Raw genomic sequence first — 72,089 nt, forward strand, 5'->3', positions numbered from 1 at the left:
ACGAGCCAGTAATCAAGTACAAATCATCACCTAAGTTGTAGCATCTAAACCCAACTGTGTCAAGTCTCAGTACATTCAATCCGAATCCGTAAATCACAAATACATCACAAGAATATCACAATAGAAGCCATAGTACAATGCAATGCAATAATGTATGAAGTGTGAATGCAATGCATATGCACCGTACACATGTACTCCGATGATGGAACATCACATCTCGGCAGCACAACCCATGGGGGACTCACGAAGTCCATGTACTCTCACGATTCCGGCAACAACCTCGACAATCGCTACCAGCACTTATACCTCAATTCTGGGATAAACACCGAACATCGGTCTTCACGTCACTCTCATCCAACTGAGCCCAACTCATAATAGTATTTCTTTGTATATCATCAATGTATCAACAATATATCATGAAGGGTGAGAATGTGTGCAATGTATGAGTTCAATGTCAATAATCAAGTCAATATCAACAGTACCACACATGGGTACACCAATAATACCAATAGAAAGGCTACACAATAAGCCGTAATAGAATCACAATCCTCGTCTCAAAACAGTATCAAGTAAGGTGCTACAATATCATCATCAAGATATATCACTAGTCACCAATATCTACTATTTCCACGTAGCATCGAGCCAACAACAAATAAAACAAGATAAGTCACAACATAACAAAGTGGCTAGCCAAAATCACACAACAAGGCCTAACCTAAGGCAATATCCAACCCAACTTCATACCCGAAGGTTTACATACATTCTCCGACAATATCGTCTAAATATATGCTTCGCTAATCGAAGTCTCACCATAGGGTAAACCGTAACCTACCTAGAAGGCCGAACAACAAGGTCTCCATAATCACACCTTAGTCTTTCCTTTCCTTTGAGCCTCGAGATAAAGAAAGTCTAAGCACATTCAAATCATGAAATTAGAATAAAGAAGAACATCAATCAAACCTTACTTCTATTCAAGACCCAAATCCCCAACCTATGGAAAGGGGTTTATGAACTAGAAGGGTGAAATTAGGAATCTAAAGGTTCCGATATGAAATTAAAGCTCTAGGTGATTAATTCCCATCAATTACAAGCTAGAAGAACCAACAATTTACTTAAATTCGTATTCTAGGAAAACCCCCAAATTTGGGTATAAACCCTAACTTCCAATTCCATAAATTAGTCACTAATTAGGAAGAATTCATTCAATAAAAGGTTCTAATCATCAATTCTATGCTTACTAGAGCTAACCCAACCAATAAATCAAGATTACAAAGCCTAGAATGAAGAACCCAATGAACTTTCCTTCAACTCTTAAACTCTTAGTGAACTAGCATGATAATGGAATCGTAAGGTGATAATGAAATCATGGAATAGCAAAGAAGATAGAAGGACTTACCACCAAGATTTTCCCCCAAGAATCACCTTGAACAGCTCCCAAAAACTCTAAAGTCGAGATAATAAAGAATGGGGGACTTAGGGTTTTTAAGACTCGTTTAATGAAATTAATTGCCCGTCACCTGCTTCCGCATCCAACATACTGCTTCAGCGGCACCGCTTTGGCTGTACAACGAACATGCCCAAATCGCTTAGGCTACTTCAGCGACAGGGTGACCGCTAAAGCTGTACCGCTGCCGCAGTGCTGGTGCCGCCATAGCGAGCACCAGACACCAGAAATTCCCAAGTTTTTCACAACTCAACCCGAAATCTCGACTATCACCCGAGGCCATCTGCTCACATACAATATATGCAGACATACATGAAAATAAGCTATGAATGCAATCGTGGCCTCAGAATTCCCAACGGAGGTCTCGTTGACCGAGTCAACCCCCAATACCTCAACATCAACTTCCCAACCCAAGTCCCGAAATGCACTAGAGTGCATTAGGACCCGAACCAAATATACGCACAAGTTCTAAAAGACCATCCGGACCTCTCGAAATTAAAAGATTCCCGAAAAAGGTCTGTTTACCCAAAAGTCAACTTTTAGTCAACTATTTTTCGCTTTAAGCCTAATTTTCCCAAAAAGTCACCCAAATCAAATCCAAACACCTCAGGAAACGTGTCAACGGTTCCCTCGGGTCAAATGTGAGCTAAACAAGCTCGGGGAAGGGTCAAAAGTATCGAAAAGACTATAACGGCCGAGCGGGTCGTTATATATCATAACCTTACTTTCCTTTCCAACAACCTCAACCATGATAAATATGCTCTTAGAATCATAAGGAATTAGGAAGCATCAACTCTAGAATCAATCATGTGGTGACAAGCCAACAATTCACAATAAAGCAACAACTCAATAGAGCACAACAAGACGACAAGCCATAGTCAACAACAGTACCAACCTAAGTATTCCAGCCCAAACTCCATACCCGAAGGTTTACATGCTTTCTCCAACAATCACTAACTTTACATATGATTCGCTAATTGAAGTCTAACAAAAAAAGTAAGCCGTAACCTAACTGGAATGCCGAACAAGAGCCTCAAACAATTAAACCTTGGCCTTGCCTTTTCATTGAACCTCTAAGTACTCAAAGTCTATTCATAATTGAGTTCTATATTAAAAATCATGAATAACAACACCCATAACACCCATATTGCTATACTTCTAGTTAGGTCAAATTCTAACCCAAGGAATTGGAAAAACTGGCCCACAAGGCTAAAACAGGAAATTAAATGATGGAACATGCAATTCAAGATCTTGGTGATCAAACCCACCAAATAATTGCTAAAACAACTCAAGATTAAGCTTAATTCGAATTTAAAGTAAAACCCACAAATTTGGATATGAACCTTAATTCCTTAATCCTCAAATTAATCACTAATAATGGAAGAAATAAGCTTAAAAACACTGAATTCATCAAATTCTATGGTTATACTAGTCAATTTCACCATCAATTTCCATTTTAGGAAGTCTAAACCCATTTCAAGAAATTTATCATAAGATTCATCTTCTCCACTTTGATTCTAGTGATTCTAAGTATGGATTAAGGATCTAGGAGGTAAATGATGAAGTCTAGGGTCAAAGATCTTACCTCCAAGAAGATTCAGTCCAAAAGCTATTCCATTCTTCCAAAGTGTGCTTAGAAAGTGATGAAGGGAATGATAGGGTTCAAAGGTTTTAACTTAAGAAAAATATGGAAACACTGCCTGTCACTAGCTGGAGCGGTAAGGTTACCTGCGGCAGCGAACTCGCCACGGCGGCCAAGGGCCCACTTTGGCGCCTCACGCCAAATCTCACCTCACTGCTATGGCGGAAACATTCTCACTACAGCGAGTCCACCTCAGCAGACACTAGTCCGCTGGGGCGACTCACCATGAAGTCTCCTCACACGCTACAGCGGTCTCTCCCTCGCTACAGCGAGACCGCTGCGGCGAGTTTGGTGCCGCTGCAGTAGACACCAGACACTAGATTTTTTTTGGTTTTTGACAATCCTCAACCCGAAATCTGACTATCACCCGAGGCCCCACAGATATAAAACAAACATGCATACACATATAAAAACGTGCTACGAATTTATCCACGGCCTCAAAATTTCCAACGGGGGTCTATTTTACCAAGTCAACCCCCAATGGCTCTAAGCCAAGTTTCCAACCCAAGTCCCAAAATGCTCCTAAGTGCATTGGGAATCGAACCGAACATACTACCAAGTCATAAACGGTCATCCGGACCTTTTGGAATCGATGTAATTCTGAAAAAAGTCTGTTTTGTCAAAAGTCAACTATGGGTCAAACCTACCTTTCTTAAAGGCTCAAAATATCAAGAGTCAAACCAAACCCACCCGATGACCTTGGGAAAGGGTCAACAGGGGTAAAATGGTCAACAGTACTATAACAACCAATCGGGTCATTACAATCAAGTATACTGATAGTGGGTAGTATTTTTTTCCATTCCAAATGTGTCTCGCGTGAAGGATATTTTGACCATGTAGAATGAAAAATATATCATGGAATTTTTAGCAAAATTTGGTGACTTTCTAACAAGTTTCTGCCTTACTTTTATCCGGTTAATACAAGAATTTTCTTGAATCTATTTGATAAAATAGAAAGGTTGAATTATACTGGGTACGTTGTTATTGTTGTTGTAGAAAGGTTGAATCCTAATTGCCAGAACCATAAAAAAAATTGTCTGATGCCTTTAATAACTGATTTCATTGTTCCAATTTAACAAGATGTTGTTTTGACATTTGATCTTTGGAGAACTTTGTCACGTTATTCTTGCATATCATCTAGCAAATGAAATCAATCACGAGATAAAGACACTTTAAAGGAATTGCTAAAACCCTAAGCCACGTTTTGTATTAAGAAAATTATTTTGTGTCGTATCATTGCAGGGTAACTGAAGTGGCTTGATGGAAATAAAAGTTGGGTGTTTTGTGATGCTTTGTGCAAAAATATTTGGCACTAGTAAAGAATGATTGCTTAGCATGAAGTTTGACTAATAAGATTCTAACATCAAAACGTTTGAGGGCATTTTTTTACGTACATGCTGACTTAGGATCATTAATGTGCATTTTGATTTGATGTCATGGAGAGAAATTCTTCATATGCCCTTTAATTTTGAGTTGTCCAAGAACAGTGTACTTAGATATTTGAAATGTGAGGGCTTCCTGGAGTATGATAAATTAAAGTCAATATTAGACTTAGTTTGATTTGAAATAACAAGAGATATGAAAACTGATGGCATTCTTGTATATTAGGCCAAACCAACAAAGTCTTTCATGGATTTTTGATATGATGGTCGTTGAGATTAACTAGTACCAAATTGATAATTGGTTATATACTTGTTCGGAAGTGTTATGTTCTTTCATGAAAGGGGGTCACTAGAAATGTCTTGACTTTCATGAAAAGACGTGTCTATTAAAATACAACTATTTGTATTGATATGGATGTTGGTGAAAGGCTACCCGTTGTTTATTGTTTGATAAATAAGACGTTCAATTAGTCATTGATCATAATGAATGCCTTGTTAATAAGTTCTTGTTTCCCATAGAACTTGTGGGTGTGGGTGGGGGGGGGGGGGGGAGCTATCCTTATGACTACCAGAATACTCAATCAAGTGCCTACAAAAAACACAATTTATTCCATATGAAAAATCGAATTACTTCAAAGTGTGGGGGTGTGTTTGGCTAAAGTGCAAGTTCCTAAACCTAATAGGGTAAAAATAGGACCGAAAATTGTTCATTATGTTTTCGTAGGATATGCCACCAATAGCAAAGGATATCGATTTTTGGTTCACAAATCAGAAAATCTCGACAGAATCAGAAAATGTTGACTTATTGACACTATTCTATTATGTCAACCCCACGATATATGTCCTTGGTGGTATTGACATGGCATGCCCTTGGTGGTATTGACATGGTATGCCCTTGGTGATATTGATATGGTAGTTAGTGAAATATTCACATAACTCGTTCCGTCTTGGTAAGGACTACTTGATCGAACTACTAATTTGATGAGGTTGAATATATGTCTTTCATTTAGGTCATGTTCATTAATTTTGTGAACGGATGACACTTGAAAAGTTGTGACTTTTCATGATAAAATGTGTCTGTTGAAAGACAATTCTTTGAAAAGACAAGATGGTTCATCGAATGTATAAATTCATTGGTTTATAAATCGAAGAATCAATTGATGATAATGATAAAACTCGACATTAGCTTGGATTTTCACATCGGTCAATGTGCTATTAGTTGGATATTTGAAGAAGTATACCTAAAAGAAGTGGAATGGTTGAGAAATATATATACTGTTAAAAGTTTGTGGCCACAACTGATGTCAACCATCCATGGATGTCATGATGTCACTTTAAGTGAAGTCAGCAGTCTGCGATATATCCTATTTTAGAATTTTTGTTTTGCATTATAATAAATATCCCGCGATTATTGAGAGGTATAATGATGCAAATTGAATCACTGGATCAACCGAAAAAATAATCACAAGTGGATATGTTGTTACCATTAGTGGAGGAGCAGTGTCTTGAAAATCGTCCAAACAAAATTTTTTTGCCCGCTCCACAATGGAGTCTAAGTTCATAACTTTAGACATGATCGGTGAAAAAGCTGAATGGCTCCGGAATCTCTTGGAAGATATTCTATTCTAGCCCAAACTGTTGGGACCAATATGCATACATTGTGATAGTCAAGCGACAATAGGAAGGGCAGGGAGCGTTTTGTATAAGGGAAATCTCGTCACATACGATAGAGACACAATACAGTTCGACAACTACTCTCTAGTGGAGTTATCTACAGTCAAGAGATAACGTGTCGGATCCACTTACAAAAGGCCTAACTAGAGAGGCGGTTGAAAAATCATCAAGGAAAATGGGTTTAAGGCCTAGGACATATCATCATGGCAGTAACTCCACCTAGTAGACTGTAGGTGCCAAGAGCTAGGTTCAAAGAGATCAAACAAAGTTATGAATGCCGGTTAAACATTGTCAAATAACTCAATCTCTATTCTCATGATGAAGACAATGTTCAGAAACAAGGATAAAGCATTAAGGCTTTTTAACGAGTTAATAAATCTTAAGCTTTTTAATGGTTTCTAAGTTTGGTAGGTAAGACCAAATAGTGTATCTACGGGAGGACACATTCAGAAATCACCTATGTGAGTGTGAAGTGTAAGCCGCTTCAAGGAGTATATTAAGCAAAAGCCCATGCTCTACGTACTCATGAAACCAGACAGTATTCATGGGTGAAACGAACACAACAATGAGAATCAAAGACGGTTAAGGGTTAATTGTGTGACATATAGTTGTCGAGGTATACACCAAAGCTTGATGGTTCAAAGATATCAAATCAACCGATTGACCGAGTATATCTGACATACGTTCACTACGGAAAGTTCAAAAGAAAACCTACTTATCCAGATGCAATTAATCTTTACTTGCAAAGCACACACTTGTCCGTACATTTTTTTCCATAGAGTCATTCCCTATTCATGTGGGGGATTGTTAGGTATTTTTGGTGTGAATGGAAAATGAAAGTTTTATTTCCTTTACTATTTTCGAAAAGGCAATTTTTTGCCAAAAAGGCACATGCCTTTTCAGAAAAGACACACCTACTTCTTAAGGCACCTGTTGTTAGCTATAAATATCTAGCCATCCCTTCAGATTTTACTTACGAAAATTCTGATCTTCTTCTTCCTTGTTTTCTGCACTTCAAATATTTTCTGTGTGTGATTTCTGTTGCCTGTTGCGTTCGTCGTTCACAGGGGTTTGAGGTACCACTATACTGGTGAGTTAATTCGTTCTATCCTGGGAGGATATATTCCATAACCTCAGGTACTTGAGGGGAATAATTTCCTTGGGGAATAATTTCCTTGAGGAAACATTGTGAATTCAGTGGACTCGATTTTAGATTATTTTTCTAATACAGATTGACAACATATTTCACTATAGCACCCATGACTATTAGCATTTTAAAAAATCTTGAAAAATAATTTGAGAAATTACGTAGTAGTTTATGTTAAGGGTAAAACATAAAAAAATATTAACTTTCTTTTGACATGCTAAAATGGACAAGTAAAAGTGAACGGAAGGAGTTACTTTTTGGGACAATTAATATATAAAGACTCTCTAAGACTATTCCTTTTGCTCCATTCAATTCCAAAACCTTAAATGTGTAACTATAAGTTAGAGTTGAGATAAAACTTATAAATGAACTCTAACTTAAGTTCGAGTGAAAATAAATTCTACAGCTCGAAGTCAACCCTATTTTAGAGCTTTCGTTATCTTTTATTAACAACAAATATAAATTATATCTTATATATCCATATTTTAAAAGGAAAATAAGGTAATTGAGAAAATAAATTCTACAGCTCGAAGTCAACCCTATTTTAGAGCTTTCGTTATCTTTTATTAACAACAAATATAAATTATATCTTATATATCCATATTTTAAAAGAAAAAAAGTGTGATATAATAAATATGGAGTGACTAGTTAAAAACTTCATCTTATCTCTGATATGTCTTTTAGACACAGGTATTTAACATGGTACTTTGCATGTGTCAAAGTAATTTTTGAGCGTGTGAGAGTATTTTTTTAAAGCTTTACTTTCTGTTTTATATCCGCCATGAATTTCTTTCTCCAATAAAAAATCAAGACTACTTCACATTCAGGTCAATGAATATAGATTTTCAAATTAATATCACAATTCAATTTTTTTAAAATCGTGATGGCACCTAAGTGTTTCCATGTCAGGCAAACTATTAGTACTAAATAGATGAACAACATAATGATCCAACAAGAGTTAATAAAATCTAACAGAAACAATAGCATAAATAAAAACATCAAGAACATGATGGAAGTCTAAAATCTCAAATCAAGATTTTATGACACAAGTCACAAGTGATTAAGATAAGGATACATTTGTCAAGAAAATGCAGCAAGGTATGATATATAATAGGAACATTATCTGAAAGAAAATGAAGTAAAAAACTAGATAAGAAGTCTTCACGTTTGTAACACACCACAAAAAGCTTGGTCTACCCTCTAGCCACCTTCTCTAACTTTGTTAGTACTGGGGTCTGAACTAGCGCACACACAATGCAGAAAAGGATAGGGGATGAGTATGGCGAGTACTCAACAATAATCAATTGTCCCAACATAGCAGTTGAGCGTTGACCTAAACAATAACAACATTTCGTTTAGCCTGTGAAGTTAAATAAGAGAACGGTAGGAAAGTATACATAATACAGTGTCACGGTTCAACAATTTCACTTATAAAAATAAAGCATAAGATATATGCATAGGCAGCCCAATCAATAATCACAAAGCAGTTATAAATCACGATGCAATAAAGATTCAAACTTTATCAACCACGACACTTCATCAATTGTCAGAAATACCAGACCAAACCAACATGTACACTGTAAAAGTGCACTAAATTGGTAATTTATGAGGGACATATTCACTTCACACGAGCGCATCGATCATATGAATGATTCAGATTCAACAGTCCCAAAAAATCTATCGTCACACCAATCATTACAACTGAACTCTCAATTGTCCTCATATCTGTGTATTAACTGGATTCTCAATAATGCCAATCGAACTCTCAATAATTCCCAACATCTATAGCTTAGCCCAAAAAATCTATTGTCACACCAATCATTACAACTGAACTCTCAATAGTCCCCATATCTGTGTATTAACTGGATTTTCAATATCTTTGATCTCTGTATACCAATCGAACTCTCAATAATTCCCAACATCTATAACTTAGACCCAAAATAAAACAAATCACAAATCAAGGAGCATATAATGAGATAACATGGTGTATATCAAGAATAACTCAATGTATGAGAAACAATGCGTACAGACATAAATAAAACATTCTCAACATGTATATGAACCTAAGTCATCAACATGGCATATATGTTATGCATAGATAATCATAGGACAGATAATCGTAACATAGAGATGGTAAGCAATGCACAACAATTAACATTCAATTAAACCCATAAGCCAATCTATAACCACATGTATGCTCTTCAATTCATAAATACGCTACCTCAAACACACACACACACACACATATATATTAAGCAATGCATAATATATATAAAATATTATTTATTTAAAAAAATTCTTCAATTTATGATTAAAGCCTTAACTTACCTCGGTTCAAGTATATTTTAATTCTCTATGACCGTTATTCACACACAGATGTGTCCAAAATATATTAAGCAATGCATAATATATCATGTTTACGTGCATTTGCTTATGATTTCTGAAGACGTTTTGTTCCATCGTTTGGAGATTAAATAAGCTTTCTTATTAAATAAGCTTTCTTATCTCTATTTATCACGTTATTTTCATCATTATAACTAGTTCGCTTCGTATTATTTAATCGTCGTTGTTTCGAACCTCACATCAAAGATATTCAAAATTTATTTAGATTAATTTTGTTGCTAAAGATCTCAATCAATGAAATCTATATGATTTTCCGAATAAATGAATTTTTGGCTAATCGAAATGAAAATGGAAATATTTTTTCTTGAAAAAAGGATATTTATAAATTAATTAAACAAAAGAAGATATCATAAAGAACAAACTAGTCAAACCATATTTTCTATTATTAATAATAATTAGGTTAAAAAGTTTATTATAAAAAAATAAAATAAGAGAAGTAAGCATAACCATAAATGAGGTACAATTAAACGACATCAAATTTGAGGGAGGTAAATAATTTTAAAGATAAACTACTTTAAGTTAAGTGATTTCATTGATATAAAACAAAGATAAGTATATATGATATTAGAAAAACTAATTCATAAATAAGGTCCTAACCGCTACCAAACCACCCCTAAGTGCCTGTAACTTATAGCCACAGATATCTAAAAAATTTCCCTCAAAATTGCAAAAAAAACACAAAAAAATCACTTTTAATCCAAGAATGTGAAAAGCCATTAGGCAGGCACAAGAAGAGGAGATAGAAAGGGGATAGCAGAGAGAGAGCATCCATGGCTTGTTGCTCCTCTCTAAACTTCACAGCTACTATCTCCTCAAACCCCCAAAAGCAATCCTCTTCATCTCCCCTTATTCACCTTCCCTTCACTTCCCACTTATCATTTTCTAAATCTTCTTCTTCTCTTTATTCACATCATACCCTTTCAAGAACTTATTGCAAGAAACTCTCCCACCCAAATGGTGCCTCTTTCTTGGTATTTTGAACTTCAATACAAACACCCTTTTAATTGTTTGAGCTAATTTTGGGTTTTGAGTTATGATTGATGGCTTTTTTTTTTGTCGTTGTTGTTGTTGCTTTTTGTTGTGAATTTAGGTTTTGGGATGTGCTAGAAAGATAGAGCCTCTGAGAATAATGATATCTGGTGCTCCTGCTTCTGGGAAAGGAACACAATGCGAGCTCATTACTAAAAAGGTACTACTCCCTCAGTTTCCATTTGTTTGTCTATTTGTTTGTATGGTTTTGCTTGACATAAAGTTTAAGAAAGTAAAGGATACTTTTGAATCTTGTGATCTTCAACTAAAGATATGTATAATGTACTAAATTGCCCTTAATCTCATGGACTTAAATCTGCCATGTGAAAAGTTAGATTTAAAAAGTTGTCAAAAAAGGAAAGAGGCATTCTTTTCGAAACGGACTAAAAAATAAAGTAAGACAAACAACATGAAACGGAGGAATTAGTAGTTATATTCTCTGTGTAAAAGTTCTGATTTTCTCTTTTGTCAATGAGTTGGTCTAGGATTTTTAGTATGTATTTGGACATAATTTGAGCTGAAGCTGAAAAATGAATTATCTAAAGTTGAACTTGAAAGAAACTTGCTGAAGTTGAGACTGTTCTTGAATAGTTCTAATAGCTTTTTGGCGAAAAAGAAAATTCGTGAAAGTTGAAGATTTGTGAGTGGAAGTTGGGAAAATAAAATTCAAGTTGAAATACACCTGCAGACCACTATTTCATCTTGAAATAATGTCCAAATTATTTCCAAATAGTTGTGAAACGAACTTCAACTTGCAATTAAAGGAAGGGCCCCTACTTTTTAGAGTGGGTTAAAGTCCTACATTGGTTGGGGAATGGACTGGTGGTCTCCTTATATGGACTTGGGCAATCCTCCCCTCATGAGTTAGCTTTTGGGGTTGAATTAGGCCCATGATCCATATCTTACATGGAATCATGGTTGGGACCTCATGATATGTTGTCCACACTCCAGTGGCGGTCTAGGCATGTGGGGGGTGTTAGAGTGCGTTATAGTCCTACATTGATTGGAAAATGAACTGGTGGTCTCCTTTTATACTTGGGTAATGCTTCCCTCGTGAGCTAGCTTTTGGGGTTGAGTTAGGCCCAAGGTCCATATCTTACCCTATCCAAAACTGGAGGGCATATGACTAGAACCTTACAAGCCTAGCGCTCGCCGAGCAAACCCTTAACACTGTTAAATCTATTAACCGTGCACAAAGTTGGGGATACATGCAAAATGGAACACCATGTGTTTCCATATAATCATGCGACATATGTATAAAACTGCAATAACACCAAAAATAAGCGTGAAAGCATCACATAGCCAAAATAAGCCTCAACAAGAGACGTTCAAATTCTATTCCATAAGTTGGATATCTAACCACAGGGGATTTCATGGGGTACATTATAAAAAAAGTTGAAATAGAACGTAGCCCAACAAATGATTGAAGAAAGAAAATGACAAAATAAGCTGCCATTGATCAGCACCAAAAGTATGATAGTAGTGTTCAACTCGTGGTCTTTGGTGCGATGTTTGATCCTTTTGAAAATCAAAGGTAAATGGAGTGAGCATAAAAATCATCGAGTCTCATAGACCGCCTCTAGACATTGGAACAAACGGCCTTTTGAGGAGGCATGCACTTGTATCAAATGTCATAATTTAGGAAACTAAAACATCTCATATACAATGTACATTTTCAAATCATAAACATGTAGAGATCATATGAAAACTTATTTAAAACATACCTATGCTTGTAGACCTTTAGTATTATCATATTTTGCTCACGAAAGCCATGAAACATTGTAATCTTAACATTCTTTTATAGGAATTTCTCTTCTAGAAACTGGAATTTAATCGTGTGTACATCACATCATCCGATCAATACCCACTTAGACTCGATCTGTTAGGGAAGGACATCCCACCGTTGTGCATTACCCGGGTTGGTTAGATGAGTTGGGGATGAGAACGATGATGCTCATTTTAGAGATGATGATCACATTAAAATGAGAATACTTGTTGCCTGTGGCCTGGTCTCCTTATTTTCAGACTAATATTCTGTTTCTCTTTTATTCATTTGGTCAATGTATCTTCTCTGATGTTCGCAAAATCGGCAGCTAGATGAAGCTGAGTGCCCGTAACAAGTGCACAATTATCATTATCAAGCTGATGCACAAGCATGAACCACCTGTTAATTATTATCACCAGCGTGATCATTTGCACGCATCATGTTACTGGACGACCATGTTCTTGGACTTGACCAATCCTGCTTCAGCTATGCGTTGGCAGTTCCTTGCAAAAACTTCTTTTACTAGAGTCTTGCTCAAAATTTCCAGCTCTTGATTTCTCCAGGAATTTTTGGAGTTCTCTATATCTTTTAAACTACATAGGAACACAGAAATGGCTTACTCAGATCCAGAGTAGGCTTAGAAGACTTTGCTGTCTGCCTCATACTACATTTTTAAGGAGATTCTTGGTGTTGTAAACTAAGACTCTAATGGAACTTTTCCTATGCTTATTCAGTTATCTTAAGAACTTTATTTACGTCTTAACCCTCAGGACTTTGTTAGTGGTAAGAGCACGGTGTGTAATGTATGGATTAGGCGCTGGTCACGAGTTTGAATCCTGCCACAAACAAATGTTTGGTATTCAAGTAGAGAAGGGTAAAATGGTAGGCACATTATTCACCGAGTTTCGAACTGTGTGCCAACAAATCCTCGGGGATTTCTTGGTTATAAAAAAGGCATCTTTATTTTTTTCTATAGCGATTCTTATCAACATTTCTGTAAAATTTGAGATGTTGTCTTAGCTGCATTGAGGGCTTAACCAATAGGTTGAAAACGCCTCCTCAACCAAAAGTGGGAATGGAATAAGCTTCTCCTGTCCTATTTGCTATGGAATCGAAGCAGATTGAAATTAAATGCTTTAAGGGTCTTGACTATTTTAGCTTTTGTTTGATCTATGTGCTGGTTGTTGTTTTCCTCAATTGGGATATAATTGTACGGTGGTACCGTTTTTGCTTTTAGTTGCATCCTATACCCTCTGTGTCCCTCAGTATGTATTCTGCGAAGAGAAATTGTGCCAATCCAGTTTTGGTCGTGTGTGCAGTATGGTTTGGTGCATATAGCCGCTGGAGATTTACTGAGGGCAGAAATTGCTGCAGGATCTGAAAATGGAAAGCAGGCAAAGGAATACATGGATAAAGGGCAACTGGTACCAGATGAAATTGTTGTGACGGTAGGTTTACTTCATGCATTGCCTGCTTCAGTTAGTATGCTATATAGGTTTGAAACTGCATTAGTTCACACTATCTTATTGATTGGTAAATAAGTTGCTCCTTCTGGTGCAGATGGTCAAAGAGCGGTTAAACGGTCCAGATTCTCAAGAGAAAGGTTGGCTTTTAGATGGATACCCTCGGAGCTCTTCTCAATCTATAGCACTCAAAGAATTTGGCTTCCAACCACACCTGTTTATTCTTCTGGAAGTGAGGTTCTGCTGTTGCTATATGCCTCATGTTCTTTCACTCTCTTTTTAGTGAAGTTCCTTTTTTTTAGACCCTACGGAAAATTATGCCATTACATAACTTAGAGAGATACTTTAAAATATTTGAGATTCCTTGACTTTTCCGTTGTATCTCCTGCAGTAGAGTTTAACCCAAGTAAGTTTCACTATAAAATAACCTTCATTCTGTCACAAGTTTTATTGTGCATACAGGTACCTGAAGAGATTCTTGTTGAGAGAGTGGTTGGCCGTAGGCTAGATCCAGTAACAGGGAAAATTTACCATTTGAAGTATTCTCCCCCAGAGACGGAAGAAATTGCTGCTAGACTTACTCAGCGCTTTGATGACACAGAAGAAAAGGCATGTATATAGTCCATGAATTAATCAACATTGCGGTGCTTGGTTACTTATCGGAAAACATTTCCATTCTTTGTTTAACTTTCCTGGTACTTATTTGCAGTAGGTTTGATGTGAAGCTTTTGCATCAAATTCCTTAATGTGAACTCATCTGACTCTAATTTGACAGCTGCCTCCCTTTTGACTCATTAGTTTACCTTTTAAATAAAGTTATCCCCTTCCAGCTCCTTCTCTTTTCCTCAAACCCAACCCCCCCCACACCCCCACAAAAAACAAAAAAAAAAAAACAACAACATACACAGTGTTATCCCACAAGTGGGGTCTGGTAGGATGTACGCAGACTTACCCCTACCTTTGTGGGGAGTTACTTCCCCCCTCCAACCCAAAACAACAACATACATTGTGTAATCCCACAAGTGGGGTATGGTAGGATGTACGCAGACCTTACCCCTACCTTTTGAGGGGAGCTACCCCCCCCCCCAAAAAAAAAAAACAAAAGAAAAAGAGTAAAAATAATTAGAAATCCAATAGGCAAGTCTTTCACCTAAAAGGACCGTTTAGACCTGAAAATTTTGCTGCTGCTCCGCAATTTTTCTTTTAACTAAACCATTTTGTTACGTTCTCTTCTTATTCTAGATTCAGTTTATGTTTCTGTAGAGCCAAAAGTGTATATTGTAATAAGCTTGGTTTTCTCTAATCGTTCTTATATTAACTTTTCAGGTAAAATTGCGTTTGCAAACTCACCATCAGAATGTGGAAGCAGTTCTCTCATTGTATAAAGATATCACAGTCAAGGTACTCCTTTTGCTGCACCTCTTCTGGAAAAGTGGCTTCATCTTGAACTGCAGAATAAAATGGCTGGATATTAGATACTGCTAACAAATTATTGCTTGAGTTTTGTTGAGAATTATGGTTAGATGTTACTTCACCAAAAAGAAACAGGGTATTATGGTCCATGAATAAGATATGGATTCTCAATTATACATGTATAATATTTGCTCTAAGAAATGGTAAAAAGTAATCAATGTCGATTCAAGTATAGTGTAAATCTTGTCTAGCTGTACTTTCTGTTCATTAATTGACTTAGATTAGAATATAGAACCAATCTTTTCTTTTGAGCTGAGGGTCTATTGGAAACAGCCTCTCTACCCCACAAAGGTAGGGGTAAGGTCCGCGTACATCCTACCCTCCCCAAACCCCACTTGTGGGATTACAGTGGGTTTGTTGTTGTTATTAGAAAATAGAACCAAAGGCTGCAATTTTATACTGGACAAATAATTGGTAGTTAGGTACAGAAATTCATCTAAGCTTGTAACTAATATTGTTGTGATCATAATCTGCTGTCTTCTGCAGTGGATTTTGTTCTGCTGTCTATTTGATTGATAAATGAGAAGCTCTTTCAGTTTCTTTGATAAAGCATTGCCTCTTCCGCATGATAGTGTCTTAACTACCACTTCTTCACCGCCCTTCCTTTATCCTAGATGTTCTTCTTTGTTCCTCTACTTTCTCAATGCAATTCTTTATCTGTTCAAGTATCTCCTTGCTTAGTGAAGAATCTATTCAAGTTTCTTATTAATATGTGAAGTCTGGAATGTAGCCTTGAATAGTTCGTTAACTGACACCTTGCAACATCATAATCAGCTCTATGGTAAGAGGAGTTAGTTAACATGTCAACAATGGAGCACTTCGAGTTTTTTGTTGTCCTAATTCCAAAGCTGCTAGTACATATTAAAGAACTAAATGTATTTAGAGTTTATGGTCTTAAGTTCCACTCGAGTTCCAGTAATGCACTTCTTGTCACATCACTGGCAAGGGAACGGAACTGCATGATACTGTATAACAAATATATGCACCCTGATTGGCATCAGTACACTCAATAAGAGGATAAGAGGAGCGAGTGCAATACCTTGCAAGATTTAAACAGCCAACCTCCTCCAACTGTCCCCCACCGAAAGAAAAAGAAAGAAAGATGAATCCTATTTCTGGCTGGAACAACTTGTTCTAGGTACTTTGTATTTGTAGGATGTAATGCCCTCAGGGCTTGGTTCAACTCATGTTGCGCGCACTCTTCAAAATCCTTGCCACACCCGTGTCGACACGACATGGATGTGAGATCGATACCGGATTTGGTCAACTTACCTGGGTAATTTGACCACTCTGTGACCGAAAAGTATAGATTGATTAGATATTTGGTTTGACATATAGTTATTGTTATAGTTATAGTTATTTAAAGTATGAGAATGCTTATCTCTTACTTGAGATAAGAATAAAATATTACTCCCTCTCTCCCAAAAAGATTGTCCTCCTTTCCTTTTTAATTTATCCCAAAAAGATTGTCACCTTTCTATATTTAGAAACAATTTAACTTTATGAGATGATTTACAGCCACACAAATATCTAAGGCTTGTTTTGGACCACACATTTCAAAAGTCTTCTTTTATTTCTTAAATTTTGTGTCAAGTCAAAAGAGGACAATCTTTTTGAGACGGAAGGAGTAGTCTTTTATAAAGAATGAAGTTTTATTAGTTCTAGTTCAATAACTTTAACTAATCGAATATATACTTTATGTGCCGTAATATACATTAATTGGTCGTATATCAGCACCCGTATCCGCACTCGGATACCCCGAATCCTAAATTTTGTGTGATGAAAAATCCGACCGGTAGACCCACACCCGGATCGGATACCTGCACCTGAGTCTGAGCAACATAGGCTTCAACAATAAAAGTGGATAACACGAGATGTGTGGTAGACACACCTCACGAGTTCGAATTTTGCAATGTATAGAGGTGCTAAGTTGGAGTAAGCTTCAATCCAGAACCATTTACTCTGACATTCTTCCCCACCTTGTGGCCTCACAGATTAAAAATAACAAGAGGAAGGCGACAGTGAAGTTTTAGGGTACCCCTCGATAGTAACTTCTCGAATCCTTCTCATATTGGATGAAAGAAGCTAATCTCTCTCAATTTGTACCAAACAATTTGAATATCAAGGGAAGAAGCAAATCAGTGAATACTGAATAGTCCTTCCCCTTACTCTTCTCATTGCTTACTTGATCGAGACATCACCAGGTGCGTGCATGAGTTGCCATCTGATAACCTTAAAAGGCCAATCTGCTTTCATTAACTTCTGAGTTATTTTGATTTCCTCATTTGGGAGAAATGATTTTTTAGCCCTCTACAAACTTTTTTTAGTTTTATTCACCTTTTACAAGAGATCATCATTTTCTACACATAAGACCATTTTGTCCTATTCAAATTGTAAGAGCGTAAGAGATCTCATTTCCTCATTTTTTTTTTTAGGTGAAAGGAAGTGGTTCCAAGCAGGAGGTATTCGCTCAGATCGATGGTGCATTGACACAGCTTCTAGATCAAAAGCAAGGAAAGTTGGAAACAGTGACAGCATAGGGGAACACAAGATATCTGCATGTAAAGACTGAGGATTATCTAAGGTGAAGAAAAGAGTCTAAATCATAGGGATGCATTTTGAATTTATCATGAATGTATTGTTTATTGCCATCTCACTTATATTAATATATGCTGAAATATTCTTGTATAGACGAGAATAAGTAATTCTTTTGGTGGCAGCATCTAATTGTATATTCATGGTTTAACTTTTTTGGTTTTTGACTTTTGTATAATTGGAGGTTGGTACAAAACTTCATTGTTTTAACTATAGATTCTGTGTCTAAGTTTATTGTGTTCTTCTGTCATCCAATCAATGTGAAAACTAAAATCACATTGATTTTGTACACATAGGCACAGAGTCCATTTTTCAAATGAATTATGGGTTAGGGCTGTTAATTTCTTTAAAAACTATATCTCTCTGTGTCTTAAAAGATTGTGTACTTTTTCCTTTTCTTTTCTCCATTTGTTGACTTTTGGTCCTTATAGTGTATGCGTGTATCTCATTTTTGATTATATGGCGTATATCTCATTTTTGATTATATGGCGTGTATCTCATTTTGATTAAATGGTACTTTCTTTAACATTATTTTTTGTCAAATACTTGGACCTCTCAGGGTTAGTCTAATTTAGTAATATCAGCCTTATATCTTTAAACATTTAGCAAAATAAAAGAAAAATTGTATTGCGTGCCTAGTTGTGTGACTCTTTTTGTCTCACAAAAAAGTTGTCCAAAAAAGAGTCGAAAGTATAGGGTTTTACAGCAAAAGGATGTGGGGTATTATAACAAAACAGTCATCCTTATACAATAGTAAAATATTTGCCCGTAAACAATGACATATTAACAATTGTCTAGCTGATTTGAACATTATAAATTTGAGTTTTAATTTTATCACAGTCCTGTGATTTTATGAGTTTGAAAATTATTATTTGTATTTGTTTAATAGATTCTTTCAGCACATATGCAGAGTTGGAGCAAAAAATTGTATGCAGAGTTGGAGCAAAAAATTACTGGAATCGGATAAATCTATGAGTTCTTAATTAGCTCCGTTCCCGCTGTTTAATGTATCGTATTGAATTGTAAGGCATTATTATATATTGTTTTGATGAAACAATGTTTGAATAGATTGTATCGTTTCCCGTCGTTACACAATGCCACACATCAACGATCTGAAAAATAAACTTATAATATTATATAGAAAAGTAGTACATAGGGTAGAGATTATATATAAAAAAAGGTAAGAGTAAATGATAGAACAAGATTATTAATAAGCAAAGTCAAAATGAGAAGAAAATTTAATACAACGACGCGATCACATCAAATCGTTGAGACTTTCATCGTTATACAACGATGAGGTATGATAATACTTAAATAACAATCAAAACAAACATTGTATTTAAGATAATAAAATGATATAATACAATATGTAACAACCATCGAAACAACAAGATGAAAAAACTCTTTGCGTTGAGAGTTATCAAATAATTGAATTTGCCATTATAGCGGCTTGACTTGGCAAAGGCCATTCTTTTCACAAAAAAAAAAAAAAAAAAAAAAAAAAGAGCAAGAGAAGAAGGTGACCTTACTATCTGCCTTTGTCATAGCAAGTTGACCTTTTCTTCACTAATACTTTTCAATTATTTGGAACCAAATTACATGCTCTTTTAAGCTCTAGAAAATTGTATTAGAAAATTTCTCAAGTACACACTAGTGCTTAGACCTTCAATGACAAGTAAAATAGAAAATAATTGAATAGGCTATTTCAAGATTCTATAAGGCTGGTTCAAGCAGACAAAAGTAGAAAAGATAGGTCAATTGGAAGATTGTTGAATTCTATGCACATTTTCTCTACTATGGGACCTAATCACTCCACAAAACCAAAAAAGAGACCAAACTATAGTTGGTAAACTCTATTTTATTTGTCTTTCAATGTTTCCCTCTTTGACTATAGCTATTAATTGCCAACTCCGTCTTTGAAATTATAAAAAAATGAATAGAAAAATTCAAATGGAAGGAAAATTTGAATTAACCAGCTCTGTCATCCACATTTCTTAAGTCACTTTGTGGTAGTTATTAATTTAATTCCATATACTTTCTAATTTTTGCAGGCATTATTTGTACTCCCTCTATATTGAAATGTTTGATTTTTCTGTACTTCCCTGGATTCAAAGTAATGTAAACTTTGACTAGTATCTAAAATGTACTGTTTTACCATTTTGATTGAGGAAAATTACAACACATGTTTTAAGTGTAATTCTCAATATCAAAATTTCAGGTTAAAACATAAATTAATCTAATGCAGTTTAGTTTAAAGAATTGGTGAGATTGATTCACGATACGCGAAAAGTGGCACAAATAAAAGCTTAGTAGAGTAAACAACAATAAATTTAGAAAAGAAATGGTCTCCTACGTATCAGAAAATGGTTAAATACAACTAGGAAAACAAGAAAAAATGAGGGAAAATTTTGTAATTACAATATTATACACAAGCCAATGATGACTATGTGGATGAATCAGTGTTGGACCTAGAAAAATTTGGAGTGGCCAAACATGCTTGCAAGGCTCTTTCTAGGCTATTTACAATTTCTGTCATTTTTGGTCTATCTCTACCTTCTAATGCAGTACAATCAGCTGCAAGATAACCTACATATGACACTGCCTCAATCTCAAATGGTGTTGGTGGAGGTACTCTACGATCCAACACCCTATGAATCTCATCTTGTACTATGTATGGCACAACAAAATCAACCACATTTCTTGGTACACCATTCTCGTTCTTGTGAATTGCCTTGTACCCTGACAACAACTCTAGCATCATTACTCCGAAACTGTACACATCACTTTTCGTCGTCAATTGTTGCAGTCTGTAGTACTCGGGGTCCATGTAACCGACCGTACCCGCTGCACGCAAAGAAAGGTGTGTTTCATCTTCTTGTGGGCCCATTAGGGATAGTCCGAAGTCGGACACCTTGGTGTTCAAACTGGTGTCTAGCAATACGTTGGACGACTTGATGTCTCGGTGGATGACAGCTGGCACAGCGTACTCGTGGAGGTACTCGACCCCACGGGCCGCGTCCAATGCCACCTTGATTCGAGCAGTCCATGACGTTAGTGGTGAGGTTTCAAGCCTGTGGAGATGGTCATGGAGAGTGCCATTATTCATGTACTCAAAAATCAAGACACGTTCATTGCTATCTTCACAATAGCCTAATAGCCTAACAAGGTTTTTGTGATTGAGGCGAGATAAGAACTCTAACTCATTGAGGAATGCACTATCCTTGTCCTCTTGTCTATACTTTGTGCCACCAGCATAGGAAGATGATGCTGATGCTTCTGCCCTTTTTATGGCTACTTCGCGTCCGTCTTCTAACGTAGCACGATAAACAGAACCGAAACTTCCAGTCCCAACTTTGTGCTCATCCGAGAAATTATTCGTCGCTTGAAGCAACACTTGCAAGGAAAATTCTTCTAAGTGACCCCCATTTCCCATACTAAACAGTTGACTTAGTCTTTTTTCCAAGACTGGTGTCTGATGAGGACCCAATTGATCTTGAACTTGAGATGTCTGGATGCCTTGCTGGGGCGGTGTCCCCACCCCAGACTCATCAAGGCGGCCAGAGTCATGTACCCTGCATCCTCTAATCTTGCAATACTTGAGAAACAAGATAATAAGGACACTCAAAATCATTAAGGACCCAACACAACCTACCACTAGAAAGGCCACATTTCTCCTATTCCATAGATCACTTCTTCCAGTCGACTGAGATGGCGACGGAGGTGGTGAAGGACCCGACCCGTTAACAATTGGGGAACAATGTGAACATATCATTAGTCCTTGATCACAAAACCTAGCATAGTTAGGTAAAGGTGAACAAGGACATGTGTTACGTATACATGGTCCCGGAACTACTTCTACACCATTAAACACTGCTGGATTTGAATTGAAAATATCATTGCCCCAACAGAACAAGGAAAAATTTGATGTCAAAATGCCACAGAAAACATCCTGTTTCGCCACCAATCTTTCAAAAGACGTGTCACTCAAAGATGAAGGGAGACTAAAACCATTTTCTCCCCAACAAAAAACTGACCCATTACTCCTCAAAGCACAACTCCTGTTATCACCTAAAGCAAGTGATTTGAATTGGCCAACAGGTTTTTCTCCTACTATATTTCCCCAACAAGACAAGCTACCATTTTTGGAAATGGCACAAACATGTTGAGAACCAGCTGCAATTTCTGTATAATTCCCTGAGGGAATAGCATTAGCATCAGTGACATTTATGAAGCTACCTAGACATTGTATTTGACCAAATGGCTTCAAACCACAAACAAAATCTTGTCCAACAGCAAGATTTGAAGTGATGTTGCTATTGTTTGATGAATTAAATTCATGCCACTGCCAACATTGAAGATTACTGGTTCCGTTAACAATTCCACAAATGTGGGAATTCCCAGAATCAAGATTTGTCAACAATGGACCAACATAAATCCTTTTGTAAGTCAAGTTTGTACCATTGTTTGAGAATCTCCAACACACCATAATTGAAGTCTCAGATGAAGTCAAACCACAAAGGAAACCATTTCCACCAACAATACCAGTGAAGGAAATGGAAGGATTTAAAGGGATTTGAATTCCCTGAGGAAAGCTAGTACAATTGAGAGATGATTCCTGAGGAGATGATGAGTTGGAAATCAATGCACAAACCAGTGTTTGGTTAGATGTTTTTGAAATGGCAATGGTTGAAAGACAAGAAATGAGTGGAAAACAGAGGGACATGAAAAAAACTAAAGAAAAGAAAAGGTGAGTTTTTTGGGCCATAGAAATGGTGATGCTTTCATGGTGTTTTAGAGAAAGGAAAGAAGGAGTTTGTGAAAGATTTGAATAATGTTGTGGGCTTTAAGGATGTATTATGTATGGGGCTGGGAAGAAGAATCAAAGTAGTAAAAGCAAACGCGGCTTAGAAATGGCATATAGTGAGGACTGAGGACCAAAGACCAAGTCCCTCCATAGGAAATTTGGAAAATAAATGGGAAAAGGGCCCGCGTGATAGTGTTACAATTACAATAATAGTTTGATTTAGCTTTTAAAAATTCAACAACAAAGGTTCTGGTGGAGTGACAAGTACTCCTTCATCCTTAATCAAATTTCTCGAATTCGAGTCTCCCTAGGACGGATTCGCCTTTGTTAGGGAGCAGTTTTGCCCCCCAATTTGGGAGTCCCCGGCACGAATTCAAATTTAGTAAGACTTCAATGTGGATACCGGACTGGACGAGGAAGCTAAAATAACTTTCAAAATTCAATTTGTTATTTAATGTTATCACTAAAAAATTTACATTGCCAATCTATATAACCTAGGAGTCATTTGGTTTGAGAGATAAGGGATTACGATCCGAAATTAAATTCAAGATTAATTTATTCACGTTTGATTGGATTTTTGATTTCAAGATTAACAATTTCAGTATAAGTTATACCACAATTGTGGTATTATTTTTATCCCACTTTAAGGGTGGGATAATAATCACATAATACTAGAACAAAATGGCACATTTGCCCTTTCCCAAAGCTTTTCTCCCGAACTTTTTAAACAAATATAAGGTTAAAATTGGAAATATGAGTATCTCAAAATCTCTACTTTAAACTCAACACATGCTTTGTATTATACCCTGCACATCTCATTTTTAGCCAATAAACCAAACATCTATCAATAATCTCGTCAGTATTAGTTCTGACATTACAATCACATCATTATTAATCTTGAGATAATTTGTTCCCCAACCAACCCCCAAATCCACACTTGAATTAGAATGGAGCTTTTACCACTCGAATTCAATTCTTTCTTATTTTATCAAAGGGAGGGAGAGTAATAACCTCTGCCTCAAGGTTAAAAATAGAAATCAGTTAGGAAAAATTGGTCAATATAGCTTACTTTTCTTCTTTACTTTTCCAAGCATATAATTTTCAGTTGAGTTGACAGTGTCCTATATATTTGGTCTCTATTTGGTCCTGACTACACCTTGAATTGCAACATTATCCTCACTATATTAATTGCTACTATTCCTCAATTGCTGTTATGTAGTCCTTTATCGTTGAAAAATAATTAGTGTACTACCAGAAAGTTTATTTTGTTGATGATGTTGTTGCTTTTTTGTTATGTGGGATGATGGACCAGGGTAGATTCTGCTCCTCTTAATTATATTCTTTCCATTGAAAGGATAAATTTTGCAAAGCAATCTCTAATTCTGGTATGTATGTTTGTTGATATTTGGATGTAAAATTTGCAAAATAAAACTAACGATACTAAACTAACGACTACCAAAATTTGTGGGAAAACTGATTTGCATACATACCAATATTAGAGAGGTGCTTTTAAATATATATCATTTTTAAACTATGGTTAAGATACTTAATGGTTAAGATACTTTTCAAATTAAGTTAATTTAGGCCTTTAAAAATTACATAGGCCAAGTGTCACTCATCTAAGCATGTACTTGAGAAAATTGAGTAAGAATATAATGGAGCAGAACTTATCACACACTTGTTTGTACCACTTAAAATGAATAAATATATATAAGCTTTTATCTTTATTATCATGCACCTAAAAAATATTTTTCAAGGACAAGTAGTTGTTAAAAATTTACTTGCATTTGATGTGTATACTATGTTAATGCAGGTAAGTGATGTGTCTCTTTTATAATTGCATCTGTTACTTAACCATAATCATGTGACATGATTATAGTATATATTTTAGAGGGTATTATAATTGAGGTTTTTCATTGGTAAATACAATGATACAACAATTATATATAATAGATGGCAGTAGAGGTGTTCCAGGTGAAACCACCCACTAAAAGATAGGGGTAAAGAAGTCCTAATTGTTGTTGGTAATCCATTGTGCCATAGGATAGGTCCAATAACTATAAAGATTAACCTGATTTGAAGTAAATATCAAGCAAAAGTAAGTTTTTATTATCGGAATAGCCGGTAGGGAAGTCAGAGGATAAAGGAGACCATGAAAAGATGTTTGTTGCAATTGTTGTTCCTTTATTTTTCATTATTTAATTGTGTTTCTTTTACTTATTCTTTACACACTTTTCCCCTTTTTTTTTTTCACGAGTTCCATTTTCAAATATGTCGGTGCCTCATATAATGTAGACGGATTATGTTGTGATTTGTTGTCAAATCCAAAAAACTTATAAAAGCAAATGCAATAATTAAGGAAAAAGATGAATAATTGATAGAGTGACCACTAACCGACCGATTAATTTCGTAGTTATTAGTTACAACATATACGATACAAGCATGATACAGGAAAGGTTCTTATATTTATTTAAAAAAATAAATACAGACATAAGTAGTATTTTAAACACTACTATATATTAAGGATGTCCAAGCATATTTTTGCTGTTTATCAAATGGATATAGTTCAATATAAATCGTTAGACTAAAGTCTCATTGTCAACTCGAGAGTTTTCGTATGGATTATACCAATATTTTTATATAAGCTTTCGATTTTTTTATCACACATCTTAATTGGAGTTGCAATGGTTGTGGCAGAAATCTAGCATGAGCTGTTATATCATACTTCGGTTGGTTAAACAACATTTTTAAATTTTAGTGTAAATTCAAACATCAATCTCTTGGGAAGTTAATGCTGGAAGGGGAAAAAAAAAAAGTAATAAGTGAGAATTCTTATGACAAAATTGCATTTTTGGTACCTAATTTTATGGGTTGTAAATATTTGTCCTAATTTTTTGGAGTTGTGCATATAATGCGATAACTTTTATATTTTTGTGCAAAACTAGGATCTCATCCCGACGATATTAAGTTTTGCAAGGAAAATTTTCCAGCTATTAACCTTTTTCAAAGGCTTAAAGCTCGTTTTCATCCTTTGTTTTATTTAATAGAATCTACTCCTTCGTTCTCATATTAATTGTCAAGATTACTAAATATACTTGTCTTTTCCAAAAAAATCAAGATCAAATTAATTATTTTTTATCCTATTTTACTTTTAATATTAAGTGTTCTTGAAAATAACCAATATTAATTAGAGTACAATTTATTGGAGAGACATAAGGGTAAGATAGTAAATTACACTTTTTATATATGATTTCTGAAGGTGCATATAAAAGGAAATATGTGTCAACTAATATGGGACGGAGGGAGTACTAGTTAAGTCAAATCTTTAATAAACATGCAAATCCTTATAATATGATATGAAATTTTGATTTCTTAAACTTAACAAGATTTACGTTAAAAGATTTATTTCTCTATGGGGTTGTTTTATAGGTGTATAAAATAAAATTAGATATGTTCCGACGAACCAAAAGAAAAAAGAAAAAAAAAAAGTTTCCGTTCTAGTAATTCTGCTAATTAAGACAACATCAAATGCTTCATTAAGTGCCTATTGCTTATCAGACATAAAAGCTATTTCATCCATAAAAAATAAAATCACACAAGTCATACAAGAATGAGAACTTCTTTCTTGGTTCTCGACTATAAAATAAAGTACATTCAAGTATTTTTGAATTAGTTGAGATATAACTTCATTTTGCAAAAACAGAAAAACTTTATTGTAAATATTTATAAAATAGAATAATAAATTTAATATTATATTTACATGATTTGTATTTATATTAAAGGTATGGCGTTAATTGATGAGTTTTACTTGCACATGACATTTCATTCAAAACTTAACCAACCTTTTCAATTCCTATCTACCCTATATCAAATGCTTTTAGTAATTCAAAACCAACATATGGAAAAATTGGTTCATTTTAGAAAGTTGAAGTGCTTAGTTGTCCCAAAATAGTTGAAGCCTTGAAGGAGTAAATTACCATATAGAAATAATTGACAGCTTCATTTTATCCCTGAATGTTACCGATAAATCTAAAGTGTGATGCATATTAAAAATTAAATAAATGGAAAGCCTTAAAATATATGCAGAGAAATTTCTTCAAATTTCATTTTTTTTTCTCCTTATTACTACACTTGTACCTAGTTTGTCGAACCAAAAACAAAAAAAACTAGTTTGTGGCTGTAAAAAAATTTAGAGTGAACTACGTCACCTTGGAAAACATTTTCTGTATTGATTAATAGAATTTTTTTTCACATATTAGCTCCTTAAATTAGTAAAAGGGTTTGATTTCAAGAACATTTTCTGTTTAAATTAAAGTTACAATTTCAACCACAACCAAAAGAGAAATACTGCTGACTAGGAAGTTGTTAACTTTTTAGTTGTCACTTATAAATGAAAAAAAGTACTCTATTAAATAGTGAATAAATGAAGCATTAGGTGACCTAAGTTGTTGGACGTGAGAGATGTCCAAGTCCAACAAATACTAATACGTCAGTCGTTGATGAACCTAAATTCTCCTTTTTATTTTGATGCATTTTGTTTTCTATTTTCTTGTAGATGGTTAGTTCGATAGTTGTAACAGAGATAAAAAATACTGGGTGATTTCTTTTCATTTGTTCTAGTCTTGGTGATGCAGTTACTCCGGTCCCTCACTGTAGGGGAGGTATTGCAGTATCCATGAAATTAACCGACGTCTGATAAATTGGCCAACACCATTTGTTATTAAAAAAAAGGTTGTAAATATAGTCGATCACCTTGCAGCACAATGACACTACATTAGAGGTTTTTTCCTTCTTTCTAAAACTATGGGTATTAGGGGAAAGAAAGGGAAGAGAGAAGGAACAAGTTAAAATTGAAAGTAGGATTTTTTCTATGTTGCTAAGATTTTTAAAGCGTGAAAAAAAAACCTTTGATCACCTTTCTATATTTTTATGTTAATTTAATGTCGTATCATGCTACTCGAGCTAATTAGTACATTCCTTAAAGATGCAAAAAGCCCTTATCCAAAAGACAAAGCCAACAGAAAGACGATGTTCAGAAGTGATAGTTGGTTGATGTTGGGGATCAAAGTGTAATCTTTAAACTCATGCCCCTTTTGCCCTCCTTTTATTTATCTTTTCATGAAAAAGAAGGTAGCAATTGAGTACAAAAACCACCAAAAATTGTAGTGGAGTGATGAATAATCCTTCATTCTTAGATCTCGAACTCGAATCATGAGAATAAAGTTGCCTTTAATAGAAAGCGTAATACCCTCAAGATGGGACTTCCCGCTACGAATGTGAATTAATCCCAGTATCGGGAATCGGTTACGAAACCAAAGATAAAAATTGAGTTCTAGATATAGCATAATAATAATTGTCAAAAGATAAATAAAAAATATTAAAAATCGTAGTTAAAACAAAAAAAAGACCTTTTTAGTCTAAAATAATAAATTCTTCATAGTAACAATGAAACGGGGTTAATTGGTCAAAAGGATACTACTATCAATAATTAACGAGTTTTACATAACAAGTGAACTATATTTCTGAAACGCAATTAATGCTTGGCTAAGCATAAAACACCACTAGCATCATGAAAATTCAAATAGAAGAATCTGATTAGTCAGAGGAAACAAGTCAAGTAGTCCATTTTCAACCAATTGATATATTGACCAAGTTTATATTTTTTAGTTCTAACGTCTTTTTCTTCGAGCCAATTGATCGTCCAATTATTGCCTAAAATGAGTAAGTGATCGTTGCAAATATATAATACCCACCACGAGATGACATATTCCACAGGAAACAGTATAGGAGTAAGAATAATTATCTAGTGAGCCTAAATCTTGTTACTGTGCTGAATATGTTGTGAATTTTGCGTTTAAAGTAAAATAGTTATGAACTAAAGGTTGTATTCAAGGTTAAGAAGACACAAGGATTGATGATCACTTGGTTGTTTATTAATGGTCTTTATTTCCAATTACCAATTACTACTATTTTACATTAAGTAATGAGCTTATCCAAACCTATTGAGGTTTATTAAACCGCAATTAAATTACCAAATGGAAAGATTAATTATATATAGCTATCCCTAGCTTAATCCAATACATTGAGTTAAGCAATTCCTTGAATCGCCTAATTCCTTGTCAATTAGTTTATGCCTATCTTAATTCTACTTTTCCAAGTGAGTATCAAGATAAATAAGGCGTAAATAAGCAGAGGCGGGTCTAGGACTAAAACTCTATGAGTTTAACCTTTTAAGATTTTTAGCTTGAACCCATCGTATTTTAAAAGTTATGGGTTCATGTCTACTATTTATTGCAATTTTAATAAATTTTTACACATAAATTTATGTTTCGCGTCGAAAGTTAGGGGTTCAATTGAATCTCCACTTAGAATGGTACATCCGCCACTATAGATAAGTGTTGACCACTACTCATTACAATTTAAGCATGAAATTGATCAATTAATCGTATACAAGCAATAAGTAGTAAGCAAAACATAATCATATCATAGCTAAAGGGTTAGGATTGGTGAAAAAAAATTGAAACACAAATTAAGAACATGTATTGGAAAGCGCTTGGGACCCCCCTGAACTTGCAACTTTTTATACAGTGCACACCTAAACTATGCGGAGGATTAAAAACCCCCCTGAACTTGCAACTTTAAGTGTCCACACCCCCTTAAGTGTCCACACCCCTCAGCCGTGTAAACACGCGCTGTACACGGTGTAAAAAATGCTGATGTGGTTGTCCACGTAGATATCCACGTAGATAATTACAACCCGACCCAAGTTACCCATTTATTTTAACTTTAAACTAAACATTGGGATTTAAACCTCTTTATCTGTCAAAATTTCAACCCTCACCGATGGTTTGTCTCCCTCATATGTTCTCCCCCAAAAATCAGAGTTAGGGTTTACTTGTAAGTGAGCAATTTCTAAGTGATTCCGGTCTCTTTTAGGTTATTTTGTGATCTTCTTAGTGATTCCGATCCATTGCTGCTGTTGCTTCAATTGTTGCTTCGATTTTCAACATTTTGGCTGAAATTCTTACAAGGTAAGTGATTATCCACTGTTAAAATGTGTTTTGTGTTTGTTTTCATCGTGTTTAAGCATGTTTCTTTGTAGGGTTTTTGTTTACTATTCCGACTACTTTACGGTTCAGTCGTGGGTTTCATCTAGTGTTCCGATTAGGGTTTTGATTTGTAGGTTTCATCTAGTGTTCCGACTATGATGATAATAAGTTTGTGTTCTTATAAATTGATTGTATTGTGTTGAAATTTTCAATTTTGTGCATGCATGGCTGTTAGGGTTTTCTTGTAATTTCTTCCAAAAATTAGGGCATTTCTGTAAAGTCTTAATTATTAGATTATGTTTAGTATTGTTAAAAATTGGGGTTTTTTGTAAATAATTGATGCATAGTTGTATGTTTGTGTCTAATTGAACATTTGATGTGTGTTTGTAAACTAGTTATTTATTTATATGTTTATGTCTTAATTTTCTGGTTATTATTCATTGTTGATAGGTTGACGCATGGCTTCTAAGTATCTTAATTTAAGGTTCAAAGTTGGGGGTATGTTGGTTAGTGAGGTAGGGCCAATCTACATTGGGGGTAAAACTGAACATGTGTTCAATGTTGATGAAGATCACATGTCTATTCCTGAAATAGTAGATTATTGTAAGTCTTTTGGGGTAACTAAGTTAGGGAAAATATATGCAGTTCCATCTCAAGGGGGTGATTTGGTTGAATTGCAAAAAGACAGGGACATTTATGACATTGCACTCTTCTTACATAATGGGGACACAATAGACATTTATGTGTGTGATGCCTCAATTATGGAGGATGTGGGTCCCCTTTGGAGGTCAAAGTAGTCAAGTTACAAGTGTAGGTGGAAATTTAAGTCAAGTAGATGAGTCTTTTAATGCACCTGTGGCTAGCAACAGGGAATCTGATTCCCTTTTTGTTCCCTGTGGTGGTTCTCAAGATCTAGGGTTAAATCTTTCTTCTACTATTCCAAGTATTGAAAGGGTTGCTAATGAAGGGGTTGAAGATGGTTATTCTTCAATAGATTGGACAGATTCTGAAGAAGAAGAGGCTACACCAATTGTCCAAGAAAAAGATGCACCTACTTTTCTAGAAGAAGATGCACCAGCTGAAGATGAACAGAATGTAAACAATGATGATGATTCTGAGTCTGACCAGTCTGTTGATTATGGGTCAGACGTACATGAGGAGTTGAGGATTGCGAAGCAAGATCTGAGGAAGTTGAACAAAGAAAATAGGAGGAACAAGAAAAAGGAAAAGCCAAAAGGTTTTCTAGGTGAAGTTGGAGTGGACGAAGGGTATGATGATATTGATAAAGGTAAGAAAAACTTTAATGGTAAACTGACAGGAGATGAGCCATATTATGATAGTTCTGATTGTGAAAGTTTTGAATCTGATGTTGAATTATGTCCTGTTTCTGATGATGAACTTGAAGGAGGGGAGTTAAGTAGAAGAAAAAAGAGTAATAGAGTGGTCTATGATCCAACTTGTGAGGTTGTAATTTGGCAGTGTGGTTTGGTTTTTGAAAGTGTTAAAGAACTTAGAGAAGCAATAAAAAAATATGCAATAAAAAAAGGGGTTGAGTTAGAAAAGTTTGTGAATGAACCTACTAGAGTAAGGGTGAGGTGTAAAAGAAGTTGTCCATGGTTATTGTATGCTAGCAAAGAAGGGAGGAGTGAAAATTTCACAATCAAGACATATAACCCAAGGCACAAATGCACCAGAACCAACACAAATTTTCTCTGTAATTCTAAATTTTTATCCAAGTATTTGAAAGATAGGATTGTGTCACAGCCTAGTATCAAAGGGTGGGAAATTCAAGATTGGGTTAGAAAAGAGTTAGGTGTTTATGTTGGCAAGGCAGTGTGTTTAAAGACAAGGAAAATGGTGTTGCAAGAGGTAATGGGGGACCATGTGGCTGAATTTAACAGAATCTTAGACTACAGGGATGTATTGCTTCAAACAAATCCTGGCAGCACTTGTCTTGTTAAGTTGACACATACAGAAAATGGCATCAAACAATTTCTTTCTTTCTATATATGCTTTGATGCTATGAAAAAGGGATTCAGAGATGGGTGTAGGAAGTGTATAGGGCTGGATGGGTGCTTTTTGAAAGGGATTTGTAAAGGTCAGTTTCTTTGGTCGGTAGCTGTTGCAAAGGATGGAAACAATCAAATGTTTCCAATAGCATGGGCAGTAGTTGGTGTTGAGAACAAGGATACTTGGAGATGGTTCTTAATGATTTTGAGAGAGGATCTGAACTTAGGAGGAGGTTCCCAGCTTACTATTCTCAGTGACATGCAAAAGGTAACTCAAAACAATCAAATATTTCTTTCTTGTTTTTATTTTAGACTAACTCTAATAACAGTATTATGCTTTGTTTTGAAACTACAGGGACTTGTAGCTGCTGCTGAAGAAATATTACCTGAATGTGAGCACAGGATGTGTGCTACACATATCTTAGCAAATTGGTCACAAAACTGGAGAGGCATAGAGAGAAGGAAGAAATTCTGGGCTTGTGCTAGAGCAACATTTGAAGCAGATTTTAAGTATAAGCTTGATGGTCTAGCTAGGTTGGGTAGAGGTATTGTGGAGGACCTTATCAAGTACAACAAAGAGAGATGGTGCAAAGCATACTTCCAAACTTTCTCCAAATGTGACAGTGTGGATAATAACATGGCAGAAAGTTTCAATGCATGGATCTTGGGACCAAGGCACAAGACTATTGTTTCAATGTTGGAAGAAATCAGAATTAAGGTGATGAACAGGATTCCTAAGTCAAGAACATTTGCTGAAAGCTGGACGGAGGATGTATCTCCAATGGCAATGATGGTGTTCAATGTCAATGTAGAGAGATCAATGCAATGCAACATTGATTGGAATGGTGATGAAGGGTTTGAAGTGTTAGAAGGGTCATATAGGCATACTGTGAATTTGGGTCAACAAAAGTGTAGCTGCAGATCATGGGAATTGAAGGGGATCCCATGTGCTCATGCTATTGCAGCTATGAACCATTTGAATATGGATGCATCACAAGCAATTTCAAGCTGGTACAGAAAAGACAAATATTTGAAGGCTTATTCTAACTTCATTCAGCCAGTTCCAAACATGAAAATGTGGCCAGACAGTACCAATCCAATTGTTGAGCCACCTAAAGTGAGAAAGATGCCTGGTAGACCAACTAAGAACAGAAAAAAAAAGATTGGAGAAGTGAGAAAATCAGGGAAGTTGCCAAAGTATGGGATAACAATGACTTGTTCAATCTGCAGAAGAGCCAATCATAACAAAAGGGGTTGTCCAAAGAATCCTATGGCTAAGACAAAATCAAGAACCACACCACAGGTATACTTGCTTACATTGCTTACTATTTCTTATTGCTTAAATTGCTTCGTATACTTGCTTACATTGCTTAATCTGATTTGTACTATTCTAGTGTGCTGCACCCTCACAACAGTCCTCTAATGGAACTAAGAGAGGTAGAGGTCAATATGAAAGGGCAAGTAATAGCAGTAGAGGTGAAGGAACAAGTACTGGCACTAGAGGTAGAGGAACAGGTGCAAGAAGTGGTTACAAAAGGCCAAGGGTTGTGGGACAAGGTGTATTTGTTTCTGGAACTGGATATACTGCAATTAATGTAAGTGTCGTCTTCTTAAATTGTTAGCCTTGTGTTTTCAAAAGTGAGCCCAAAAAATAACCAAGTATTCTTTATGTTGCAGCAAGGTTTGCCAAGCAAAAGGAGGGTCAATACTGGTGTGAGGAGTTCTGCACATGTGACTGGTGATATTGGTTATCAACCAACCAAAGGGCTGAAGTGGAAAGGCAAACAAGCTGTAACTCAAAGAAAACTTCGAGTCCAAAGTGCTGTGCATCGCATTCAAACCAGATCAAAAGCTGCTGGGATTCAAACAAGGGCACAAGCCTAGGCTAAGTCACCCTCAAAAGTTGTTAAGGACAAAGTTCCCTCTAAGAGTGCAAATACAAGGGCAAAAGCTAAGGGAAAACCTCCTGCAAAAAAAGCTTCTTAGTTCATGTGTGGCTGCTGAATGTTACTTAAACTTCGACTAATGGTATTTTAGGTGTTTGTGGTTGTTGTTGAACAAAACTTAAACTTATGTGTTTTTTATGTTGTTGTGAATTTCTTGTTTTAAGTGGTTGTGTATGTAAATTGTTTTTGGTTGAAACAATTAAGCACTTTAGTGGTGTTATGTTTATGAAACAATTAGGCACTTTGGTCTTTGCTATGAAATGCATCTATTTATGTAGTAGCCAACGTGTAAATGTGTGTGTTTTACGAGTTTGATTTCTTTGTGAAATACAATGTTTGACGTACTGTTATTGGTAGTAATTCTCGCATAAAATACCAACTGATTCAAGACATGTTAGAAGTAGCACATATATTGCTTTAATCCGCAAAAACATACACTTACATCCGTCAAATATATTCCCGTCGTCTAACTTAACCAAAATTTACACAAAATGTTCCTTTAAGTCAGCCAAAATGTGCCCCCATCCGACATACTTAGACTTAGTCTTAAATCAACGGGAAATTAGGATAAAGTACATTATCACATTACATATCAAACTTAAGCACAAGACTATCTTCAATGTCCTTCTCCACTTCATTTCTTTGTTGTTGCTTGTTAGTCTTCTTCCACAACCCCGAAATCACAATATTTGCTTGAATTGGAAACTCCGGATCATACCACTTGAAATACTTACAAGGAGTTCGAAATAGGAATTTGCATTTGTATAAAAAACAACATAATCAATGTTAAGAAATTTAACTAATACAAATCGATTAAAAAGTATGAATATTACATACCCCATAATGCGTACATCCGAGAAATCTACGTCGGGATTGTCATCCGACCATGAAATTCTTGTATTTGGAGGACACCCACATGCACAAACAAGTCTAGTATTATAAATCATTGGTTCAAAGATTAATGGAAAGGAAGAAAATTGATGGCAAAAAGAGAAGAAATTTAATGGAGGAATTCTTGAAATTTCTAATATATAGTGGAGGAGAAGGGGTTGTGGTGTATAAATAGGAAGAGTAGAGAGAGAGACGTTGGGGAAGGAAAATATTAAAGGAAAATGGTTATTTTAAGTTTTTAACCGTTGGGGGGTCTGATGTGGACAAAAAATGACCCCCTCACGCGCCATTGGACATTTGAAGTCACTTTCTGTGCCATGTGGACACTTAAGGGGGACGCGACGCATAAAGTTGCAAGTTCAGGGGGGTTTTTAATCCTCCGCATAGTTTAGGTGTGCACTGTATAAAAAGTTGCAAGTTCAGGGGATCCCAAGCGCTTTTGCCTAATCTAAATATAGAAGCTAATTAAGGTACAACCGTATAAGATCAAACTCTAATGTTGGATCCTACAAAATGACATGATATTGTAAGAGAAAGATGAAAAATACATTGGTCACTTCCCATCTCATGAAATGCTAGACATTGTAAGAGAATGCTAAAAGCCACATTTGGTTTAGTACGTATTTCTTTACAATTATTGCATTATATAACCCCTTTCATAGGAGATTATTAAAAAATAATATCTCCATATGATTATACCTACACAGCTGCAGGGCAGAGCAAGCATAATATTCGGGGGTTCAGCTGAATCCAATAATTTTGGTCTAAACTCTGTATTTGTCTTGAAAAATTCATTGAATATGTATAAATTGTTAATTTAGAATCCAATCACTTAAAGAAATTAGAATCTCAAACCTACAAGCTTCGAATCCTGGTTTCGCCTCTGACATCTGGACACCATATTTATAAGAATGCCGTTCCTAATTCCACTAACTCTACATTTTAAATTAATTGAATTGTCAGAAGGCAGACAGTAAGCATGATAGATTTATATATCTAAAATAAACCTCATAGTCGCCAATATGCTATTTTTATGTGGGGTTGTTACGTTGAACATGTTTAACAAGTAGATGGTAGTCATATGGGAACATCATTACATCAGCGTATCATTCTGACCTTTAAACCGACATTCATCAAACAAATGTCAAACTTTATTAGCAGCCTATAATTTTTGTACTTACTCCACCAAAAATAAAAGGGGGCGTGGGGGTGGGGGTGTGATGCATGCAATATTCACAATTACTAGGGAAATATAGCTTTTGATTCTAGCTTTGAGACCTAATACTGGCTTATTTAATAAAAGGTTTTACTGTAACAATGAGATCTTCTCTTGAACTTATCGGTCAAAAATATTTCGTGGTTTGACAGGTGGTAGGAAGGATAAACACGGCCAAGAACTCTTATAGCCCAACCATAAATATATTCATTAACTATACAATTAATTCTTTAACTCATACATTTTTTTTAGTTGGTTTTCCACCCGATGTTCGGTACCCACATTAGAGTCCGATTAAATCTAAATTTTCTTTGAGAAGTCTCACATCGGGGGAAAGCACTCCCTAACAAAGACGACTCCGTACCCAGAAAGACTCGATCATGAAACCTCTTGTTAAGGATGACTTCAACTCATACATTATACAATATAAACAATATTTTCAAGAATAAATATATACATACATCTTATGTTAATATATTTCATAATTAAGAGCTTCAATATGTAACCCGTTAAAATTAGTAAACTACATTTAAAGAAATAATTTCAAATTTCACTTTGAAAAACTAAATCGGACTGTTACAGATTCCTCTTATATTAGCTATGAATTCCTTCATCTACAACAATAAATTGTGAATATAAAACAAAACATCAATGATCTATCATTAATACAATCAATCCCAAAACAATTAGAGAAGTAGCCAAGCAGGCAGAGAAAGAGTATCAACCACTCTGTAATAAAAAAGGGATTTAATGCTAATATTAGTAGCATTTTATGAGTTAGGCTAATATTGATGCTAATATTGATATTCTTTTGTTTAGGGCTGGAAAATTGGATAGTTTTCTCTTAAAAGAGAGTTTCTAGATTCAAATTTAACAATCTCCACATTTATTTATTTTTTGAAAAGGGAGAAAATTTCAAAGATTGCCAATCAATCATGTACAATATAATTTATTATATAATATATTTTCATCTTTTTACCATTCTAATTTGTATCACACAATCTTACACGTTTAACCTTCAACTTAGTAACATTTTCAAATTTGTTTCAATCTGATATGGTACTAATTAAATTTTAACAGCTCCGACAATCTTGAAAATGTCCGATTTGTTCGTGCCATTTTCTAAAGGATATTTTCTCCTTTATGTCTCAGTTTCAATAAAACGGCTAGTATGTTCATAAAATTTAATTGTTTTGTATACCCCTTCCTTTGGGAACTTCCCCTTTTTGCTCACTTGATGACTAAAACCCACAGTCTTCGAATTGGAGGTGAAGGATGCTTACCATCTGAGCAACTCCCTCTTGTTAATAAAATTCTTTTTATTACCTCTAGCATAAGACCTCAAAAATTTCACCCATGAATCACGTTAGTGGCAGCTTAATAGCATTGTTAAACTAGAGGGTTGCGTCTAAAAGTGGATAAAAGATGGGAAATTGACAAATTAGATACAATTAACTTAATTCTGAAGTCATAAAAATAGAGGGATGAAAAATCCAAAAAAAAAAAAAAAAAAAAAAGGTGAAACCGATAGGAAATGCAATATTCTACTACATGAAGTATCATTATGTTCTATGTCTAACAATATAGTGAATTATATCATATATAAAATACATCCTTTTCTTCTTCCACAATCAACATGGGTTCATACCAACTAAATAAAATACTAACAAATTACCGTCAAAGAATTGGTACACGTTAATAATTTAACTCAAAACAGAGAGAGAGAGGAAAAAGAAAAAAAAAGTAATACCAGACCATTGCCTTTGCATTATATCCCGTCAAACATTGAATTTTTTTATAAGTGAATAAATGAAAACAAAATATACACTCCGTCAATTATTTAACAATTCATGTTCATTAGATTTGACGAAAATAGTGAAATTTTTTAAACCATAAATATCAAGAAAGTCTCATCAACTCCTAAAATATGCAACACAAAAATTTGCACTAGACGCTAATTAAAAAGATATAAAAAAAAAATAGTGAAAATTACACCTAAAAAGATGCACCAGACTCTAGAAATAAATCAAAAATAGCAGAAACTACAAAAATTATACATCTGTATATGACTTCCCGCTAATTTTTTTTTTTTTTTTTTTTGTTCTTGTCAAATCTAATAGATAAAAGTTTAGTAAATATTTGACGGTGACTAAAAGTGTCAAATTTTGGCTTACTTAAAGGACTACCATTGTTCAGTGCACACTCTAGGGACACTTTCGAACCTACCCTCAAACATAACGGATCATTTTTGTCATTTTCTCGTTAGATATCTATAAATGTGAGTAACACAAAATCTTAGGTTCATTTCCTAGACTAAACAACCTTAAAAGTTGAATTGGCTCACGAATATGCTAATGTTTCAAACAATATCTGTTATTCTTATTTAACTAATCTAAAAGATGAGGTGCAGTGAATGAGGCTGCTCCTCTCTTGGTTAAGAGGTCTTCAAGACCTGGGTATGGAAAAATTCTTGGTAGGGAACGCTTCCTCCAGAAATGAGCCCTATGCGTCGTGAATTTGGATATAGTCGGACTGCAACGCGGATACCGGACACCCGGTGGAAACAAAAAAAACAAAAGACTATTTTAGTCTGTACTTACCTAAGCTAGTTGGACTTGATCATTATTCAGGAATGAAATCATAAGCACCGAATAAAATTTCTCTAAGAAACCTCTTACCTGAAGTATCTATTCATCTCACAGACTCATTAGCTGCTAGAATGGCTTCAATGCTTCCCTGTTTAGTTTGTTCCAATATCTTCCGATCTGTGGTTTTCATCTTTCTCTTTAGCTACTACATTTCAGTGTCCACTGCAAAACTTTCTGGCAATGAAACAGATTACTTAGCCTTGCTTACATTCAAGATTGCAATAATTTCTGATCCACTCAACATCACTGCTTCTTGGAATGAATCCATCCATTTTTGCAATTGGATTGGAATAACTTGTGGTAGAAAACACCAACGTGTCGTAAAAATCGACTTGCATTATAGTGAACTGGCAGGTTCATTGCCATCAGCAGTGGGTAATCTCAGTTTCCTGAGGGAACTTTTGCTTAACAACAATAGTTTCACAGGCCAAATACCTGATGAAATAGGCAAGTTGTCAAGACTTGACACATTGAACCTTGCAAACAATTCGTTTTCTTATGAAATACCAAAGAATATTTCGCGGTGCTTGAATCTTCATAGGATTCATTTGGGTGAAAATAAGCTAGTTGGTATGATTCCTATGGAGTTTCAGTTCTTGATTAAGCTTCAAAGGTTTTATGTTTTTCTCAATTCTTTAACTGGTGAGGTCCCATTTTATTTGGGCAATTTTTCTTCACTTAAAAGTCTCAGTCTAGGAGGAAATAATTTCCATGGAAGGATACCTGATGTTTTTAATGGGCTAAAAAATTTGGAGCTTCTTGAATTAGGACAGAATAATTTATCTGGAACCATCCCTTCATCAATATTCAACTTGTCATCTTTGCAGATGCTTCAGTTAGAATTCAATCAGCTTGAAGGGCAGTTTCCATCAGATATTGCATTCACTCTTCCAAGATTAGTGCGAGTCAATCTCGTGGACAATCGATTAACAGGGAGACTTCCTCCTTCAATATCAAATGCCACAAAGATTAAGTTTTTAGCTGTTGATAACAACAATCTCACTGGAAATGTTCCTTTTTTGGGAAGCCTCAATGATTTGTACTGGCTTGGACTATCTGTCAATCATTTTGGAAAAGGGAAGTTGGAGGACTTGAGTTTTATGTCTTCATTACAAAATTGTACCGCATTAAAATATTTGTTGCTTCAAAACAATAATTTTGGAGGAATCTTGCCAAGTTACATGGGAAATTTGTCCAACCTTTTGTGGTTTACAATAGGGGGGAATCTCATACAGGGAAAGATCCCAATGGACATTTATCTACTTACGAGCTTGAGGGTACTTGGTTATGAATATAACCGTCTCACGGGTAGTATTCCAGAGTCTTTGGGAAAACTTATTCAACTGAATGTGTTGTCCCTCAACAACAACCAATTCTCAGGGGTGATTCCATCTTCTCTAGGAAATTTGACAAGGTTGACTCAACTCAGCCTCGGATCAAATGCTTTAAATGGTACGTTACCGTCTAGTCTTGGACACTGCAAATTTTTATTGCATATGAATATTAGAAGAAACAATCTTAGAGGTCACATACCAAGTGAATATTTCAGGTCTCTGGAGGCACTTTTAGATTTAGACCTATCAAACAACCAGATAACAGGACCTCTTCCTATAGATATTAGCATGAAGAACTTGTATTACTTGAGTCTCTCACACAATAATTTATCTGGTGAAGTACCTAGCAATTTTGATAGATTGACTGGTTTGAGGGAGCTCTATCTTGATTACAATGTTCTTCAAGGAACTATCCCTCCATCCTTGAGTTCTTTGAAAAGTCTAGAATCACTTGATCTTTCACATAACAACTTTGTAGGGAAGATCCCAGAATTTTTCAGTAAACTCTCTTCTTTGAAATACCTGAATTTGTCTCACAATAATTTGGATGGTGAGATACCTATTGAAGGAGTTTTCTCAAACAAGAATCAAGTCTCAATTGATGGAAACAACAAGCTTTGCGGAGGTGTTCCAGAGTTCAAAATGCCAAAATGCACTCAAATATCCACATCAAGAAGATCACACGTCTCTCGTCCGTTGATACTTGCAACATCAATTCCAGGAGGAATAGTAGTACTAACAGCGGTGATGCTTCTTCTTTATTGGCTTATTAAGAGAAAGAAAAGTTCAATCTCATCAGAGAACTCGACGATGGATATTATCCTCAGAGTGACTTACAATACTCTCCACAAAGCAACGGATGGCTTCTCTACGACAAGTTTGGTGCGATCAGGAAAGTTTAGCTCGGTTTACAAAGGCATTCTGGATCAGAATGGAAAACTGGTTGCAATAAAAGTACTTAAACTTCAAGTTAGAGGAGCTTCCAAGACCTTTATAGCAGAGTGTGAAGCATTGAGGCAAATTAGACATAGAAACTTGGTGAGGCTTTTAACATCTTGTTCAAGCATTGATTACCAAGGCAATGATTTTAAGGCCCTGATTTATGAGTTCGTCGCCAATGGTAATTTGGACAACTGGTTGCACCAAAGTGTGGATCATGAGGAAAGTGAGGAACATAGAAGTTTAACCATGCTACAAAGACTCAATATTGTAATTGATGTGGCTTGTGCACTAGATTATCTTCATTATCATTGTGGATCACCATTGCTTCATTGTGATATCAAACCAAGTAATGTGCTTTTAGATGAAGATTTTGTGGCTCATTTAGGTGACTTTGGATTGGCAAAGTTCTTACCAGAGGCTAGAGATATGCTCTTCACTAGTCAAACCAGTTCTACTATAAAAGGGACCATTGGATATGTTCCACCGGGTAATTATTCTCTCTTCTTTTAACATTACAGGCGTCACCAACATTGCCTTAGAAGAACTACTATAACTACTCTACTACTAATATTACTTGAGGTCTATCCTACTAATACTACTTTGATTTGAAGTCTATCCTACTAATACTACTTTGATTTGAAGTCTTACGTGTTGATACTTGATATATTTAATTATTTTTAACGAAATACAGTGTCGTATGCTAATGGGAAATTTTCTGTTAAATATACAAAGAATTGAAGTACAAGTTTCTGCCGTCATGAATTCCCTAAATGCCCTGTTTTTGTACTTACCTAACTTGGAAATTTATGTCTGTTACAGAGTACGCTACGGGCAATATTATGTCAACTTACGGGGATGTGTATAGTTTTGGAATTTTAATACTGGAAACATTCACCAGCAAGAATCCTACGGATGATATTTTCGAGAATGATCTAAACCTCCATAATTTTGTTAAGTTGGGGATACCAGAAAAGGTAAGAGATGTTGTTGATGCTACACTGTTATGCAACAACGACAATAACAATAGTGCTGCAACAATTGAGTGCCTGATATCAGTTCTTCATATTGGAATTGCTTGTTCCAAGGAGCTGCCAAAAGAGCGCATGGATATTAAGGATGTTGTAAATGAACTACGATCCATTAATAATGCCTTTCTTCGAAACATCCACAGTTGAGAAGAAAGGTTTTATGTAGGAAAGTCAAGCTTGGTGTTCCTCATGAGTTTTGTTAAGAGTTTTTTTGTTCCTTTCTGATCTTTGTGAAAAATACATCCACCAAAATATAATACACAACACCCCGCGCCCCCACTCCCCCACCCCATAAGTTTAAGGGGATAAATAATACAAAAAATAAGTTTAAAGGGATAAAAAATACAAAAAATATGTTCAGGGAAGTTATGACTCTTGCATAATTTAGATATGTAGTTGACAATTTTGTCATAATTTAGTGGTGTTTCTATGCCATATCCTTTTAAATGAACTTGCAGCCTCAACGTTGCATCCACCTCTGATAGTAATTTTTTGGTTTTTAACAGGCCAAAGTTATAGATGGACCCCTGAACTTGTTCTGATTTTTCATTTAGATCCCTTAACTAAAATGTTGACTATCTGGACCCTCCAACATAAGATAAACTGTGCCATTTGAACACCTCGTGCCAGCTGGGCACACGCGTGCAGTACACTTGTTGTGACGTGGAAAAATAGACCAATAAAAATAAGCCATGTCAACAAAAAAAAAAATTAAGAAAAACAATTTTAAAATCTATTTAAATAATTTTAAAAAAAAAATCTGAAAAACTCAACCCATCCTCTCCGATAGCCCACTTCGCCGCCGCCACTGCTGCCTCCGCCACCCTCACCGCCGCTTCAAAATCTATTTAAATAATTAAAAAAAATGGTGCCATTTTTTGTCGGAGATTTGTTTAAATAGATTTTGAAGTGGAGCAGCGGCAGTGGCGGCGATGAAGTGGGCTATCGGAGAGGATGGGTTGGGTTTTTCAATTTTTTTTAATTATTTAAATAGATTTTAAAATAGAGTTTTTGTTAAAATTAATATTAATGATTAAAAATTTTAAAAAAGAAAAAAATTGGTCTCACGCTCTGTTTAAAGCAGTGTACTGCATGCGTGTGCCCAGCTGGCACGAGGCATTCAAATGGCACAATTTATCTTTTGTTCGAGGGTCCAGATGGTCAATGTTTCAGTTAAGGGGTCTAAATGAAAAATCAAGACAAGCTCAAGGGTGCATCTATGACTTTGGCCTTTTTAATATTATGAAGAAGAGAATAATGATATGTATATAATTAGGGGTGTTCATGGTCCGGTTTGACTCGGTTTTTGGTTAAAACCAAACCAAACCAAACCAATTAAGTCGATTTTTTTTAAATATTCAAACCAAACTAAACCATCTTAGTATAAATTCTATTGGTTTCGGTTTTGTCAGTTTTATCGGTTTGGTTCGATTTTTGCGATTTTTTTCGGATTTTAAGAATGTATTAATACAAAGAACCTTTGAATCAAATGGTAACTAAATACAGCTTTGACCGTGATCCATTCAAATCTAAGAATCTTCTTAATTAATTCATTAACTTTATTTAGATATAGGCCTATGGCTTGGGTATAAGAATTACAGAAACATAACATCTACGTTTCATGATTCTAGTTACCTCCCTACATATAGCCTTTTGATATTACGCAGTGCCTCAGGAATTTTTGTTATCTAGACTCATCGTGTGTATGAAGCATTGAGAAGAAAGCACAGAAATTAAAATGGAAAATGATAAACAGAAAGACAAAGTCATCTACTAAATCTTTTTAAATTCCAATTGTCATTTTCTTCCCCTTAATTTGTTACGGATAAAATGCTAACTTATCAGTAGTAATTCAGATGGCATGTAAATGAAGGAACCGTAAAACTGAATAAGGCGAAAATTCTATTTTACCTTTAGCAAATTTCTTTTTATTTTATCTTAAACTTAATAGGCTACACTTTTCTTGCTAATTATTTGAATTTGTATTGGACTTGGAATGAGCCAAATTATATATATATATATATATATATAATATTTTAAATATGTATGTATCTATCGGTTTGGTTTGGTTTGGTTTTGGTTCAGGTTTTTTTGGTTTACCACCAAACCAAACCAAATGTTATCGGTTTTTTAAAATTTAAAATCAAATCAAGTCAAACTAAGCTAGTTTTCGGTTTATTAAGTCGGTTTGACTCGGTTTACCGATTCGGATCTATTTTTCGGTCTCATTTGAACGCCCCTATATATAATATTTAAAGAATACAGATATCTGACACATATATTAATAGTAAATAACTAATGATTTTGAAATAGTTGAGGCATACCGTTAACCAAAAAAAAAAAAATCCCCAAAAGAGTCAAGCTGCCTACGAAGTACGAAACTGCTACGCCATTGCCACTTGGGTAGTGCGTTGGCATGGGAAGTTGTAAAATCATTTGGGTGACATGATTATGAGAATCTTGACTCTGAAATTTCATATCCAAATCTTGCTTTTTATAGTTCAAGCTATTCCAAAATTAGTAGTATAGAAAATGGATATCAAAAATTGGTGTAATAACATGACAAAAATAGTTGACGAAAGAATTGATTTCACACGACACTGTGAAGACTCCCCACCACCACAAGTCTTTAATTAGATTATTTTGTTGTTATTAATTAATGGATATAAAAAATTGGTGTAATAACATGATAAAACTTAAAACAAAAAAAGTATGTTGCTAGTAGATTAGACTTACACAACTACGTTAACATACTGAGAGATTTATTAGACTGAATATAAGAAATTAGATCTACTTTGTATGCATTAGCTTTAAAGTTTTCTGATACCATCTACAATTACTAGCTTTCAGTTAGCTATTTTCTGGTTGAGGATATGCTGGTGTGCTTCCTTTTGGAAGAGCCTTTGATGTATTTCATAAGAAATTGTTCTGCTTTACTGGTGGGGCATGAACATATTATATATATGTATCCACTTCAATGTGAAGTTTTAGTGGATGATGCTTCCTCATCATGATATCTTTTTCGTTTCAATTTTTAATTAAAAGTTAAGAGGAAAAGAAGAAAATTGGGATTTCAATCTTGCATCAAGGTGGGGGTGTTTACCAAGTGAACTACCCACAATAGATTTCATGACTTTTAATATGGTATAGTCTGATAAATACTGTAATAAAATAATGAGGAAATTGCCTTGAAGAAAGTAGTGTCTCAAGTCATGTCACATTTTAGTTGTAAGACAGCTTACGAAGGGAATTGCAAGAAAACGTTTCCTAGTTTTACAGGAACTACATTCTACATAATTACTAAGAAGTTTAAAGTAAGATCTCTACTTCTACTTTTTGGGTGCATGTTAAAGATTGTGAATTGTGACAACAAAGTTTGGATGGCAACAATGGAACAACACACGATTTAGTTACTCATGTGAGAAGGATCTAGTAGCTTAGTTGATTGGTTATCTGAACTCTCACCAATAATCCCCACGTTGTAATCCCCTTCCCCTTTCCCTCTTCCCCTACCCCTATGTAATAAACAAACTTTTTTTTTTTTAAAAAAGGATTTGGAATATAAGATGTGAACTATATTATTCCACTAAGTCCTATTTATAGCCAACATACTATAATATTTTTCCAATGTGTGACATTATATATTAATATTCTAACAGTTTTCCTCAAGCTGGTGCATATAAGTCATGTATACCAATCTTGTTAGGAGGACTAGTGAGTGACTTGATGAAAATATCTGCAAGCTGATCACTTGATAACAAATTTTGTAATAATATCTCTGAAGTATCTTTATCTGCAAGCTGATCACTTGATCACAAATTTTGTAATAATATCTCCTAAGTATCTTTTCTCTGATAAAATTACAGTCAATACTCAATCTCAATGTTCTTAGTCCTCTCATGAAATGCCGGATTGATGCAATATGAAGAGCCGCTTGGTTATCACACACAAATTTTAATTCTCTAAGTAACTATTTGATCCAAACTAGCTCACAAGTTGATACAGTCGTTGCTCGATATGCTATTACTGCACTAGTGCATTTTGTTTCCTACTCTTTCATAACACCAAATTAATTACCTCCTACTAAAGCATAATATCTAAATGTAGAATATCTATCAGAAGGTGATCCTGCATAATCAACATCTCTGTATCTAGCGATCTACACATTGATATCATATTGATTTGCGTGAACTATTTTGCCTTAAAGTTTAAACTATGGAGGAGACTTTTTTATTTATTTACTAGTTCTCGTGCCCATGCTAATTAGTATAAATATTTTAAAATAATATTAGAATATACATTCAATGAATTACACGAAACTTAAAAAGGAGGAACACAGAAGATCAAATTGATAAATGGTAAACCTATTTCAACCTAAGTAGAAGATGATACTATAAAAGAAATATCAATCCAAAGTAACAAAATAATGTAATGTTTTCAAACTTCACTATGCAAGTCTTCTAACATCTCAAATACTCCATTCAACTTGACAATTTTCCGCTACTTTGATATTCCAGCAACATACAAGTTAAATTTGAGTATTTGCAACGTTGACTATGGTTGCAAATACTTCATGTCTAAAAATTCTTATCTTATTATTAAGAGATTGTAGTATCGTTTTTTAACTGTTACTTATATCAAGAAGTTATTATCGAATGAAAGTAACATTTTGTAGAAACTGTACGAAAATTCGATCAACATATGTCTTCTTTATGATGGCTAGCAGATCATTATCAAATTCCTAGTGTACATTGCAAAGGAATAATAACTATTTTGAGATAGAATACTTAATAAATGTTGATATATATATATATATATATAAATCTAATTGATTTACGGAAATTAGAGTTGCACTTACATGTACTGCTTATCTGACTAAAAATAATAAGTCCCTGCATATGTGCACCTTGCAAAAAAAATATTAGTTGTAATATAATTAATATGACCGTAAAAAGAAAAATTAAACAACCATATGATAATCAGTGGCAAAATCATAGTAAAACAAGACAGTAAGGGAAGCAGTGATCTACCCTCCCCAGACCCCACTTTATGGGATTTTACTAGATATGTTATTGCAACATCATTATTATTCCTTTTTTATTTTTTTAATCTAAGAATGATAAGAAAATTTTACGGATTATGATTTGCAAAACCAAAAAGGCATTATTTCATACACAAAAAACAATAGCCATTTTCTAAAGGAAAAATAGTTACAGTGCACCTAACGGTTAACCGAGTTATTTATAACATACTCAACCTTTACGGAGGCCTATTACCCCCTTCAAATTTTTTAACTGGTATTATTAAGCTCCCAAGTGTTGTCTTCTCCAATCACCTTTCTTTCTTTGATTTTCCACCGTTAGTTGCAATGGTGAAGAAAGCAGCCCAGGAAGAAGAGCAAAAACTTGGGACTATTCGACCAAAATTGAGCGGAAACAACGGCAGAAGAAAACTTAATTAAAAATAAAAATAAGATTAGTGGAGCAATTGGGGGCACGAGAGCCGAAAATTTTGTGTCCTTTTCGAAAAAAAAAAAAAAAAATTAAAAAGCGAAGCCCTAATTTTGAAGAAAATCAAAGGATTACGTAGTTTTGTTGAGGATTTCTTCTAATTTAATATCATTTAACATAATTTCTTGCTAATACTTCTTTGGGTTAAGTTCTAGTATGATAATGGGTTTTGAGTTTTCCATTGGAATTCCGTGCCTTGTAATTGTGTGTGAATTTTATTATTTTTTTGTTTGTTCAGAGTGCTATAGTTTTGAAACTGTTGTTTTTCCATTTCATTTTTTTTGGATAAAGTTAGACGAGGAGCTAAAAAATTTCACCATACCAACCATCCTCACTCTCACAAAAAAGCTCTGGATGCCAAGAGAATTACAAAGGATATTCAAAGCTGTTGGCAATTATTTCTTTTCATTCTCTCTCTCTTCTTTTTCCCTCTTATTTCAATTATCTTCTTCAAATTAAATCATCTTCTCCGATGGCCAGTTTCAATCATCTTTTCCAATTTCATAAAATGAAAGAAAATAAAAAAAAGAAAAACAAAATATAATTACCCAAAATGGGGATAAGGAAAAGAATATAAATTTTAAAAAAAAATTATAGCATGTACACGTGTCAGCGTGTGCACAACACGTTCAACTATAAATTTGACTGTCCAATTTAAGAGTGAAGTTTATTTCAGTTAAAAATAGCTAGGGGGTAATAGGCCCCGTAAAGATTAAGTCTGTTATAAATAATCCGATCAAATGTTAGGGTCTTACCCGTAGTTATTTTTCCATTTTCTAAACCAAACCTTTACAAATACAGTTTGATGAATTCTCGCATACAGAAAGAACAAAATGAAGGCTTACCCATTAAAACTGCAACTTTACTCTTCTACTGCATTTTTCAGAAAAGTTCCTATATTACCATTAACTATTAGTATTTCCTTTACTAATTTCGAATCTCAAAAGTGGGGCAAAAGGTAAAATTTGAAGAGAGTAAGTTTTTGTAATGGTAATTCTTAGTAGATGTTATTGATCTAAATTCACTTATACAGGTTCATAAAGAGCAGAATTTAATTAGCCATTTGTTGAGTTTCTGTAACACATGAAATAAATCATTGCTATTTATTACGCTTTCATCCTTTACAACGTAAAAAGACAGGTAGACTTCTAGAAGTCATAATTTTCATATCCTATTCATTACATTTATTTGAGCTTTAACACATGAAACTTTGCAAGAAAACCAAATGGCAAGATAGCCTTACCAAATGATCATGTGAACAGATTTCACATTAACTACTGCAACGTTTTTTTTTTCTTGCTGATTTACTTTTTCTGTTTTATTATTTTCATTAACTTAATTATTCTTATGTTATCTTTATTCAAGGGACTTTTAATGATTATTTTGGTCTTTTAACTACTATTTTGTGTATTCATTCAAAATTTCATAGGTAGTGGAAGAGACTCAACTTTTAATTAAATGAAGTACTTTTACATTTTTGTAATTAATATTGAAGGAGCTATTTTTTTTTTTTTGAAGGGTGAAAATGTCATTAAACTTTGGAGGGGCATTTTAGTATTTCAAACTTCTCACTTTGGAGCTTCCGTTTTTTGTATTTCATATATATATATATATATATATATATATATATATATATATATATATATATATTAGGCGTTTAAAATTGGCTGTTTTTTATAATTGTTCTTAGATGAGAACAGAGAGCTTCATTTTCCCTTCATTCTCTAACAAATTCTCCAAGTTGCAAGAAAGTTACAACAACCAATGACATCTTTGCTCAAAGGAAAAAAGAAAAAAAAAAAGAAAAAAAAAGAAGGAAAATATAGACTTGACATCGTCTATACACTTGCCAAATTGGGAAAAAAAAAAATGCTTTTGTGCAAATTTGAAAAGACATCGTCTATACACTTGCCAAATTGGAAGAAAAAAATGCTTTTGTGCAAATTTGAAAACAATATGTTTGAAAAAGGAAATTGTTTATAATGACCCTTAGTTGACTTTTTGTGCTTCTAGTGTCGAAATCTCTCTTTTCATGCATTATATATAACACTGTAAGATAGCTCTCCAAAGTACACCTTCTATCTTGTTATTTCTTATCCACTTCATCTCAAAATGCATCAAACTCCAACAATAGTCTGTCTAATTTTTCATCTTCTATCCTTCTATTTCCTCTCTAAGTCTTGCGCAAAACTCTCAGCAAATGATACTGATCATTTGGCCCTTCTTTCCTTTAAAAATGCAATAATCTCCGACCCACTCAACATAACAACTTCTTGGAATTCATCTAGCCATTTCTGCAATTGGATTGGCATAACTTGTGGCAACAAGCACCGTCGAGTCGTTAAGATTCTCTTGAAATCTAGCAAATTGGTTGGTTCATTGTCACCTGCAGTTGGTAACCTTAGTTTCCTCAGGGTACTCCGGCTCAGCAATAACAGTTTCACTGGCCAAATTCCTGAAGAAATAGGCAAGCTTTCAAGATTACAGGCATTGAACTTAGCAAACAATTCCTTTCTTGGTGAAATACCAAGAAACATATCACGGTGCTCGAATCTTGATTTTCTTCATTTAGGTAATAACAAGCTAAGTGGTAGCATTCCAATGGAGTTGAGATCATTGAATAAACTTGAGAATTTGCTCCTTCAGGTGAACAAATTGACTGGAGAAATTCCAGCTTATCTGGGAAATCATTCTTCATTGTTGGCAATTGCACTAGGAGATAATCAGTTACATGGAAGGATACCTGATATTTTTGGTGGACTGAAACATTTGGTGTTTCTTGATTTTGCCATGAATAATCTCTCTGGAGGTATTCCTATGTCAATTTTCAACTTGTCGTCGTTGGACACTCTTCAGTTAAATTTTAATAAATTTGAAGGGGTCCTTCCATCAAATAAGGGGTTCAATCTTCCAAGCATTAAGTTCTTTCTCCTTGTGGGAAATGAACTGACAGGAAACTTGCCTGCTTCACTATTAAATTCCACATCACTTATGGAATTTGGTATCGACGCCAATAATTTCACCGGAGAAGTGCCAGCCTTTGGAAGCCAAAAGAATTTGTACTGGCTTGGACTTTCTCAAAATCATTTTGGAAATGGAATGTTGGATGATATGAATTTTATGTATTCCCTGCAAAATTGTACTGGGTTAGAGCAGCTAATACTGGAAAACAACAATCTTGGAGGAGTACTGCCAAAATATATTGGCAACATGTCCAATCTTTTGCGGTTTTCTATAGGAGGAAATCTCATCCGTGGAAACATTCCCACAGAGATTTCACAACTTGAAAACCTTCAAGTACTTAGTTTGAAGAGAAATAATTTTACTGGTATGATTCCCAAGTCTATTGGACAACTAAGGCAACTTAGTATGTTACACCTTCACCACAACAAATTTTCAGGGGAGATTCCACATTCTCTTGGAAATTTGACAAGGTTGATTGAACTCAATTTGGGATCAAACAACTTGCAAGGTACTGTGCCATCAAGTCTTGGAAGCTGCAAGTTCTTATCGCACTTGTATCTGAATGGAAATCACCTTGGTGGTCCTATACCGAAGGAAATGTTTAAGCTCTCCCTTATAGAATTTGACCTCTCAAGTAACCACTTGACGGGGTATTTTCCTGTAGAGATTGACGCTGGAAACTTGAATGGATTGAGAAACTTGATCTACATGAACCTTTCATACAACAATTTATCGGGTGAAATACCAAGAAGCTTTGGCACTTTGACTACTTTGACGGAGCTATACCTTGGTAACAATGCTCTACAGGGAGCTATTCCTTCATCCTTGAGTTCTTTGAGAAGTCTTGAATATGTGGATCTTTCTCATAACCACTTTGTAGGGAAAATCCCAAATTTTCTGGATGAATTTGTCTCCTTGAAGTTCCTAAATTTGTCTTATAATGATTTAGAGGGTGAGGTACCTTTGAAAGGAGTTTTCAGAAACATGAGTGCTGTTTCAATTGTTGGGAATACTGAGCTATGTGGTGGTATTCCAGAGTTCAAAATGCCAAAGTGCAGCGACAAATTAGTATCCAGAAGACGAAGGTTATCTCATAGATTGATAATAGTAATGCTAATTATTGGAGGATTATTGGCAGCAACGACTGGGGGCCTTGTTCTTTTCTGGTGTGCTAAGAGAAAAAAGAGGTCTACTTCATCAGAGAATTCATCGTTGGACATGATCCCAAGAGTGACTTACAATACTCTTCACAAAGCAACTAATGGCTTCTCTATTTCAAACATGATTGGTTCGGGTACATTTAGCTCAGTCTACAAAGGCATTCTAGAGGAAAATGGAAAGTTTGTTGCTATAAAGGTACTCAAACTCCAAGTTAGGGGAGCTTCTAAGAGCTTTCTTACCGAGTGTGAAGCACTAAAGCATATCAAGCACAGAAACCTAGTAAAACTTTTAACCTCATGTTCAAGTATTGATCACCAAGGTAATGACTTCAAGGCTCTCATTTATGAGTTCATGGCTAACGGTAATTTGTCAAATTGGTTGCACCAAAAAGATACAGATGGTGAGGAAAATCATGAGCCTAAAACTTTGAACACGCTACAGAGACTCAATGTGGTAATTGATGTGGCATCTGCATTAGATTATCTTCATCATCAATCTGGCACGCCATTGACACATCGCGATATCAAACCAAATAATGTGCTATTAGATGAAGATTTTGTTGCTCACTTAGGTGACTTTGGACTGGCCAAGTTTCTGCCAGACGCTGCACATTTGCTCTCCTTAAGCCAATCCAGCTCTCTCAATATAAGTGGGACCATTGGATATGTTCCACCTGGTAACTTTTCTCCCTCTCTAATCATTTTATATTTATGAAATTGTTCTCCCTTCTATAAACATCATTCAAATGGAACTATTGAATTTTAATATTAGTTTCATTTTAATATTATCCTATCTGCATCATATGGATTCACGTGTCACATTGTCTTGCTTTAATTTTTTAGTTCCGTTTGATAATCAGAATTGTTTCTTAAGCTGGTAAAGAAATTAAAGCAAGTAAAATTTATGTATTTGGCTAATTTCTTATGCTTTTAAATAAACATTATCAAAAATAAAATTCTCTAGAAACAGTAAAGCATGTGAAGTTATGTGATTGTGAGAAGGCTCTATTTACCAAGAGAAATAAAATAGTCAAAAGACGTCTCTGCCTGTTGCAAGTTTCTAGTTAGTATCCACAGTTTCCAAAATCTTTCTATTCACTTGGACTTACTTAAAATACTTATCAAGTTTTGTAATCCATGTACTCGCAGAATATGCTACAGGCAATACGTTTTCAACCTATGGAGATGTGTATAGCTATGGAATTCTACTGTTGGAAACATTTACCGGAAGAAGTCCAACGGATGATATTTTCAAGGATGGTCTAAACCTTCATGATTTTGTTAAGAGAGCTGTACCTGAGCAAGTGAAAGATGTTTCTGATCCTATACTTGTCTATGATGAAAGGGGCAGACTGATTAGCACCAATAAAACAATTGAGTGCCTCTCATTGATTTTTCGGATTGGGATTGCTTGTTCAGTGGAATCTGCAAAAGATCGCATGGACATTGCCGATGTTGTTAATGAGTTGAGTGTAATCAAAGATGACTTGCTGAGGAACTAGCAATATTGACAATGAAGTTTTGAGTCTCATAATAAATATGTCTCCCATAAAATAGGTATTAAATTCTCACAATCCACTTTTCCCTTCCCTTTTCCTGATTCCCTTATGTAATGGAAAAAGTTAAAAATGACCACTGGTTTTGGTTTATTTTGTTTTATTTTATACTAGATCTTCTCTACAGATTTTAAAATATGTTTTTCGTCTGTAATGATTCGATGAACTTATATAGAAATAGACAAAACTGTCAAAAATATAAACTCAACAAAGAGATGGCTAATTAGAGAATCATTACGGAAATGTCTGCAATTATCCTGTGCAGCTGCTGATTCTCGAGTTCTTCAAGAGAATTCCTGCAATTCAGCTAACAGAAATATACTTTCCATTTTACGAAATGAACTTGTACAGACAAAGTGGGATACAATTTTACATGGTATATGCATTATGAGAAACCTATAACTAGAACGGAGTTTGAATCTAAACTATATGGTAAAAGGGAAACAGAAAACTACAGAGAATCTTTCTCATTTTTCTCACATTTGCTTGAAGAACTAAATGTTCAAGGTTCAGCATCAACAAGCATCTTGACTATTTCTTTCATGCTGGGGCGTAAATCAGGGAGCTTAATAGTACATAAAGCCGCAACCCTCAACACTTTGATCATGTCATCTTGGACAAGCTCGGAAACCACCCTTTGATCAAGAATTTTCAGAACACTTCCTTTGTCAGTTAGGTGAGTTGATGCCCAATAAACCAAGTCTTTCCCTTCTCCATAGGCTTCCTCTATTGGTTTTCTTCCTGTTACTAATTCAAATAGCACAACTCCAAAGCTGTATACATCACTCTTTTCTGTCACTCTGAAAGTATATGCCAGCTCTGTCAATAAGACATACAAACGCGGTGTTAGAAAACTAGCAACTTTTGTATTTTTGTGTGTATGCAAATGCAAGAGTGAAAATAAAAATAAGTGGGAACATAGTGATTGAGTTTCCCTCTTTGAAACATACCAGGAGCTAAATAGCCGTGAGTGCCTGCAAAGCAACTGAACTCAGAGCCTCTAGAGGAAATTTCTGAAACTTTTGCAACCCCAAAATCAGAAACTTTCGCTTCATACTCCTCATCAAGTAGAATGTTTGTTGACTTGATATCTCTATGAATAATAGGAGGGAAACAATCATGGTGCAAATAAGCAATTCCCTTTGCAGTTCCTACTGCAATTTTATACCTCTGGTGCCAGTCTAATTCTGTCTTCCCAGTCTTGACTTCCCGGTGTAGTGCCTCAAATAAATTACCATTTGGCAAGTACTCGAAAACCAACAAATTCGAACCTTCTTTAATCAGACTGGCATACAATTTAACTATATTTCGATGCCTGATCTTGCCGAGAATGTCCATTTCCCTTGTCAAAACTTTCACCCCATTTCCTTTCCAAAGCTGCTTTACAGCCACTGTACCACAACCTCTCTTCAAATCTAACCGATAAACTTTTCCTGTGCCTCCACTTCCTATCAATTTGTCCTCATCGAAATCACAAATTTCATCTACATCTAGTTCCACATGTTGGAAGCTTTCAAGCTTCCATTTTGGATCCATTCCCTTTGCTTTCCCCAATCGCTCTTCTGGATCAGCTTCAGCGTTGCGCTTGTACTTCCAGTAACTCACAAGCATGAAAACACCCATTAGAACAGCCAAAGAAAGTAATACAATGCAAAACACAACTAGTTTGCTCTTCATTAACTTGTCCTGAGCAGCCTTTCCACTACAAACGCCCAAGCCTGAGTTCATTGTAATCCTGATGCTTTGATCAACACAGAGCCCCTTGTTTCCTGCAAATGCTTTTTCTCCTCCGACCGTCAAAAGATCTGAAGAAACTCCTCCTGTTAGCTGGTTGTTTGAAAGATCCAATGAAGACAACTTCAGGTTATCCAAGTTTGTTGGAATGGAGCCAATGAGATTGTTACTCGAAAGATTCAGAGAGTTCAACGAGGCCATCATTGACAACGAACTGGGAATTCTGCCTGTGAGAAGATTCGAAGCAAGATTCAAGTCTGCCAACCTGGGAAACTCCCCAAACTCTGATGGTATTGATCCGGAAAGCGAGTTTTTCTCCAAATGCAAAGATGAAATTTGCTTCAATGTGCCAAGTTCAGATGGTACTGTGCCTGAGAAGTCATTGTTATCCAAATATAGCCTTTCCAACTGTGTGAGGTTTCCAAATTCTTTTGGAAGCTCACCTGAAAATTTGTTGTTTGATAATAACAACTGATTCAAGTTAGTAGCAGCGCCGATTCCAGGAGATACAGTTCCATTGAAGTTGTTATCACTGAAATCTAGCATCATGACATTTGGAAGCCCCCATATACCATCAGCAATTTTGCCAGAAAGTTGATTCTGACTCACCCTCAATCTGTGTAAAGGCTTGCATGAAGCATAATTATCTGGAAACTCCCCTGTGAAGCTATTTTCCACAGCTAACAAATTTTGCAAGTTCTCATTTTGGCATAAATATTTTGGAAATGCACCACTAAACTTGTTCTCAGATATGTCTATGCTATTCAGTGGCGAAAACCGGCCAAGATTTGCAGGAATTTCTCCAGAGAAGCTGTTCCTATACACAGAAAGGCCAATAAGATGCTGCAAATCTCCAAAGCCTGGAGGGATTTCCCCAGAGAAATTGTTCTTGAATATTTGAAGAACTGTTAAGTTCTTCAAGTTGCCAATCCCGTTAGGTAAAGTCCCATGCAGCTGGTTCACGGATATATCAATTTCCTGCAGATAGGAGAGGTCTGCTAGTTCCATTGGCAATTCGCCAGTCAAATTGTTTTGATAAAGCTCAATCTTGAAGAGATTTTGCAGCTTGTTTATAGACTGTGGAAACTTCCCAGATATCTGGTTTTTTGATATATCTAATGTTCCTAGTGCCTCCATTTCAAAAATAGATTCTGGAATTTGTCCTATCAAATTTGAACCTTTCAAGTATAGCCAATACACTTTCTTTAACTTCCCAAATGAATCAGGAAGTTTACTTTCAACATAGTCATTGTCACCAAGGCCTAGTGCAACCAAACTAGTCAACTCTCCAAACCAAACTGGAAATTGTCCAGAAAAATAATTTATTGACAAGTCTAACACCTCCAACTTAACCAAGTTGGATAAATCAGGTAAGGTACCATTCATGTTATTTCCAGTAACATTCAAGACTTTGAGATTAGTACAATTTGCCAATTCACTTGGAAGATTACCAGATAGTAAATTTGAAGGAAGCACAAGTGAAGTAAGGCTTTGGAGAACAGAAATCGAAGGGGAAATTACACCAGAAAGGGACTTGTTGTCAAGTGAAATTTCAGTGACTAGGCCTGTGTTATGATCACATTGAATGCCATAGAATTTGCAAGGGGAATCTGAATATTTCCAAGATTCCAAGAAGTTCAAGGGGTCAACAAGCTGTCTTTTAAATTCAAGAAGAGCTTGTGTCTCTACAGACAATGAATTGGATGGCTGGAAAAGGAAAATAAAAAATATTAAGAAAATAGCAAGAATTTGGAGGGAGTGGAAATTTGGTATTCTAGCCATTGTTGAATTTAGGAAGGGCTAAAATGTCATTTCATAAGGGGAAGAGAAATCCAATATGGAGCTTCATAACAGACATGATGGGTGCCCATTCCTAGAAGTAGCTGAAAGAAGAAAAGTAGCAATCAGTAACCAAACAATAAAGTAAATAAAGGAGTATATAAAAAAAAAATACTGTAAACAACAACATATAACAAACCCCTTTTACTTAAAAGCAACGTATACCTAATCAAATGTTTGTTGTATAATTTATCTTCAATAGGATATCACTTAAGGAATAAGATAACTTAGGAATACAATAAGGGACATAAGAAAGATGCTAAGCAGATATGTACACAAACAATACATACAGGGTGTTGGCTTATGTTAAGATGTCAATTTGCATTTAGTTGTGGATTATACTGTAAATGAATTTTTATCTCACCTAAAGTGACTCAAGTATGTAGTGTTTCACTTGATTTCAGAGTCTTGGTTATTTGAGAAGTACTATATTAAGAATGGGATAGAAAAAAGCACCAGAAAAGATTAAAATCTTGAACTGAATAGTTCTGAAACTATAGAGTGCTAGAAACTTATTCTTGAATGAACAGATATGGAGATTCTAATATGACAAATTATCATAAAGAAGAGAGAAAATGAGTATGGCATATACAGGAAGAGGGAAAAAAAGAAAGTGGTGACAGAGAAAGAGCAAATAACTTTCATAATCAAGTCCTAAGTACTAATATCATTTACTTTTTCCTATAATCATTTCACTGTAATTGAATTTAACAGAAACAGAACATTCAGTATACGGAAGAAGCAAATTAAAACTAAAGAATACATATACACTGTAATAACAAAAAGTAGAATGCATCTTTGTTATTAAAGGACATCTGATATAACTCAAATTATGTTACATACATAATATTACAAAAGACTATATTTATAAAAAGAAATAAAGAAGGAAGAATGAACAAATAGTTAAGAGGAAAACAGACATACCTAAAATAGTAACAATGCCTGATATGAGTAGTCTCAAGTTCCAGCAGCAAAGTCAGAAAACTTTCTTCTATCAGAAGAATTATTATACATGTTACAACCTTTGTTTTGTTCGACTTTTCTTTCCTCAGAACCCAAAGGAATTCAAAAGTTTAATGAGACCCCAAAAAGGTGTCAACAACATGAAAAAGAAAAAAGATTCCTAGGAAGGAAAAGAATGGAATTTGCAGTTTAAGAAGGAAATAAAGGATTGTCAAGTTTTATGTGTGTTAATATCGAAGGAAAATGATGAAAGAAAATAAAAGAAGAAAGAGAGTATGGAAGAAGAAGAAGCTGACAAAATTTGGATAAAGGGAGAGTTGTAAGCACCTAACGAACGCCAAAAAAGCAGACACTTCGATTGAGACCCATCTTTAATCTATAATATGTAATCTTTATAAAATGCACATATACATTATTTCTTATATGGAAAAAAAAGCAGTTCAGTGCACAAAACATCTTTTATTATCAGGATTTGGGAAAGAGTTACAGCGCAAGGGGTGTGATGTAAACGGTCTATCCTAATGTAAGTATTAGTGGCGGCTTCTACGCTCGAACTCATGACCTAAAGATCTCATGGAGACAACTTTTCCCGTTGCTCCAGGCCTCCAACACAAGTGATATTCATAAAACTATAAGCATGTCTGCCTATAAAATTTATTCCCTCTCTATAACGGCACCCGCATATAACAACACCTCTCTATAACAGCTAAGATTTTTCGGAACTAATTTTTTATGTTATATTTTACTTCTCTATATAAAAGATTTCACCTATAACAAGAATGTACCAACTTTATAAAAGATTTTCTTTGTAAAATTACCCCCCATATAACAAATTTATCTTCTTTTTTGGTAATATAATAATTAACCATCTTTATAAAAATAGAATATCTATGATTACCAATAATAAGAGTGGAAATTTTGACCAAATATTTGATCATTTAATACACTATTTATCACAAAAAATATCATATGAATATATATATTTTCATCATAAAACGATTTTCCTTCGTTATACAAAGTGTGATTAAACTTAATTTAACAATTAAAAATGAAAATTAGATTTTATGCATATTTTTTGCCTATAACAACAAATATTATTTAAATGCCAATGTCTTTGTTATAGGTGTATAACGTTCATTCTCTATAATAAATTTAAAAATTTAACTCCAACCATGTCGTTATAGAGAGGTTTGACTGTACTATTAATGACATTTAATCACTATAGAAGGTTAATTTAATACTGTTGTTGATTCACACATTCACACTTATTACAGAACATTTACTTGTGCGTGTGTAAAGGTCCCTATGATGGTTGTTTCAAATGGTACAACATTTTCTATTTTGGCTTCTTACCTTTTTCTACCTTCTTGCTTGCTTCGTCTTTGGACATGGATTTGGTGATATTTTAAAAATAGTATCTAACATTAAGTTTTAAAAAATAAAGATATTTAAAAATTAGTGTTGCATTTAGACCTGCATTTCATTTGAAAAAATGTTAAAGTTTAGAGAGGGAAATTTTTTTACTTAAAATTAATTAGAATGAAAAATTGACTATTATGTATAACCAAACAAGTTTTTGAACACAAAAAAAAAAAAAAAAAAAAAAAAAAAAAAAAAAAAAAAGTGTTGAAAGAAAGCAAAATATTTGTATGTCTAACCGTGATTATTAAAAATAAATCCCCAATCCCCCACGATCATGGGAAATATGTGGAAGAAAAAACATATCGAATATTATTTATGGAATTTAACTTAAATAGCCATTCACTTATTTAAACTTAAAAAAAGCCAGTGTATAATCAATATATAATCTATGTACACCTGCTTCAAAAAATAAACAGTTAACTGTTTATTTATGTAAAAATCCCCTTCCTTTTAATAATAATCATGCATATTGTTTTCCTGCCGGAATAATAAATTAATCAAAAACAAAACATATATTCCAACCCAAATGACAATCTAAAGGTAAATGGACGTGCACATTTATTGTGAACAAGACGTATGCAGGAAAGAGGACGTGTACCGAAAATAACATGCACTGCTCAATTCCGAAAAGGAACAAACGTTTGAAAAGAAAGACAAAAAAAATGTGTCATGCGAGATACTCTCTCTGTCCCATATTACTTGACAACTTTTTCTTTTGCACGCCCCCTTAAGAAATTATAAATAAAAAATTATTTTACTTCTTTATCCCTATCTCTCTCTAATAAATACATTATAATTAATATTGACTATTTTCAAGATCATTTAATACTAAGGATAAGATGGAAAAAATTTAATTAATTTTATTTTAATTTTGTAAATAAATAAATAATTTGGGACATATATTTTGAATAATATGGCCAAACAATATGAGACTGAGGGAGTAAATTTTAAGTGAAAAAGCATCCGAACGTGTGGCTAATTTGTTGGGACAACTGCAATGAAAATAATGAGATATTACGCCTCAAACTTTAACCTAGGCAAAAAAATAGGTATTCTCTTCCTGTCTATCTAAGATTTTATAGGCAAAGTTTTACCTTCTTTGAAATAATGGTGCATGCTTAGCTTCTCCGCTGGAAGCGAGACCCGAAGGGTGAGCTTATGGCGGTTAGCTTCTAGCACTAAATAACAGGCATTAGGCATTCTGAGCTGAGAAAAGGCGGAGAATTTTGGAATTCAAGAAAAGAAAGGCATTGCCCAATACATTTATTCTATACAATAGGAATTCCAAGCCGTAAAAGGCAATGTGAATTCCAAAGCGGAGGATGCGGGCTTAGAGCTTTCATCCCGCTTTCCCCTTTAGAGATAGGGCGACTTTCTTGTGGTAGTAATTGCGAATGAGCGAGTAGGGGGCGGCAACTAAAGAGGTAGTCTTCCATTTAGGCGGGTGGAAAGCGCCATCAAAAACTTGGATCTCCTTCTTGAAAGAAGGTAAATGATCCAAGTTTTTTTCTCTCAATTTCCCACTCTTTCTGTGAGGTTTGGATTTGCCCTCCTCTTCATTTCTTATTCTCTCCATTTTCTCAAATTTCTATTTAGATTTGTGACACTTGTCCTATTTACATTATTAATGGTCCAGATTTATCTACCTAATCAATAATCCTAAGCATGGTTAATATACCTTTATTATAAGAAAAAAATACTCTCTGAGTCTCTGACTTGGGTAAGAAATCTTCATATCAAAAATTATTACTAAATAATATGCAACCTTAATAAAATCCTAGATGAAGATATTTATATGTAACCTATTTGCTTCTTTGGCGGAGGTTTCACCATTTTTTTTAAACAAAAAAAAAAAAAGTTGTACAAATTTCTTTTATAAATCTTTAAAAATTTCACAGCATCATCTCTAGTTTGGGAGTTCTTGTTTTGCTGTAAACAATCATTGCATCAAAATTTACAAAAGTTAGATAGCTTTTCCGATTAACAGAAATTAGATGGAAGTCATGGCTGACCATTTAATATAGAACAAATAGGAAAGTGGTACATGGTACACATAAACTTATCAACAATCAAAATCATTGTTTTGTATTTTCCAGGCAATGTTTTTAAACTTTTCTACTTTAAAAGTGATATTTTTGGAGAGGAAAATACCTTACTAAAGTTAGAGAGTATTTTTTTTCCCTAGAATAAAGGTATATTAACCATGACTAAATTATTGATTAATTGAATAAATCTAGACCATTAATTTATAAATAGGAAAAGTGTCATAAATCTAAATAGGAACTTAGGGAAGTTGAGAGAGTGAAAAAATGGAGAGGAGCCACCCAAGATATTACCTTTAAAAAAGATATTGCTATATACTTTATTCATTTCTTTTTAAGTGGTTTTTAACTTTTTTTTAATTTATCCCAAAATAAGTGAATATTTCTTTGAAAAAACGTAATAATTTTTTAAGAAAAGTATCCTTATCTAATAAGTGTGGAAGACATTTTTAAGAAGTCTTTTAAAACTTCTTTATATTTCTCTATGCATATACAATAATCTAAATTGAATCAAATACCGTTAAATAATTGACAGAGATGGAATATATATGGTAGGGATAGCGGTAGTGGTACATTTTGGAGGGGACATGACATAATGCTATGTGGACCAAACGTAAAAGACCAAGGTCTGAAGTGTTGACTATAGTCAACTCAAATTATTGATATGGATACTTATAAAATAACCACTCAAAGCAATTGATATGACAAGTTCCACTTAGAGTACCTTTCTAGTAGAAATTAATCTCACATTCCATCTAGCCAATTATTTTCTTCAAGACTTCCTTGTCAAATCTTATCATTCTATAGTTTTGGGTCCTTGAATGCGGATAGTAAAACGAAAACAAACAAAAAGACGAAAAATTGTGAATATTTAAATGATGATATGCGTGCTTCGTACTGCAAAAGTAATTTCTCACAAAATACATTTTAATGTTTGGTCAGTGAGTAAAAAAATATCTTTAAAAAGGAACATCCGTCGAAGATTGACAAAATAGCAAATCTGATTTATAGTATGATGAAATTTTTGAATATTATTGATTGTGTTGGTTAAAGCAATGATATAAATTCAAAGTTAAAATAATTGTGAAAAAGTTTTGCCGAAATGTGAGAGAAGTCATTTTTTTCGTTTGTTGAAAAATCTTTTTCGTAAAAAATAATTTTCTATAATCAATCACCGAAAATAACTTTTTCTGAAAATTTGAAAATATTTTCTATCATACCAAACACACCTCCATTAAGAATAGATAGATTAAGAGCTTCATCACTAAGAGCCTCGAGAATTCTCTTCTTGTCTACATGAAGAGAGGAGAAAAATTGAGTTTTATGAACTAATAAAGTAAAAGTGTTTTTACAATCAAATCATGTGTAAGGTAATTATATAAGAAAATTAGAATATAGAACATTAATTGATAATCTGATTAAAAAAATAATTAACTTGCTATAATAAATTAAACTATACTAATATTGTAAAGGATTTCCTGTTACGCCAATTCTTTTTCTTATACCAAATTTCACTAGCCAATCGAGTTGGTGAGGGACGATCCAAACTTATGAAGGAGATAGAAATTTAAAAACTCAAAGCTAAGGCAAAAAGAGTATTATATAAAGTACATCCTATATGTCAATTGATGTACAAGGACACAAGGGTCAAATGTTACAAATATCAGGGGTGTAACAATCATTTGAGTTAGCAAGTTAGTTATACGGTTAGTAGCAGTAACTAAAGAATTGATAGACAGTTATTCAGTTTAAGGAAGATATATGTTGGGATCAAGTGTAAAGCATTTATTCTGATTATGATAATAAACTCTTTCCCCTCTTCTTCTTATCTCCTCATTTGCACACTGCCAATTCTGTGAATTGCTCAGTCGTATTCTCTATTATTAGCTCCTTAGGTTACAAAATTTGGAGCTTTTAAGCACTTAACTTTTGGTATCAGAGCTTTCAATTCTTAGCACTGGAATGATAGGACACGATTAAATTTGGTGAGATGAGTCGGGATCGCATCAGGAGCAAGTTTGTGACATGGGTGAGCAGTATGAGAATGCTTTGGGCCAAATTCACTAATCACTGGCGGTTATGACGGTCAACAACCAATTTCTAGTAGTCCCGGAGGCAATCGGTGGAGAATAGTGGCATACATGCAATAGATAATAATCCCTCCGGATAAAAAAAAAAAAGTATCCACTTAGCCTTTTTTTCTTGGGTAAAAAAAAGTGTCCACTTATCAAATCAAGAAAGAATTAACCTTGTTTTTTCAGATTTACTCCTATTAAGTGTTATATGATCAAATCCCAATGCCTATTTAATTAGGGGTAATTTAATCAAACTACCTATTTTTTTCTAGGAGTTAGTATTTTTTTAAGGGGTGTGCAAATGACTAAGTGGACTCATGTTTTGATCCAAAGGGAGTAATAATTAATTGTACACGGTGAAACTTTCAATGTTTGAGGTGAAGATTTGAGAGGGCTGATATACAAGTGTGAGCAATTTTTTAAAGTTCATGGTACCTCTAAGGAGAAGAAAGTAAAAATGAAAAAGGCTCAAATATGCCATTCAACTATCGGAAATGGCTCATTTATGCCACTCGTCAATAGTTTGACTCATTTATGCCATCGAACTATAGGAAATGACTCATTTATGCCATCGAACTATAGGAAATGGCTCATTTATGCCATCGAACTATAGGAAATGGCTCATTTATGCCATCGCCCGTTACCAAAATGACTCATCCATGTCATATTTCATTAAAGCTGGTTTTACAATATCATATATGACACGTGGCCTCCAACTAGATTCTGGTTGTGGGTGGGTAAGGTGTATGGGTAGGATTTTTTATTAATTTGGTATTTAAAATTGGACTGGTTTAATTAAACGACATAGACCTCTAATTGGAGGTCACGTGTCATATCTGGTATTATAAAACTGGCGTTAATAAAAAAATGGCATGGATGAGTCATTTTGGTAACGGGCGATGACATAAATGAGTCAAACTATTGATGAGTGGCATAAATGAGCCATTTCCTATAGTTCAATGGCATAAATGAGTCATTTCTCATAGTTGGATGACATATTTGAGCCTTTTCCGAAGTAAAAATGGCTTCCATTGATTTGGAAGGCCCAACTCTAAAGTGTCATCAGACAATGATGAAGTCCCAATTGAAAAGAGGCTACTCAATATAAATGATTATATTTGAGCTCTGTACCATCAATTTGATGTACTCTGCAGGATGATCATATGGCAGAGTTTAGTCTAAAATAGTCATGGATTGTCCAAAAATTTCTAAATTTTGATGAACAGTTGAGCTGCGTGAAGTTGACAGAAGAATATTTCATCAACTAAGATTGAGAATATATTTAGCTTCTAAAACATGTGTAGCATCATATCAATTCTCACTATAAAAGGGAAGAAATTACTTTGTGGAAAGCAAGAAATTAAAATTCAGCCACATGACGACTAATAATTTCTTTCCTTTTTTTTTAACAATAAATAATTTCCTCCTTTTCATCAATATTTGGTCCACATAAGCATCAAAAACTCTCTATCTAAATCATAAAACAAAAATCAATTTTGTTATACTATTTGAGCTTATCCATAACGATATTCATCAACACATATATTCTAATAAATAATTTTGGGCTGAATTCATCTTCTTGTATAGGAAAAAAATAATGAAATCCGGTGTTTGGGAGATTGAATAAATAGGATCATAGAAGAATTAAATTTGATAATAAAGTTTAAAAACTAATTAGTAATACGTATCGTTTAACTCCTAGTTTTGTTGCTAACTCCATTGTCCCCCTAATTGATGTTATTTAGTATCGTTATGAAAAAAGATATACATTTAGATAGAATGATATAAACGGCAGCTAGAATCTTTAGTAGGTCAATTAGCACTATTACTGTTATTATGTTTTTATTAGTTGACTAATAATAATGTTCATTATTGTCCTTTTTGTAGGCATGTTTTTCTTGGTATATACTTCTGGTCATGTTAATTTATGGGCTAGGACTTCTGCATGCAAGTAGTTTCGTAAAATAATATATAGTTTACAACAATTTTTCCTACTATTTTAATTGTTTAATTCAAGCTTGATTTGACTATATTTGCACTTATATATAAAAGCATACAATTTCTCTGCATGCATGTAATAAACAACGTATATAGAAAGATAGTTTACTTCGTATATTATTTTCTTCTTCTTTTCTTTTCTTATCCACTTAAAATAACTATTCTAGCAAAGACATTAGCTAAACCAACAAGTCATCATACACATATATTAAAGGAAGTAAGGCAAAATTCGTTAATTTTTAGGCGGGGAAAAACATTTGTTGTTGCTTTTCTAATTCTTAAACTAATATATAAGAAATGTGTTCTTATATTATAATTCTCTGCATGCATCCAATGTGTTTATTTGAGTATTCGACTAGCAACTTATTAGTAAAACTTATTAAAATATATGGTCAAAAAATAATTCAGTCCCTTTCCATGATGTGGTATTATCAAAAATTCATGGTTATTAATTACAAGAAAATATTGTACATGACATCAATATTCATTTTCATTTTTTTCTTCTCCTTACTTTTCCCTGTCCTTAGAAGTTAAGAAGTAATAGCTAGCTCGTCCCCATCAATGACGTTCAGCAGTGAGAGAATTGTAAATTATTAATTAAGTAGTTGAGCTTGTTAACTGCTGATTAAAGTAGTTAGACAAGCCAAAACATGCATCAACCTATTAACTGTGTGAAATTAATAGCTTAGCTTATAAAATAAATAAATAGTACCTATTATAATTTATACGATATCATAAAACTCATAAGCTGCGCGAAATGAAAATTTTCTGAATCACATAGTTTGTAATTATTATTTTTTTTCAAAACTTACTTTCAACCCAAAGGTCTAGTTTTCTTCTGAAAATTGACAGAAGCTGTCTTTGGAAGGGATAAGGAAATGATACTTTTGACTAGGACCACTAACAAGATAATGCTGCATTGAAAACTATGAAATGATTAATACTTAGCTTTGCGTTAACTGAGGAGTGGGTTGAGAGAAGTGAGAATATATGGAGTCAATTTCCCAATAAGTGGAGAATTTGACTACAAAAACTTATTATAACTCATCCAAGATTTTAATGTTGATATGTTTTTAATTTGTAGCTAGCTAGTAGTAGGACTAGGACAGTTATATCTAGAATATGTAAATCTCTATCTACATTAACAAGCCGTATAAATAATTAATTGATAGGGTGTCAAATATGACCCAAAAGATGATGATCCGCTCAATTTGCCCAAATTTTTTTGGGTTGAGCTCAAGATAACTTCATGTGGGCTGATTTTAGCCCAAACCAACATAGTCTATTTTAAAGTGATCTCCAACTTAGCTCAATACTAGTCCGTTTTAAGATTTACTTAGATTTGTATTTATTGCTTGAGATTTACTTTACTTTTTTTTTTTAAACACTTTTCTTGTATCACGTATCTTATAAGTTTGTGGTGTTTTTGATATGAAAGAAAATATTTTTCACAAAAAATAGTTTTCTTGAAAATATTTTTCCACGGAAAATGATTTCCTCAAAAAAAAATTCCACGAAAAAACCCGCAAAAAATGTATCTAGAATTTTTTTTCCATGAAATCTTTTTTTCTAGAAAATAGACCCTTCAAAAAAACCGGCAAGTTGGACGGGTCATGACCCAACCCATTTTTAATCCATTTCAGTTCAAGTAACTTTTGGATCAATGTTAGCCCAACCCATTTATCACCTTAACCCATTTTGATTGGGCCAATTTCAGCCCAACCTGTCCATTTGACACCCCTAGTGGCAACACAAAGTACAACCTTGTAATATCCCCATCCGTTGTACACTAGCTTGTGATATTTGATTTGAGTAATTGATGTGTTATATGTACCTACATGTTGATTTTTGGCTTGCAAATGGAATATGTCGAAAATAGTTATACCCATGAGTTTTAAAAGGAAACCCAATTTGGTTATCCTTCCTCCAGAGTTCGTATTGAAGAATTTCCTAGAGTTGTGTCAATTGAAGTTAAGCCCAATTAGTAAAGGATGTTATAACAAAACAAAATAAACAGCAGGTGTTATAACAAGATAAAATTATTACTACTAGGTAATTTAATTTCTTGAAATAGTTCGAACCATGCATATCAGGCTAAAGCATACTTCCTTTTTGTGGTTAGGCCACACGCAAATATCTAGAGAATACTAGAGAAAGGAGTAAAAGACAAGCAAAACTCATGTGAGGAAAACAAAAGACCTTCACACTATACCGACAAGATTTTTAACTAAATACTACCAGCAATTACTTGCACTAGGAAAAGGTCCTATTTGCAAATCAATTTTGGACACTTAATGCTTCAATAATACAATGGGCATATAAGGACATGACTACCAGAAAACAAGGAATTAGCGACAAATAAAATTTTTTAGCTAAACAACAAAATTTCCATGCTAATCTCATTTAGCTAGGAATTGGCGACGGATTATAAGAAAATCTAATTAGCGAGGAGCTATTTAGCGACGGATTAGTTAGGGATTACCGATAAATTTTGTAGCTAAGTCCATGTTCTCTCGTAGTATACATTTCTATTAGTCGTTTCCTGGTGTCGTGGTGGCATTTGTTGCCACTTATAGAGTCATTTTCAATAATGTGAACTCTTTGACATTTCAAATAACACGGGACCAGAAAGATACTCAAAAATGCACTATAAAAGATTGCATGTTTGCCTTGTCTCTTTTGGTGACAACTTCTTTTCATAAAAGAACTTCACACTTACTAGTCACTAATCACTTAAGAATATTTTAAGACCATACTTTACGATTCAGAAGATCTTCTTCCTATGTGCAATTCTAGTCAAAAAATGATACTAAAAGTATATATGAACGATATCGTTTTTTGTTTCTCTCTTTCCAAAAGGTAATTGAGCTTATGCTTGACCAAACTAAGGGCTCTTGATGTTATCTTTATGGCTTTATTATACATAAGGAAAGTTAAAAGGAAAAATTAAGAGATCTTAACATTTTTATCCATTTGGTCTAAAGCAATTTCACCCGCCGCATAATAATATGTAATTCTCTGCGGTTTAACAAAATGCATAAACTGTATAATATAATTAATGTACATACTAAGTATTGGCTGTTGTATCTCAACAGTGTTTGTCGATTATTACAATTGACTTGTGAGTGAATTTAGTCTATAACTGAATTGTTTACCTTCTATCCCAAATTAATGTTTATTTTGTATTACCACTATATTTAAGTGATGTCAGCATACGATGTTGCTTCTAGTAAATATTATTGAGAAAATAAGATTTTTTGGCCTCTTACAATTTGAATAGAAGAAAATGACTTTTTCAGATCTCTTATGTGTAAAAAATGAAGATCTCTTGTAAAGGGTCATAAAACTAAAAAAAAAATTGTAAAGAGCCAAATAATCATTTCTCCCACTAACAGATGTCTTGGTCATCATGGTCATGTATGTATGTATTTCAAGGATAATTTAGAAGTGTAAAATGTAACATTGGATTGGAACACCTATATTAGACAAAATGAATTTAGCCATTATATATCGCAGCTAATGGCCGGTTTAATGGCTGAACTGAAAAAGAATTAAGTGATACATATTAACTTCAATTCGGATATATTATATACACCTCTTTCTTTCTTTTCCTAGTTTAGTCACCAACTTATATATATATAGTATTAAACTGTAATTTTTTTTTTTATGACTCAACCCAAAAAACTAGCTAACTAGCTTATGATGTGGGTATTGTCTAGTACCTAACAAAGATATGACACCGTATATTCTAATTAATACCCTTTGCACGTCTAAGACTAAACATTTAGAGCGTGGATATCATAATATGGACACCTAATATTAGTAAGCCAAGACTAAGGATGTATCTGGCTCTTAGACGATGTAAAGAAAATGAACATTGCACTTAAGTCAACTCCAAGAACTAGCTCATAACGTGAGAATTACTCAAAATCAAATAAAGAGACCGTAACCCATACGCTCAAAATTGTGGGGCTCTAACAGAGATAGTTACTCTCTTTTTTTAAGTTAAGGGAAGATACCCTCCCAACATGATTTTCAGGTTGATGTAATCAATCTTTGGAGGTATATTTATTTGTCCCACTTCAGTTCTGTAATGGTTGTAAATGGTAGTGGGATTTCACTTGGTTGAGGACCAAGAAATGCCAATAATCTTCACTTTGATGTAAACCTGTCATATAACTTGGAAAATTCACAAGTTTGACTTGAATAGACTAGCTGTTACATTCACTCTTGGGAAAAGGGCCTGATTTACCCCTCTACTTTGGGAAATGGTTCATATTTACCCCTCGTTATACTATCAGTCCACTTATACCCCTACCGTTAGAATAGTTGCAATATTTACCCCTATATTTAACCCTTGTCCACTGTGGCCAATGTCGTGGGTCAGGGCTCGTCCACTGTGTCCCATTACATTGCCACATAAGAGGCCATGTCAACAATCCCAATTAGATGAGTCTTAAAATTAAAAGACCAAATGATGCCTTCTTCTTCACCATTAAAATGCTGTCTTCGACATGTTCAAGAATTGATTGATAAGGAAACCACAACACACCACCACAACCACGACCACCATAGTTACAACCCTTGTTGCTTCAAAGCGTGATTGTTCTTTTTCTTTTTTACTTTTAATTTGTTGTGAACTTGTGATGCTACTTTTTGACACGAATTTATTGTTTTGGTGCTTACTTTTTTCTGGTGTCTACAAAAGACGATCATGTAAATTGAATGATATTATTGTATTGAATTTTGTTGTTTATGATCTGAATCTTGATATGTTAGTTAATGTGTGCATTTATCAGCTAGATTTTGAGATAAAGAGTTAATTGGGGTGAAAGGGAACAACTTAATTATCATCGTCAAATTAGTTTCTTTTTCATTTTTATGGGGTGATAATGGAGTCTAGAAAGATAAAGAACAAAGACGATATTTAATTCTTCAATCTTCAACAATGAAATTTGTTCCAGCAAAGTGGCGGGGATCTTCAATCTTCAACAGTGAAATAAAGAACAATGGCATTAAAACCGGTAACTATTTCCGTTGGTGGCGCCGGAGAAGGTCCAAAGCTGCCGGAATCAAGCAGGCATTTTAATGGCATTTTAATAACAAGAAGAAGGCATTTTAATGGTGAAGAAGAAGGCATCATTTGGTCTTTTAATTTTAAGACTCACTTAATTGGGATTGTTGACATGGCCTCTTATGTGGCAATGTAATGGGACACGGTGGGACGGTACCTGCCCACGACATTGGCCATGGACAAATGGTTAAAATATAGGGGTAAATATTGCAACTATGCTAACTAAAGAGGGGTATAAAAGTGGATCGATAAGATAATAGCGAAGGGTAAATATGAACCATTTCCCAAAGTAGAGGGGCAAATCAGGCCCTTTTCCCTTCACTCTTTATGGTCTTTTCCCAAGAATTAGGAGAAAAGAGAAAAAGAAAAATGAAGAAAGTATTTTCAGATGCATCGATTATCTTCATGTATTTCCGCATTAGACCAAGATATCATACCATGTACACTTGAAAATCAATAAATTAAAACATGTTGATTACCTATTCGTGCTAATTTCTAGTGATCTTGGTTTACCATAAGAAGGAAAAGGTTTAAAAAATGTTTCTTAAACCTGGCACTAAATGAACCTAAATTAAGAGGTAGAAAAGAGCTTTTCTAAAATATATGAAATATTAGAACTAAGTATGTTAACCTATCCTTTTTTTTTTTAGCGGAATCATGATGATCAAATTGTCCAGTATTGGAGATTTTACAATCTAACAGAGTAAACCAAATTTGAGCCAAATTTTTTTTAAAAAAAAAAAAAAAATCTTATAATAACTAATCGTTAAATCTTGCAAGTTAGAAAAAAATATTAAGTATTTGATAATAATAATAATAATAATAATAATAATAATAATACGAAATAAAGAAACATTTTATGCTGATATTTTATACCTATCAGCCCATATATGACGTTCAGACATATTTTGTATGTGAGTATTTATAATTCAAACAATTTTTTCTTTTATAATTTCCATATTTCTATAATCCTTGCAGCGTATCCCTGGAACAAGCACACACATACTTCTGCAAATTTTTCTGCCTTTTTCATCAGTCTGGCCTTTCTTCTCTGAGCTTAATTCTTCCTTTTTTTGCGCGGATTGCCCTTCATTTGGGGTGGTCTTTAATTTTTGCCCTTCAAGTTGGCGGTCTTTAAGTATTGCCTTTCGCTTAACACCCTGAGGTTGTGAGTTAGAACCCCAGCTTAGTTAAAAAAAAGAAAAAAAAAACCGCAAGCCAAAATTTTGCTAGGCAGAATTTTTGCGAATTTGCCCATGCAAATTCTGCCTTAAGCCCATGTATGGGCAGAAATTCTGCCTATGCCCATGCCTGAAGGGCAAATTTTAAAGACCACCATTTTGAGGGGTAAAAATTAAAGACCACCTCCAGCGAAGGGCAATCCTGCAAATTACCCTTAATTCTTTCTCGATTATGATACAATTTTGTTTAAAGATTTGCACATCGGCCATAACTTTGATCGTCTTTTATGGGATGTTAAGAGACCCATCACCTCCATTAGTGAAGTACTTCATGCCAAAAGCAAAGAAAATAAGCTCATGATTATGTAGGAGCATGGGGCAAGCAATGTGGAAAGATGATAGAAATCAAGCAAAATACTACAAGAAATGCTTGAAATGTCCCCACGAAAAAAGGCATTCCTCAAGATAGAAGAATAGAGCATTTTCATCAAATCAATACAGTTGAATAAGCTTAAGTGACTCTAAAACCATAAAGAAACTGGTAAATTAACTGGTAAATTTACAGCTGAAGTTGGCTTCTAAAAGACTACTGGTAAGCCAACGCAAGTATGTTAACATCCACAAAATTTGAGAAGGGCGATGAATTTATATATTCTTAACAAGGAGGCGACGTTTTCATGTGCATCC

The 72,089-nt window shown here is 34.3% G+C and overlaps 6 protein-coding genes across 7 annotated transcripts in view; 3 read left to right on the forward strand and 3 right to left on the reverse strand.

Moving 5' to 3' along the window:
• Nucleotides 1-10,357: 10,357 nt before the first annotated feature.
• LOC132034223 (adenylate kinase, chloroplastic-like) lies at nt 10,358-18,171 on the forward strand. Its single transcript, XM_059424513.1, has 7 exons — nt 10,358-10,663; nt 10,783-10,881; nt 13,806-13,934; nt 14,047-14,181; nt 14,412-14,558; nt 15,276-15,350; nt 17,858-18,171. Exons 1-7 carry the CDS (start codon nt 10,463-10,465, stop codon nt 17,960-17,962), a joined length of 891 nt encoding a protein of 296 aa, XP_059280496.1. The 5' UTR covers nt 10,358-10,462; the 3' UTR covers nt 17,963-18,171.
• A 2,118-nt stretch (nt 18,172-20,289) lies between these two features.
• LOC132034224 (serine/threonine-protein kinase-like protein CCR4) lies at nt 20,290-22,856 on the reverse strand. The gene has a single exon (XM_059424514.1). The coding sequence runs from the start codon at nt 22,780-22,782 to the stop codon at nt 20,461-20,463; it is 2,322 nt and encodes a 773-aa protein (XP_059280497.1). The 5' UTR covers nt 22,783-22,856; the 3' UTR covers nt 20,290-20,460.
• Nucleotides 22,857-38,651: 15,795 nt separating this feature from the next.
• Nucleotides 38,652-42,054, forward strand: LOC132034996 (probable LRR receptor-like serine/threonine-protein kinase At3g47570). Its single transcript, XM_059425319.1, has 2 exons — nt 38,652-41,343; nt 41,676-42,054. Exons 1-2 carry the CDS (start codon nt 38,652-38,654, stop codon nt 42,029-42,031), a joined length of 3,048 nt encoding a protein of 1,015 aa, XP_059281302.1. The 3' UTR covers nt 42,032-42,054.
• A 7,278-nt stretch (nt 42,055-49,332) lies between these two features.
• Nucleotides 49,333-53,200, forward strand: LOC132034225 (probable LRR receptor-like serine/threonine-protein kinase At3g47570). 2 transcript variants are annotated; one of them, XM_059424516.1, is made up of 3 exons: nt 49,832-49,966; nt 50,041-52,195; nt 52,668-53,200. In XM_059424516.1, exons 2-3 carry the CDS (start codon nt 50,185-50,187, stop codon nt 53,018-53,020), a joined length of 2,364 nt encoding a protein of 787 aa, XP_059280499.1. In that variant the 5' UTR covers nt 49,832-49,966; nt 50,041-50,184; the 3' UTR covers nt 53,021-53,200. The 2 variants fall into 2 exon arrangements, with proteins under 2 accessions (XP_059280498.1, XP_059280499.1); XM_059424515.1 differs by having other exon boundaries at nt 49,333-52,195.
• A 182-nt stretch (nt 53,201-53,382) lies between these two features.
• Nucleotides 53,383-57,963, reverse strand: LOC132034226 (receptor protein-tyrosine kinase CEPR2-like). Its single transcript, XM_059424517.1, has 3 exons — nt 57,572-57,963; nt 54,025-56,691; nt 53,383-53,893 (listed from the first exon to the last, which is right to left on the reverse strand). Exons 2-3 carry the CDS (start codon nt 56,588-56,590, stop codon nt 53,577-53,579), a joined length of 2,883 nt encoding a protein of 960 aa, XP_059280500.1. The 5' UTR covers nt 56,591-56,691; nt 57,572-57,963; the 3' UTR covers nt 53,383-53,576.
• A 13,875-nt stretch (nt 57,964-71,838) lies between these two features.
• Nucleotides 71,839-72,089, reverse strand: part of LOC132034227 (protein TIC 40, chloroplastic) — a 12,741-nt gene continuing 12,490 nt past the window's right edge. Inside the window, exon 14 of the mRNA XM_059424518.1 lies at nt 71,839-72,089. This exon is cut by the window's right edge and continues 210 nt beyond it. The gene's annotated coding sequence lies outside the window, so the exon portion shown is untranslated.

This window comes from Lycium ferocissimum, chromosome 10, assembly GCF_029784015.1.
Source record: "Lycium ferocissimum isolate CSIRO_LF1 chromosome 10, AGI_CSIRO_Lferr_CH_V1, whole genome shotgun sequence".
Taxonomy (NCBI): domain Eukaryota; kingdom Viridiplantae; phylum Streptophyta; class Magnoliopsida; order Solanales; family Solanaceae; genus Lycium; species Lycium ferocissimum.

Coding starts and splice junctions, on each gene's coding strand:
- LOC132034223 (XM_059424513.1), top strand. CDS start 10,463: ATGGCTTGTTGCTCCTCTCTAAACTTCACAGCTACTATCTCCTCAAAC. Junction 10,882..13,805: donor GCGAGCTCATTACTAAAAAG/GTACTACTCCCT, acceptor TCGTGTGTGCAG/TATGGTTTGGTGCATATAGC. Junction 13,935..14,046: donor CAGATGAAATTGTTGTGACG/GTAGGTTTACTT, acceptor CTTCTGGTGCAG/ATGGTCAAAGAGCGGTTAAA.
- LOC132034224 (XM_059424514.1), bottom strand. CDS start 22,782: ATGGCCCAAAAAACTCACCTTTTCTTTTCTTTAGTTTTTTTCATGTCC.
- LOC132034996 (XM_059425319.1), top strand. CDS start 38,652: ATGGCTTCAATGCTTCCCTGTTTAGTTTGTTCCAATATCTTCCGATCT. Junction 41,344..41,675: donor CATTGGATATGTTCCACCGG/GTAATTATTCTC, acceptor TGTCTGTTACAG/AGTACGCTACGGGCAATATT.
- LOC132034225 (XM_059424515.1), top strand. CDS start 49,507: ATGCATCAAACTCCAACAATAGTCTGTCTAATTTTTCATCTTCTATCC. Junction 52,196..52,667: donor CATTGGATATGTTCCACCTG/GTAACTTTTCTC, acceptor ATGTACTCGCAG/AATATGCTACAGGCAATACG.
- LOC132034226 (XM_059424517.1), bottom strand. CDS start 56,590: ATGGCTAGAATACCAAATTTCCACTCCCTCCAAATTCTTGCTATTTTC. Junction 53,894..54,024: donor TCACGGCTATTTAGCTCCTG/GTATGTTTCAAA, acceptor TCTTATTGACAG/AGCTGGCATATACTTTCAGA.